The sequence below is a fragment of the Ambystoma mexicanum genome, chromosome 8, assembly GCF_040938575.1.
Source record: "Ambystoma mexicanum isolate Mex_15411 chromosome 8, UKY_AmexF1_1, whole genome shotgun sequence".
NCBI lineage: Eukaryota > Metazoa > Chordata > Amphibia > Caudata > Ambystomatidae > Ambystoma > Ambystoma mexicanum.
The window spans coordinates 1,470,534,129-1,470,606,217 of record NC_090929.1 but is presented as its reverse complement, the minus strand read 5'-3'; positions in this window follow the sequence as shown (position 1 = coordinate 1,470,606,217).

The window sequence follows — 72,089 nt, the reverse complement described above, 5'->3', positions numbered from 1 at the left end:
TTTTCAATATTCTCTGTATGGTCATCTGGGAAAGGCTTTCAGCAACGATGTTGTTCGTTCTATGGAGATAGTTAAAAGTGGTATCGTATGGTGTGAAGAAATAGGCCCACTGTGCCTGCCGACTATTACAGCACAATTGTTGAAGTACTTGTAAGTTTCAATGATCAGTCCGTGCCTCCACAAGGTGTTTGGTTCCCAGCAATAAATGCCCCCATTCCATTCAGGCCTGTTTCATCGCAAGCAGGTCCTTTTGAAGCACAGTATCATTTTTCTATGAACTGCTAAGTGCCATGGAGAGAAAGGCAATGGGGTGTTCAAAGTAATCATCCTCAAGCTGTTTTAATAATGCACCAATGGCTTCATTTAATGTATTGGATTCAACAATGAAAAGTTTGCTCTTGTCGGGTTTGCATAAGAGGGGAGCATTAGAAAAGGCCCTTTTTAAGGACACAAACACCCTTGCAGCTTTGTCATCCCTCATGAAACGTATCCCCTTCTTAAGAAATCCGGTGATGCATAGTATCGTTTTGGAATATCCCAAGATGAAGTATCTGTAGAGGTTCACAAACCTAAGAAATTCTTGGATTTCTTTTACAGTGCAATAGTGTGGCCATTTGAGGACAGCCTTTACATTTTGTTGATCCATGGCTATACCATCGGCTGACAAGATATACCCGAGATATCATGGGCCTCATTACATGTTTGCCGGTCCGGTAACAATGGTGCCGGTAAGATACAGGAACTGTTGTTACCGGACAGGCAAACTATGAGTTCTGCAAGCGGGTGCCTTTCACCCCACCATGTCTGACCTGGCGGGCGGACCGGCACCCGCTCATAGAACTCGAAGGATACACCGGCACCATTCTTGAATGGTGCCGGTGCATCCATCCTCCCCATTCCCATTGAGTCCAATGGGGCTCAAATGGGAATGGGGAGTAATTATTACCGGCACCCGGCAATGGGGATTTACCGCCAGGGTCATAATGAGGCTGTCTTTGTGGAACAAGCATTGTTCAAGCATGGCAAGAAGAGTATGACAGTGTAAACGAAGAAATACTTCTGCAATATGTTCATTGTGATCTTGAAGGTACCTGGAAAATATGAGTATGTCATTCAGGTACACTAATACTGAATGAGAAGGTATTAAAAGATGCGCTCCATAAATTGCTGAAAAATAGAGGGCCCATTGGACAATCAAAAGGGCATAACCCTGCACTACTAGAGGGTGAATGGTGTTCTGAGGCAGGTTTTCCAATGCTTGCTAGCTCTTATGCGAACCAGATAGTAAGTCCCTCTAAGAACCAGCTTCGTAAAGATGGTTGCGCCTAAAGCTGCCTCCATGATATCTGCTATGAGCAGCAATGGTTATTTGTCTTTTATCCTCACTTTATTTAATCCCCTGTACTTCAGGGAAGGCCTCAATTCTGCACAAAGAAAAGAGAAGCTTTGGCAGATGATTTGGAGGTAGTGATAAGGCCATTCCAGAGATTGGTCTGGAGATCTTGTAGAACTCTGTTTTACTTTTTGGAGAGAGCATGCATTCTGCCAAAAGGAACTTGGATCCTGGAATGAGATCAATTGTAAAGTCCTCTGCACAGAGCAGTGGTATCTTATGCTCCTGGTTGTCTGCAAAGATATCTTGGAAATGCAGGTTTTTTCCCGGCACCATATGTAGCAGTCCTATGATAGTAGTTAAAGGCTTCAAAGGGTGGCCGGGCTTTTCCCAGTGTTTGCAGTGGTTGTTTCTATGGACAATTTGTATCACAATGCTCGGATCCAAGAATCAAAGTACCTGAGGCCCAATTTATGTAGGTGTTAGAATGGATTTCTAAACTCTGCTCTAGTGAACACATGTCTATGAGACCACTCTTGTTAGTGAGACAGGGGACACTTCTGTGAAGTTAGTCAGGAAAATTCAAGGTAGCCCGGAGAGCAGCCAATGCTAAGTCTTGGGAGTAGTGGGAGTGGTCTGAGGTTTTGGATGAGCACACACAGTAGGATGACAAGAATGACTCTTAGACAGTAGTATATAAAAAATATACACTTTATTAGGCCCAGACCAAACACAAGTGAATAATGGAAAACAAAGTAATATCATTACTTAAACACACACTATGTAAAATATATGTACAATCGCTTTTCGGTCAATGCAGTAAAGTGTGGTTTCCCGCAAAAACCTGTCCGGTGGGAAAGCAGACAAACTTGAATACATTGGCCAACTCCAGAGATAAATATCCCTAACTTAAAAAGTCCAGCCGTACAGAGATTGGAGCCTTGTGCTCAGTGTCAAGTTTGTGCATAAAAGCGCTCTATGATGTCTAAAGCTTACAAAGGACAATATTCAATGCAACGGAAAAGTAAGCAAGAGATTCTGGAGTGTATAAATCTGGTTCCGAGAGTCAGAGGAGGATCTACTGGGGAGTACAAAGCTGTCCCCAACTTCCGGAAGGCTTTAGGAAGCAAGAGTAACTGAAGCCACAACAAGGACCACAAGGGATCCTTTGTGCGTAAAAACGGGTTGGATGAACTAGGGGCCACCCGTAACTGGTATGATTACTGACCACCCTTAGCTCACTCCGAGTCCAAACTGGGCAGGCTTGGAGATGATTGCCTGGAGTGTGAAATCCCCTCCTTGGTTAAGCTTCAAAAAGCACAGGCGCTGCAGGTGTAGATGCGTTCCAGTTTACAACTGGAGCTGGATCTCTCGTCATGAATGCAGGACAAAGAAAGCACTGATGCAGCTGGTCTCAGGACACTTGAAGAAAGGTGGGAACGTCACCAGCAGCGACCACCACTGTTGCACAGTGACACTGAGGCACCCAAGTCTCACAGTCTGAAGACAGACAAAATGGGCAAAGGAGAAGACAAAAGACCTTGTGGCACGGCCATGACAGACACCAGCCACAGTCAGTAGCCAAACGCGGTAAGTGCAGCATGGCTCGGTAAAGAAATGTAAAAACACATGGAAACGCTTCTGCTGTCAGCAGTCTACTCCTAGGCACCTTTTCCAGTTACCAAAATATCATTAAGGGATGTCTAGGGCACAAAAACACAAGGACTCCAGTGCATGGGTCAGTAATGTACCTTGCACACTAAAATACAGTTGCCAAAAGTGGCAACAAAGTCATAAGACTAAGAGAAACAAAGTTTCTCAGTGCTGACTGTCTGAAGGACAAATCAGTTCCCCATAACGATGAGTGTAAGCCCAGTGGAATGCATCTGAAGGCTGTGCTTCACTGGCAGAAAGTCAGGACAGGAGGCTGAAACAAAAGCTACAAGTTGGGGGGTCCACAAATATAGAGGTAAAATAGCAGTAAGTGAAATTTTACCTAACAGTAGGGATTGTGCTTTTTCAAATGGGGGAGGCTAAGGATCAGTGGAAAATGGGCGGCTCGGATTAAATTGAAAGTACACTTCTCGCCAGGGTTTCCGATGTATAAGGTCAAGGCTGTGTTTCCTCAGTGATAGGGCCGGAAACAAGAGGATTTCCTTTGTCCCCTTCTACTGGTTGACTAAAGGTTTTGTGAACACTGGATAATTTTTTAGCAAGAGCCCATTCATTGTTCATAAATATACCTGCGGCTCCACAATCCACAAGAGCAGGTATCCCAGATGTGGTGAGATTATCAGTGAAAATCAAAACCTTCAGCACAACCAGGCTATTGTCCTGTTGCACAGTATTGGATAGGAGAAAGGGAAAGGGACAATTATGCTGTACCAGTTCCCAGTCCGTTGGCCTTTCTACAACTGTTATTCTTTATTTCCCGAACACTGTGGGGGTACAATAGGACAGTAACGGACTATGTGATCATGGAAGGCACAGTACATGCACATGCCCTGGTTTCTGTGTCTTCTTCGTACCTCTTCTGGGTTCTGGCTCTGGCAGGCCTTTGGATGTGGAGACATACATGAAGGTGGCCTGACTATGGGTTCACAACTCCTCTTTCTTTCCATTGAACATTCCTGAAGGCAGAAGCCGAGTTATAAGGTCAGTGTCACAATATCAGACAATCCATGAGGATTTGAAACGCAGGCTAACTCATCTTTAAGTGTTTCATTTAAACTCTTTCATAGCATTGTAATATGCGCTTTTTTCGGCCATTGTGCCTCAGTGGCAAGTGTTTTAAATTGTGTTCAGTAAGCCATCAATTCAAAATGTCCTTTACATAGTTCCCATAATGTCTCCTGTGCAGCATAGGTTAAGTCTGGCCGACAAAACATTGCCTTCGGACTAGTGAGACACCCCTGTAAATTGTCTAGTACCTAGTGGTTGTTAGTAACCAATGGTGTGACCCAAGCAAGGGCGTTCCCCGCCATGTTGGATACCATGTACATGACCTTGGATTGGTTGGTAAAAAAATATGACATCCAGAAGACAAACAGAAATGCAGAAGCCTCAATGAACTATTGCAGTCTTTTAATTTAACTTATTATAAATGCGTTATAGCTTAACATAAGCTTTTCACATATGACATAAATATTCTTATTACATTTACAGAAATTATGCAAAGAAGAAAAATAAAATTTTGTAGAAATATCATAAAGAGAAAGAAGAAAAAGGAAAAAAGAAAATTTTGATAAACACATCATAACCAAAATTAAAAGATGGAGATATCTAAATAGTGCATAGTTAATACCTTATAATTAACAATTAATTATGTTATATCAATTACATGTTCTAGGAAGAAAAGGATTCTAATAAGCAATTACTAATAGAGAAACTTATTAGTTCATAGATAAAACTCTAGCAAAATTTAGCATACATAGGGCCTCATCACGACTTTGGCGGTATCCCTTAAATCCGGCGGTCGCACTATTACCGCCAGATTTAAGGGTCCGCCAAATCAGGGCTTTGGCAGATTTTGCCCCAGCTCTGAGCTGGGGGGAAATCCGCCGAAAATTCGCGCTATTACCGCCGGTGGAAAATCCGCCGGCAGTAAGAGTGCGAAAATTCCCCATTGAGCCCAATGGGGAATGAGGCATTCCCGAATGGGCTCAATGGGGAATGGGGATTAACATTACCGCTGAACTTGTGATCCAGCGCTATTAGCGCCGGGGAGTTTGGCGGTAGGGCTAATACCGCCGTTGGTAATACCGCCGGCGGTAACACCCAAGTCGTGATGAGGCCCATAGACTGCAAGTTGACTATATACTTATGTCCAATGATTTCTCTACATTCATCCATACATTGTACATTGCAATGTAGAGTTTCAGTCCCCTTGCAGTAATCGCTCTTAGCCAGAAGTCATTACTACTAACGTGGTCCAATCTATGGACAAAGTCTGCATAACATGTTGTATAGATTTTTAGCATAAATGCTAAATGATTTTTACATCTGGTAAGGACGTGTTTGCCAGTTTCATACTCCGATCTGTCCTTGCACAATCGGCAGGAGCGTTCGGATAAAGTGAGGTTATTCTTAATCCCATTTATAGCTAATACTGGGATCTGATCAATCCTTAGCAGGAGAATAAATCGTCTCAGGCGCGGCGAAGTGCAGAGATTCAAGTATGATAATGGTTTCTTGAAGGTATAATTCACATGTTGCACAAATGTATAGCGCTTTAGATCTTCCAAATGCGCAAAGTTGTTAATCCAGTCATGCAATTCAGATTTCTTTGATAGCGCTCTAAGTGAAGAGGCTGTATCCACTCGTTGTCTTTGGGTCCAGCCAATCGTTTCAAGATAACAGTTCATATGTTTTTTCATAAGTAGATATGAGGAGGCTTTATTAATTTCACAGTGAATTGCCGCTAACAAGAGATTATCTGTGTAAGGTGTCGCTTTTAAATACAGTTCAGCTCTTTTTCTGAGTACCTGGGATTTCCAGGAGATGAGGCCCAGTTCTAATCTGAGAATGGACATGGGAATACAAGCCGGGAGACCGAGTATTTTTTTCCAGTAGTTTCCTTCAAGGATCTGCAGCCATTCCATGTCAATCAATTGCAATGCCTCAAGGCCGTAAGTTATCATTGGTGCTAGCACCTGGAGGTAAAGTTGTCGTGCTGCCCAGATGGTGTACCCACAGTGAGATGTAGAAAAGCGATAGATCAGGGCTGTGAGTAACACGGAGGAAGGTGGCAAGAAGAACAAGAGACAAAGGAAGCAGCAGGACCAGAAAGGAACCAACAAAGAATTAAGGAAGGACAGGGAGAGTCAGAGCTCAGGGAACTAATCATAAGTGTTGCGACGTGTTGTCCTCCATCTGCAAGCATCCTTTATTCAGTAGCCAGTTCGGCGCCGGCCACCATCATTAAATGATGTCATTGCGCACACTGCCCACAATGATGCACACAGTCACCATCCTGAGAAGGTCTTCTTTGGGAAGGATCTGCAGCCATCTTGGTAATGGAGCTGATCTCTGCAGAGAACATGTGTTTCAAGCTTTTCTCTCTTCATCAGGCTGTAGTCTCATATCATTTTGGGAACATTTTCCTTTTTACAACACACCACATTACTTTCAGCATGACAACACATTAAAATTGGATACAAACTTAGTCGAAAGAGCCAAAGAAAATACAAAACAGACAAGAAAAGTAAATTAGTCAAAACAAAAAAGTAATTGCTACACCGTGAAACACTTGTGTATAGGCGCGTTATAAATGCCATATCATATCATATCATACACACATTTAATATTGAACTTTATTATGGCTCTGAACTTTACCTAATTCCTCCTTATTAATTTGTCTGCTAAATACATATGGATCAATTGCAACTATTTTCTATACATTTAACTGTAATATCTGTGATAAACCATTAGCCCCTATGATGAATAAATATACTCCACAAATACCTTATTACTTTCATCTTAAAACCAAATGTAAATTTAATCACTTGCTGTATCTGTATTATTAGTCACAATTAGATGCAAAAAAACATAAAGTGCAGTGTGTTACATCTAAGAGCTACCTTTTTGTTTTCAATATGTCATAAACATCGTCTTATTCCACTACAGTGTATGTTTAATTAGTCTGTTCCCTGTATTAATAAACAAGCTGATCACTAATTCACATAGCAGTTATTTAAACAGTTTTCCAAAACCTCTAGTTAGCGTGACCTGTATAATTTACATACTTAGTACATACGATTGTTGGATACTGACATACATCCAGTCATCTGTGGAAGCTGTAAGGAACTCATGGTGGCAACAGTAAAGACAGACACAAGTGATCACAGTTCAAGGGTGTTTATTAAAGTGTATGCAGGTTGGAAAAACGCCTACTATAAACCTAAATCTAAGATGGGATCAAGTGTCGGCCATCAAATAAAAATAAGGCAGTCCTTGTGGCGTCTTGTCAAAATAAATGGCCCATACTGAAAAGGAACTATTGCCAAATCCTTACAACTAAATATAGAAAGAGTGTGGGATTGGATGTTCAAAAGAAAGATGTGTTCACAAATAATATGTCAGGATGTGTTTGCCACGGGTCTCCCTTACCCACGTTTTGAGCACGGGACAAAGTGGGACTTCTGAGCACAGCACACGCTCAAGCCTTCCCAGCATGAGCCGACACCTCCGTACCAGCTATCAGGTTCTTCGATGGTTCAATCTCTTTTAACAAATGTCTCTTGCCTTCCAGGCCTGATGCATCCAACAAACAAACACAAAGTTCTGCTTCATGTACACCTTGGGTGATGGCTTCTCCCCTGGGTCCCCCTCTTCCAGAGGCAGACCCCTTTCGAATCTCAACATCTCTTCAAAGAGTTCTTAGACTTTCCTCTCTTTATCAGCATCCCTCCTTCGGGTTCACATTTCACTTTAGCGGGATTCACTCACCTTTACTTGACAAACTTTTTCTCTTCTTGATGCAGGATTCACATCCTTTGCTTTCTTAACAGTTTGTCGGTCAAAGACTTTCGACTGCATGGGGATTTTGCTAGACCTCCGGTATGACCACTTTGACTGTCTTCGCCTCTTCCCAAGGGCTTCTGGTAAGGGTAGTTTCTACCACATCGGGTAATTGCCCAGAGTTTCCTGCCTGAGCACTCACTTGGTACCGGACTTCTCTGTTGCTGGTTTTCTCCCTCTTTTCTCACTGGTTACTTTAAGCTTCTCAAAAGTTCAATTTTAGCCGTTGGCTATTTATCGTTCAACACAGTTCAGTTTCTTATCAGGAGTTCCCTCGACTCACCGGCTGTGATGAACTGCTTTTCTTTCTTCTCCTTCGAGTCAAGATTGGTACCATAAAGACCTGCGTCTCTCCTCAGCTTGGATATCAGCAGAGGAGGGTCTCATGTACCGTAGACATCTGCTGCAACACACGCTGGCTATTGTTTGCAGACTTATAATTCTCTCTGCAGAGGTTTCACAGGCCTTGGTCAGAAAGGGCAAGGTCACTTCTCTCCTTGTCACCCTCTCGGTCTGCACTGTCTTTCTCCTCCTCTTCAACTGCCGTGCTGAGATAGCCCTCACATCGTGCGGTCTGCCTTGCTCTCCATGTGCTCTGGTGCTCCACCTTTTATCCCTGTGGGGAAGGGAAGGGCTGTCAGCTGCGTGTGATTCTTGTCAAGTGCCTGACTTTGCCTGACCTTTGTATTGGGACATGTCAGGTAAGCGGCTCTGGTGTTGGTCTGTTGTCTTTCGTGGTGTGCGAAAGTGTTCGTGCCGGAAAAGGGGGGGCAGTGTTTTCCAATGTACTGCGTGGTAGGATGGGGAAAAGGTATTGGAAGAAGAGGGATACTGCGTCACACCCGTCAGTGTCCCATTCCCACTCCCCAAGGACCCACATCGAGGTGATCTTCCCTCACTGGTACACCCCCAGGAACTGGATCCAATAGCGATGGCTGTGTCCTGGCCACCAGGATGACAGATCCCCGGGCACTAGCTAGAGAGCCACCTTCAGGTTTCTCACACAGCTAAAGTCTCTCATTCATACTGTGTAGTTCTTATTCAGTCCTCCACTACACTTGAGTTTTCCCTTACGGATAAAATATTTAATAACTTTTCTCACGCCACATTCTAACGATATAAAAAAAAAACAGAATGTGTTCTTTGTATTTTGTATTACAAAATGTTTACCTTTCATATATTAATTTCTTATCTTCTTATTTTATAGATCCTGATATTTGTTATTTTCTGACATAAGTCGCTGCTGGCTGCATGTTCACATTCATCCAGAGCCATTTGGACAACTTATCAAACTTAAGAAAATAGATAAAGGACTGCTGAATCGCATCTATGTAGTTATCTCCTGCTAATAAAGTGGATCTCATTCAGAACAATCCTTATTTGTGTTTGCACTTTCTTTGATATTTACATAACTATTACATGTTTTGCATTCTATAGTAAATCATGTGAAAAAATGCTATGCTGCACCTCTGTTTGTTTTGTCCTCCTTAATTATGATATTATATTGAATACATAATATTGAATTACACCGCAATTTTCAAAGTATTTGTGCATGTGAACCCCACTGAGCCACTAATTATATGAATGTATTGGTAAGTGCCCCTATCATTATTCAGTCATTCAAGTTTGACATAGTCAGCCCAACTCCTTGTTATGAACATGCTACATATTCTTTAGTATACTTTCTCTGTCTCTAACTTTTACGTTTATCGGGATCTATTTGCAGCCTATAAAAGATATCTGATTTGCACTTTCTTTTCAGTGTTCCTTAATCTAATGCTGTGCCACAGGGTATTGTACGTTTCCTGATTATGTAACGCAGCTCTCTTTTTAGTGCTTCGCGGCATACATTTTTCTTTACAAATGCATATTCATTAGATACAAAACATAAGTTCACTTACAACTGGTAAATTCCTTAATCGTAATGTTCTTGTTTGGATACGTTGGGAACTTTTCAATCTTTGCCGGAGCATACAAACACATGCTGCAATTACTGCATTAAAAAAGACCTGTGGACTGGTAGTTATTCATTTGATCTCGTTGAGCCTCATTAGAAGTCTGGTGGTATCTTGCTGGTAAGTCCAGCGGAATACCCCCAGACGGTGTTACCATTACCGGCACTGTGCCGGTAAGTACTGGAATTGACACCATGGGGGGAATTTCTGGTATTTACGGCACCAGTATTTTTGGGTGGTGGGTTGCAGGAATTACTGGCAGTTCTGAGCTGCAGGTAAATCCGGCCACTGCACCACCAAACTTGTAGTTTGCTGATGTGGTTACATGCAGGTAAATGGTATTACTGCATGGTAATACCGCACCAGCACACGTGTAATGTAATGATGCCCCTTGCCTGGTGATGTGTCTATCATATAACTTGGACTCAGGTTTTGCTTGATAGTGTCTGCTTTTAGAGCATTACCTTATTTTAGGTTCTTCTCTAATATATTCCCTAATGGTTTTTGTTGTGAAGTGCTTGCAAAAGATATTTGGAACCTGGAATGCAGGGGAGGGACTGTTATATATGATTCTGTATTGAGGGTTGCATAATGTTCAGTTGGTGAAATGTATTGCTGTTAGGAAGCTATGCTGGGGGTTGTTGTCAGTGCTCTTAGAAGCCTCACTTATAAAGCAAAATCATGGTACCAGTGTGCTTTACTTCATTGCGACAAGCTGGTTGAACTATATACAACCCCAGCACGTTCCTGGCAAATCAAAACGAGCCACCCACTCAGGGCGAGTAAGAGAAGTATCCTTCCTTTGTGTTTCTCTGTGGGAAGATCGCCGGCCAGCCTCTGCTCTGGTGGAGTGACAGAACAAGTGCCATCCTAAAGGGACATTGGCAAAAGGCGTTCAAAGGGGACAGAAACGAAGCAGAGATCGATCAGTAAAGAAGACCTTCTGGATCCAGGTTGGCCCTACGATGTATAAGTACGATGCCAGTAAGCCCTCGCCTTCCGTTGGCCAGGGCTTACCGGCACTGCCAACGTGCTCATCTGGTCACAGGTGTGACCAGATGAGCACGTTGTAAAGTGTAAAGATTTTACATGGGAAACAGGCCGCACCATTAATACAGCAAGGCGGGCGCGTGCAACACAACCTTCAAGTTGCTGTATCTGGGCTACTTTAAAATAAAGAACCCTGAGGCATCTACCGACGTGTGATGGTCATATTTGTTATTACAGTTGCCGTGATGATCCTATTAAGGAAACAATGAAGAACGAATATGTAAAGATAACGCAGTGTTTAACATGAGGGACACATGCAGCGTCTGTTACCAGCAATACAGCAAATGACAGGAAATATGTCCTACCAATCCAGCAAGTAATATTTAGCAGGTACCACACATATTAGGTATATTCTATGAACTCAGCCATTAGATATAACCCTATCTAAAGGTTTTAAAGACTAAAGACAGCAAAGGACAAGTAAGAGTGCATGATTATCCAACAGGCAACACAGATACCCCATCATGGCCATGTCAGGTGTGCCGGGTCTTGCCACTTTTATGGCATCCCCGGGTCCTGTGAAGATAATGTGGTGCCAGTGAAAAAAGGCCTTCTTACACTATGTGAAGGCAGCTTGTGGAAATGCTGTATCTACAGACCGAAAGGTCACCCTGGTGATGCACTTCCTAGGATATGAAGGTCTTTCCTCGGATATGAAGGTCAATGGATTTTCGACACTGCCACCATTAAATGAACAAGGAGAAGGGGATCCTTCTAATGAATTTGAAATAGCATTATTGAAGTTGGACAACATTTCAATCCTAAAACCAGCACTATACTGGAACGCTACAATTTTGGAGTTTGTTTAATAGAAGAAGGTGAAAGTATTGAGGTATATGTCACTGCATTATGCCATTTGGCTTTATTTTGTAAATTTGGTAAGAAATTCGACAAACATATTAGGGATCAATTCATGATCCACTGTATCTGCAACAAGATAAGAGAAGAACTATGGCTAAAGGACGAACCCTAGTTTGATGAGGTTCTGGAGATCGCAAGACGTGTTGAGCACTCAATGGCATGTGTTGCCATATTGCTGGATTGAGAGAACAAAGATTCCAAAGTGGATGTCTTAAAGGTGTCTGCAGAAAGACAGAAAAAGAAAGCTAAGGAGCTAAGCTATTCACTTAGTAAAAATGCCTACGACAAAAAAGGGGGAAAGGGCAAGCAAAAGAAAAGATGACCGAGTGTGTTTCTGATGTGCGAGTTCATCGCATTTTGCTGCTTTTCCTAATTGTCCAGGATGCAAAACTATGTGTACAAAATGCAATAGAAAGAGGCATTTTGCAAGTTGCTGCAAGAGCTTTAAGTTTTCTCAAAAGAAGATTTTGTATGTACCGAACAAGATGCTGGGTCCTTAGAGGATGAGGAAGAACCTACTACAGAGAACATTACTGTGCATGTTGTACAAAGTCTGGAAGATGCTGATTGTGAGCATCTGTATGCCTGTGTGAGGGTGAATGGAAGAGAAGTCTCAATGATGGATGACTCAGATGCAAAAATATATCACTAATGCCTAAAGACATTTTTGAGCGAGTGGTGGGAGGTGATGTTAAGGATTTGCGCAAACCTGATACCAATCCTGGTGGATATAACATGGACACAATTGAACTGCTAGGATATTGTGTTGCTCAATTTGTTTTCAAAGATCGATCTGCACAAGGAAAAATATATGTAACAAAGAAAGGTGAACATTATTGGGATGGCGTGAGCAAAACAAGGTATGAATTAGACAGGGTCCCAATCTAACTGAACAGGTTTTGTAGGTTGGTGAGGGGTCTGTGCCTGTATGGATGGAAGAAATGTAATGAGGTATTTGAGAGTGCTGTCGGGAAAATAAAGGGATGCAGCACTAAATAATACTCAAAAGCGGATGTATTCCCATTGCCGCAAAGTTACAACCTGTGCCAGGGTTGATGTGAGGAATTAACTTATAAAATTACAGAAGCAAGGGATAATTGAGAGGGCAAGCGGAGTGCAATGGATTTCCCCACTTTTGTTGTGAAGTAGCCAACGGGCGAGTTGAGACTCTGTGTCGACTTACAGGAGTTGAATGAGTGTATTATAGTGGATAGACACCCGCTCCCTAATATGAATGAGGTGTTGGCTTTGATTGGAAAGGGGTGTGTATTTTCAAAGTTGGACATGGCCTCTGCACACCATTAGATTGAACATTGAAGAGCAGAGCAGAAAATGTACGGCATTCATAGCTCATGAAGGTGTTTTTCAATTTATAAGAATGCCTTTCTGATTGGTATCTGCATCTTCTGTGTTTCATAAGGTGATGGATCGCTTGTTTGGGGGAATCAAAGGAGGGTTTTGCTTCCAAGACGATGTCCTTGTGAGTGAAGAAATTTTTGAAAGGGTTTTGTCTATTCTGAAGAAGAAAGGTGTATCTTTGAGAAGAGATAAATGTGTAAAACTCAATGAGTAGACGGTGAATGGCATAGAAAAGCTGGGAAGGCCAAAATCGAAAGGAAGAATTCAGGTGGGGTGGCGCATGTGAGGAAGAGTTTTGTCGCATTCAGGAGGAAATCGATTTAGCAACGTTTTTGACAGTAGGAGGAGGAGTGTTATTGCTGTGGACGCTAGTGATGGTGGAGTGGGGGCAGTTTTGTCTCAAATTAAGGAAGAGGAGTTGATGAAATAATAGCTCATGTCTCCCATGTGTTGAAATATCCAGAAAAGAGTTATTCTGTACTGGAGAAGGAGGCATTAGCCTGTCATTGGGCAGTGGAAACATTTTGAAATTTCCTATGGGGCATGGAATTTGTTATCAGAACTAAACATAAGCCTTTAAAAGCAATTTCTGAGTGTAAAAGCCTTAATAAAGTATCTAGAAGAGTTGCAAGTTGGGTCACTAGATTACAGTGTCATAGAAATGATGTAGAGGTGATTCTGTGTCATGACAATATACTGACAGATCATTTATTGAGGTTAGGAGGACAAGATGAAGATCAAAGTGAAGCCTTGAGTGTTTCTGATATGGTGTATGTGAATTACGATGGTGTGGTGTCAAAGGATGTGTGGATGGAGGCTATGGATAGAGATGAAGAAATAAGAAAGGTTAAAAGGTATGTCGAGTGTGGATGGCCGTCTAAAGGTTTGTTGAATCACAGTGATAGGTCGTTCTGGGCGGTCCTAGATGTGTTGTCCGTGTTCGGTGAGCGAGTTGTGGTTCCTCTAGGTATTCGTGACAGGATAATTGATTTAGCTCATGAGAGTCATGTATACCAAGACCATTTTGAGGAGTGATTATCGGTCGCCTGGATTTGACCGTGAGTTGGAAAGGAGATTGGACGGATGTCTGGAATATAGGAAATCTAGAAAGGGAGAAGTGGTGAGATAGTAACCCATGGTGGAAAAAGAGATGGCATGCAAGGTCTGGGCTGATGTGGCCATAGATATTTTGGGCCCTGTGGAAATGGGTAGCGGTCGAGGGAAGTATATTGTTGTCTTGATTGATCTGATGTCGATATGGGTGGAGTACAACATTGTGAGGGAAATCAATGCTGAGAAGATCATAGAATTTTTACAAGAAACATTTGCAAAGGAAGGTCTACCCGGAAGCATGCTTAGAGGTAATGGTCCTCAATTTGTTGGGGGACAATTTCAGGAATATTTGAATAAGTGTGGAATAAAACATAGGAATGCAGCTTTATTCCACCCAGAATGCAATGGTGTGTTGGAGAGGGTTAACAGGTGTATCATGGAGGTCATAAGAATGGAGTGTGCATGTGGAAAAGATAGGAAGGTGACTGTTCAGAAGAGATTGTATGGTCTGTGAATGTCTCCACACTTGGAGACATTAGTCCTGAAGTGGAGGACAAGTGGTCTGTTGTTGTCTGGGGCCAGAGTATTTTTTCCACCCATATTGTTGGAGGAGGAGCCGTGTGGAGAGAGGCAGTAGGAGATGCATAAATCATTCATTCCAGCATGTGCAGAGTGAAGTCGAGGACAAGTGGTCTGTTGTGGTCTGGGGGCCAGAGTCTTTTTTCCACCCATATTTTTGGAGGAGGAGCCCGTGTGGAGAGAGGCAGCAGGAGCTGCATACATCATTCATTCCAGCGCGGAGCACGCACGTAGTGAAGTGGGGGACAAGTGATCTGTTGTGGTCCGTTGGGGGCCAGAGAAGGAGAAGGTAATCAATCTCATTTCAATCAGCCAGCTGGGAGAACGTCCCTGTAATAACCACGCTCCACGCCAAAACAGACAACTGTTTGACATTGGGGGTAAGAGACAAAGTCAGTTATATTATACTTTCAAATCATCGTCTGTTATTGACTCTAAAGGCCAGCAGTGGCCGTGAGCAGCTGCCAGTTTGTATTTACGGAAGAGTTGTTAGCGGTCGTGAGCCGCTTGTCGAACTAAGCGGGAGCCTGCGGAGCCGTGTCTCCTTGATCCCGTGCAGATAACATTGTTTTCGGAAGAGTGGGAGTAGCCGTGAGCCGCATGTTGGACCAAGCGGGAGACTGCGGAGCCGTGTCTCCTTGATCACATGCAGCTAACATTGTTTTCGGAAGAGTGGGAGCAGCCGTGAGCCGCGTGTTGAACCAAGCAGGAGACTGCAGAGCCGTGTCTCTTTGATCCTGCACAGCTGATTTCGTTTTGGCACAAGCTGAGAGCAGCTGTGTTGTGCACTATATCTACCCCCTAGATTGTTCAATCTCATGTTGGAAGGGAAATAAGGAAAAGGAGAAGTAAAAATAATTTTAAAAAATACAACAAAAAGGAAACAAAAAACATCTCATTGCACTAGATCTCCTTGGCTATCGGTAAGCTAATGGAAAAGCAGCGGCCGCAAGCCGTGGGAGACAGGTCTGCAGGACTTTGTGGAGGCATGGTCGCTCTTAACAACGCCTCCCACAAATAAGGCACAAAAAACCTCACTCCCTCAGTGAGTCCATTTACAGCTGGGGGAAATTAAGGGTTATATAAGGAACTGTGCTAATACTTGCAGCCAGCTACATACAAGTGTCACTCTCAGAGTCTAAAAGGGAAAAAGAAGGGGTGGTTGGGGGAGTACAGATAGGGGTAGTGCTTTTTGTGCCCCGCTCCCTCTTCACTGTTCGCCTTTCTAATCCACTTTTCTTTGCCCTGGGTCGTGGGAAAATGTCTAGAAATGTGTATTGCACTAAGAGGGTAAGACAGCTGTCCGAAGCGCGGCAAGTGGCATATGCCATAAAAGTGACCGTAACAAAGCTAAAGTAGCACCTCAACCATATAGTGCTCTATTTTTATTTGCCTCGCTGCGTGGGCAGTGGCAAACTCACAAGGGTAATAAACTACGCAGTACTGCGATGACAGATGATCTGAGAGCGCCGGAACACGACTGTACTATTTCCTTAAACAGGGACCACAGCTCTGAAGTTCTAAACAGTGAGACTGAAACAGATCTGGTGACACACAACAGTGACCTTGTAGAGGGTCCCAAGAAACAAGTAATCCATGCTCAAGTGCATACTCAGGTTCGCAATTGGGCCGGTATGGAGTTCCATACTCGTGTGTCTAGATATAGTCAAGCCAATGGAAAGGAGAGCATTGTTCACGCTTGGAAGCGTGGCTTAGAATACACAATAACAACTAAGAAGATTGATAGTCACTTTGGAAAAAAGAGGAGCATAAGCATGAATGATGAAGATTTCCTCCTAACTGATCAAGACCTAACATCTCGACCAAGAGAGAATGATAGAAGGAAGGAGGACATGCATGAGGACATGCATGAGATCACTATCCCTAATGAATCTCTTTTTGAGGATGAAAGAGAGATTCGTCAGTCAAATGAGGGAACTCAAAATATGGAAGAAATACGTCCCCTACCATCAGGAGACAGCTCAAGAGACGAACTGAGGGATCGCTCAGTACTATCAGAGTCTTTATCTCCACAGAACATTATGCAAGTGAGGGACAATAAGTATTGTCAACTGTACTCCAGACAATTTCTCCAAATTTATTTGGTCTACCTGTGCACAGAGTATGGGGGGAGGGGGAAAAGGGCAAGTACACCGCCATGCTTTTGATGAAATGTCTATGGTGAAGAAAAAACCTCTGAATCAAGAGCTAAGGATGTTAAAAAATCTGAACCTTGGAAAGGATGAACTGGGAAAGAAATCTTAAGCATTACGTATGTTGTATAAACAATGGACAATGGGAAAGAAGGCCACACGTCTCCAGCAGGACAGTGAACTCATGCTGAAGTTGGTGGCAAACAGGGATTCCGGCAATTTTCGGAAGGTGATAAATACAATGGAGGGTAGCCCAAAAAGCTCACTTTGTAACCTGGTCTCTGAAAAGGTTTGGGTGGAATATCTTTCTCTCACCTTCGGTTCCTGCAAAACACCCACACTTTCAGCGTTGGAGAGTGTAAAATGGGATCTTCCGTTAGATGTACAAATTCTGGAAGACCTAATTAGGAAGAGTTCCTCCTCCAAGGCGGCTGGCGTACCTAGTACTAAAAGAGAATCCAACATTGTGGGCTAAATTGTTGTTTTGGTTATTTGGGGAGATTCTGCTCAGGAAATTGCTGCCTTCCACCTAGAAGTCGGCTATAATGATTCCACTATTCAAGGGGGGGGGTCGGACGTTACCAATCAATTATCACCCGATTGGCCTTTTGGATATTGATGGAAAGATCTTCATGAAAATGCTTTTGGGGAAGTGGAGAAATGGGCAAAGGAACACAAGATTCTTTCCAAGTACCAAACCGGTTTTCGGAAGGGCCTCTCAGCAGCCCTAAATGGGGTCACTCTCAATGTCATGTCAGAGAAGACGGGGAAGCATGGAGGAAATTTGTTGTACGGGGCCTGGGTGGATTTCTCCAGAGCCTTCGATCAGGTGGACAGGTGCCGTTTGTGGGCAAAAGCTAAGAGCCTGGGGTATTCCTGAGGGGTTGCTCGACATGTTGATTGAGTTCCACAAAGATAATACTATAGGAATTCGACTAGATGAGGAAGGGAACTTGTCAGAGTCTATCAGAGTGGAAAAGGGGGTCCGGCAGGGCTGTCTGGGTGTCCCGCTGTTTTTTAATCTGTATCTAGCAGATGCGGGAGAATGTCTGAAAACCTTTGCATTGGACAGTCCGGTGATAGGTAGATCAAGGGTTCACTGGCTGGCTTACGCAGATGATGTGGTTCTCTTAGGATTGCAGAGATTACTCAACAGACTGGATAGCTATGCTAGCGAAAACGGTTTAGCCCTCAATCAAAAAAAAAAAAGGTTCTGGTGTTCAGACACAGTCTTAAAAAAGTGCCTTATAGTCATTGGGAGATGGGGGGTCAGCGAATTGAGAGAGTGGATGAGCTGTTATATTTAGGCTTTAAAATCTAAGCCTTGCCTGCTATGTGTAAGTTTGAGAAGGATTTGCAACATAAAACTTTACAACTATCAGCTCAGATGAAAGAAATCTTACTAAAATATTGCAAATTCTCAAGACTACCATTGATCAAATTCTATAAGGCTAAAGTTATCCCGGTAATACTGTACGAGCTGAAAACCAAACCACTTCTATGGCACACAGATTGGCAGAAATGGGAAGGTCTGGTCTGGAAGAAAGTCCTCAATCTTCCCATGAGTGTCTCAATGGGGCTCCTCAGATTCGAATTAGGGCTAAGCTCTCTAAAAACCCTAGCAGGTTGGAAACTAATTTCTCTCTTTAGGCCAATCTCTATCGCACAAGAGGATTCCCTGTATGAGGACATCAAAGAGCATTTCGAGATGTGTGGCTCTGAGGTACTAAGAAAATTGTAAGGGTGGGTTTCTTGTGAATTATCTAAGGCAAATACTGATTTGGAAACTCTAATACATAACCCCTGTAAGGCTAAAATGAATCTGGTGGAAATGGATTGGATTCAAACAATTGAAACAATGCATGCCAGAGCAAGAACTAATCAATTCATGGCAGAAGAAAAGAATCTTGGCTACATCCCAAACTATCTAGTCAAATTCCCTGATTGGGAAATAAGGCACAACTTCCTCAGAGTTCGGCTCAATGTAGCAAGAACCGGAGAGGTTCTGACACAGAGAGGCCAAGGAGATTTAGCAATAAAGCTATGTGACTGGTTTTCTAATCCGAAAGTTCAAACTTTGAACATCTTTTAATGGACTGTCAAAGAACCGGGCAAGCGAGATATCGATTGTTCACTAGATTTTGTCTCAATAGTGCTAACTTTATACCAGAAATGTTCTGGGATTGGCTAATCGCTGGAGACCATAATCCTCTAACAATTGCAGTGGTGCAGGTGCTCGCTCGTTGCAACACTGTTGAATAACCACGTTTCAAATGGGCATTAAAGTTTGTAGGTCTCTCCTCTTCCGTCAAAATTCAAAGTTAGTTATTGGGTCCTTTGTATGAAGTAGAAGAGGAATCTCAAAGTCATATGTAATTTGTGCTTCGTTATTAAAACTTTTACAGTATTCTTTTTTAGATTTTCATATTGCTTTCTATTTATATTTTAAATCTTCGTTTTGGATTGTTTTATATTTTGTAACATAAGAACTTTTGTAATATGCGATTTTTGAATGAAATAAGCTGTGTTTTCTTCTTTTCTCTTTTGCCAAAGGATAAAAATATGATGTTTTTCATTGTAAAAGGTTGTTTCAACCAAATACAAATAATAATACAAAAAAAATAGAATTAGTCCTTTTGAATTGACAAGAGGACGCAATGCTAATACCAAAGTTATTCCTCCCTGGTTAGGAAGGGAGAGAGAGTCAGATTGTGTGGTGGAGGGTTTGAGGGAAAGGATGAAGATGAAAAAAGAAAAAGAGAGTTGCGACAGAGAACGAGAAGAAGGGAAGAAGAGAGTTGGAGGTGGTGTGTGGTGATTGGGTGCGGATCAAGAAAGGAATGGTGAAGAAGAAAGGGGATTCTTTGTATTCAGAACCAGTGTTGGTTGAAAAGATGTTGAAAGGTGCAGTGAGAGTGAGAGGGGGACAGGTTTGGAATAAAAAATAAAAATAGAATTGCGAAGGTGAGGAAGGGTTATGTTAATGGAAGGGGAGGAGATGTGTTGTGAGTGCTTACAAGAGAAATTTGGAACTTGGAATGCAGTTGAGGCAATATTCTATATGATTCTGTATTGAGGGTTCCATAATTTTCAGTTGGTGATATGTATTGCTGAGAGCAGGCTATGCTGGGGGTTGTTGCCAGTGCTCTTAATAAACCTCACTTATAAAGCATAATCGTGGTACCAGGAAGCTTTACTTGATCTTTGTCTAAAAGTAAAATGTTCTAATGTTAACGGAGCAGTTATGTGTGAACTTGAAACTTAATTATGAAATGAACTAACTAATGTGTACTCCTTCCATTTTGGGCTAAGCAATACCGATTTTTTAACTTTGCTTGCTCTTTTAATTGCTGCTGCAACATCTTTTCTATCATATACTCTTTCCCAACTCTCTTCGTCATCATGATATGATATGATATGATATGATATGGCATTTGTAACGCGCCTATACACAGGTGTTTCAAGGCGCGACGAGGCAGGGAGGGGAGGAACAAGGGGAGACAGACAACGATCCTACTAGGCCAGGTGTCATTCAGATCGCGCAAGTGCAGTGGTGGGGGAGGGGGAAAAGTGCAAGGGTAAGGGGATGGGGGGAAGTGCAGTACAAGGTAGGTGGCGTAAAGTAATAAATAAATAGGGCCAGCTGGTGGCAAGTGCAAGGTAAGTGCAGAACAAGTGCTGGAAAAGGGGGGGGCTGTAGGGATACAGAGACAGTCCCGCAGTGCAGAGGGGTTCCAGGGCATCAGTGCAAGTGGAGAGTGACTGGGCCCAGGACCGAGGCTGTTAAGAGTGGTCCAGTTGCAGAATCAGTGCAGTTTCAGTGAAGAATATTAGATGTTCAGCAGGGGAGAGGGAGAGAGAAAGCAGAAGCAAAGAGGAAGGTTTTGAGGTGCTTCCGGAACCGGAGATGGTTCTCCTCAAGTTTCAGGGAGGCAGGAAGGCTGTTCCAGAGGGAGGCCCCTGCCGCGGAGAGAGATCTACCCCCAGCTCGTTGCTTCGAGAAGCGGCTGACCCTGAGGGAGTTGGAGGCGGATGAGCGAAGGGCTCGGGAAGGAAGATATTTGGGAAGAGAGAGTTGAAGGTATTTAGGACCCAGGCCCCAGAAGGCCTTGTGGACAATGCAGAGGGTTTTGAACTTTATCCTCGCAGCCACTGGGAGCCAGTGTAGAGATTTCAGTCCTGAAGAGATACGGTCCCTGGGCTTGAGGCCAAGGACAAGTCTAGCAGTTCTGTTCTGGATGAGTTGCAGAGGGCGGAGAGTGGAGGCAGGCAGATTAAGATAGAGGCTGTTACAGTAATCCAGCTTCGAGAGAACCAGGGCTCGGGAGACAGTGAGCTTCTGGGGGAAGGAGAGGAAGGGAAGAATACCTCTGAGGAGGTGCAGCTGGTAGTGTGATTTCTTAGCGACGTCAGAAATATGAGGAGAGAAGGAGAGTGTGGAGTCGAAGATGACCCCAAGGTTTTTTGCATTGCAGGTAGGAGCAGGGAGGGGGCCAAGGGAGGCAGGCCAGAGGGCTGCAGGGAAGGAGGGAGTGGGTGTACCGATGAGTAGAATCTCAGTCTTACTGGCATTAAGGCAGAGGTCATTGGCGGCACACCATTCCTGGATAGCAGACAGACAGTCAGAGATGAGGGAAGGAGAGGGGGAGGCTGAGGGTAGCCTGAAAATGAGCTGGGTATCGTCCGCATAGCACTGGAAATTAGGGCAGAGAGCGGCGATGCGGTGGGCAAGGAGTGCCAGATACTGGTTGAACAGCCAGGGAGAAAGATTAGATCCCTGGGGGACACCACAGGTGGAGAAAAAGATGTCGGAGAGGAAGGACCCCAGTTGGACCTGGGAGGGTCGATTTGAAAGGAAAGAGGTCAGCCACGCCAGAGCTTGACCAGTGATACCAAGGTTTTCACGGAGACGGTTGAGCAGGATGGCATGGTTGACAGTGTCAAAGGCAGAGGAGAGATCGAGCAGAATGAGAACACACGGAGTGTTGGAATGGAGGTTCAAGAGCAGGTCTTCATAATCGCTTATGCCTCACAATCTTTTATTTTACTAAAGTTTATCCTAGTTCTACTTTTTTTATGCCAGCTAGAGTCATGCAGACAGAATTGTCTTCAATTTCCTTGAATGCTTTAGTTTCAACCTTATTGTTTATAATCAAAGGCTCACTTGAACCTCAGGCACATATCAGCCATTATGATGGTGTTGATGAAGGGAAGGCCACTGGCAATGTGTATCTTAAATTCCTTCGGATCCAGAGAGGGTTTCCTAGCAATGTAAATGGCCATTTATAAATGGCACAAGAGAGGCAATAAGTGTGAATGGCATCACTTCAAACTGCTTTGGGATGCAAAAGGCACGGCACAGGGGGGCCCTCTTTCCGCCTTGCTTTTCCTGGTGTCATTGGAACCACTCCTGTCTCTCCTAAGGAGCCTGGGCCCCATCTAGTAAAGCTTTTAGCCTACGCCAATGACGCTCTCTTATGATATGATATGATATGGCATTTGTAACGCGCCTATACACAGGTGTTTTCAAAGTCTTGTATGTGACTAGCTCAGGGTCCGGTATAACACCTAAATTAGGCAACAAACAATACATTAGGCATCATACAAGAATATTCAGGGGTTGGCTTCAGCATATGCCTTAAACATAACCAAAACGTAGGTTTTCCTCTCACTGAAATGTACTGAGGGGGTTCTAGGAGATAGGCGATAAACGGCAACATCCAAGAGTATCCAGTACTTGGCCATTATTTTTACCATTTCCACATACACCACTAAGGCATACCACTGGGCGGTTGCTAGATCAAATTGCTAGCACCATAGCTGGCTAGCCACTGTTGAATTTGACCTGGTGGTGAAGGACACAAGCCATACAAAGGAAATTGGCCTCTCACCTCTTGTACATGTTGAGTCCTTTATTCAAGAAAGTGTATAGTCTGATCGTTAGGTTCGTCTGGGGAAAGAAGAAGCGTGGGAATGCAATGTGTAAAGTTAATACATCTGGGACAGGTGAGGTCGGAATACAGCTACCAGATTTCTGTGCCTACTATTCTACCCGTTAATGGTAAGTTTGTGGTTTTCGTTCGGAGGTGGGTAGGATTGTTAGATGGAAAATGGACGTGATTCACGGATAATCATCAGAAAGCGGTATGTTAAATACAAGTCCCAGAATGCAGAGGCCTGTTGACTGAGAAAACTGCACTGGTTAAAGATGCTACATTAATATAACATGGGATCAATTTGCAACTATGCCTTATTTGGTCTGTAGGGCAGTTACCAATTTAAAAGAATCAGTGAAATGTGAGCAATGTAGTAGCATATCTGCCAGCGCTCAGTACAAGGAGACCTTAAGCTATTTGAAGTCCATGAAAGGAAACGTTACAATGGGGTGGCAGAACAGGGTATTCATGTATTTATGTCAGAGGCTTGTGTGCAACATGTTAGATGGAGGTTTGAATGTGGGTACCGTTGTCTCAGCCTTTTACTCTTCTGCAGGTGATCTGCTACTCTAAGTATATGTTTGTTACGAAATCCTAACAGATAGGAACAATACTACAAGGTTTACATTCCTCCATGAACCAGCCCTGCCACGATTTAAATCGAAGGCCCTTCTCAGGGTGAATGCTTAGTTCTCCAGCTGTCCTTCTACATGACCCGAAAAGAAGTCTTGTGCATTATTTAAATATGACCAAAGTGTGTGGCATTTGACGGGAATACCGATTATGTAATGTGACAATCTTGGTATATTCTGGCAAGAGCTGACATCTGATATTTACATTATACTTGGCATTTGATGGCAACGTGTGAGAAGAAAGTATTTGAAGTAATAATTGGGGTGTGATTTGAGTACCTGGATATGATGCCAATACCTCCTGTCTGTCGTTTTTCTAGAAATATCATGACAGTACATGATAGCTCAAAAAACGACTTCAGTACTCAAAATCCCAAACTACTGGCTTTGCTAATGCTTGTTTTCATTTGCTGCAGGCTTGCCGCTCTTTTGTCAGTGAAATTTGTCAAGACTATAGTCTAGCTTTCATATTCTCTACAGCCGGCTTTGAGCTCTTACTCTGCCAGCCTCAGCTGAGTAGCTTCAATGTGAAATGTAATTAATTCTCTCCATTCCCTGCAGCTGCTTTGACGGAAAACAAAAAGTCAAATTGTGCAAATTGGAAGCAGTAATTCCATCGATCATCAGTTTGTAGAAAGTAGATTCACAACCGGGGAAGGGCAATCAGCCAATCAGGTGGCTGGCAACACAGGCGAGAATTGCTAGTGTCCTGCCACCAAGCACCTTCCCTGGGTGCTGCCATTTCTTTCTCCAGTTCACCTGCAATCCCCCTTTTCCCCCCTTTTGCCCCCCACACCGGCTCCCTCCATCAGGCCCCAAAGAATTCCTGCAGCACCCAACCCCCCTCCAGCCCGCTCTCACCTGCTCGCCTGGGGATCCTGGCTCCTGTCCTTCTCTGTCGGACCGCCACCATAGTAAGTAGTAGTTTCTATGGCTGTGGCTATGTTGTTTATTTTCACAGGAGATTGGGCTCACCCAATATGCGCAGTGCTTGTCTCCTGGGAAATAAAAAGATTAAAACGACTTGCTTCATTTAGGCCCGCCTAGGCTCAGGCTGGGTGGCTATTAATGACAGAGTATGCCCCCAAAGCAGGGGTAATAGCTTTATTACTCAATGGAGCATATTGGCAAAACAGGATCTGTCCTTCTATGGTGATAATCTTGAGACTATAGTTTCTTAGCATCCCTGAATCCATAACAGAATGTACAGCCATTCCCTTCTGTCACTCTGTCCACCCTGCTTACCATATATCAAGGAACCTAGGGGGCAGATAGAAAGGGCAACACTGGAGGGAAAAGCCTAATTACAGAAATCCCCGTTGGTAGATGAAAATTCAAATAAAGATCCAAGAAGAGTTTTTGGAAGTCTCCACCATAGAGACGAAATCACAGAGTGGGAGAGTCTCAATGTGCTCTCTGCCCTTCACTGAGTATTCAAATAGAAGCACAAAGCAAGGACAGGGGATGGGTACCCACACTCTGTACAGCGTTCCACTGCTCTCGAGCTAGGTCCAAGCTTTAAAAAAATAAAATAACAATAATAAAATGGGCAGTGGATACAGCAAACATATTGAGTTGGGAAATGCAGTACCGGTCCACCATCCTATCCTAAGAAAGTAGAATTAAATGGCGGGCATTATGCAAAATGCAAGTCTCGCTTCACTTGTATGTTCTTCTTGTGAACCTGAGAAGAGGCCACAAACATCACACTCTATTCACTGGCATTGCACCTATGACCCCTATGCTGACCAGGTGACATTAGACATGCCATAAGGACTCTGGAAGTGAGCAATTTCAAGCACATGGGAGGGACACTGCACTCAACTCCATAAATACCACGCATTGCTCTGATAAGATCCGACACGCTGCAGGTCCTGATGCCGTGGCATGACAATAGACCGATATCGCTATTGTTTTTGCAATCTCAATTATCTCACACAAAAACTACTGAAATCAGCCTTAGTTGATGAGATTTCTTCCTCTTATAAGTCTGATTTCCACAGTGTTGTGGGCAACCCAGATCAATAATTAAATCGTTATTTGCTAATAGCAAATCAAACCAAGTTCCCATATTACATGTGTGGACCTCTCAATTGTATCCCATTAATATATGTTACACCTTGCTAACTTTGAGAGTCAAGAGAAGTTTAATGAATTGCCTTCTCACCCTATGTGACTAATATGTGGCAGTGTGTCATAGGGAAATGATAGCCAGAATACGTATCATTTGCAAATGTATAGTGTAAGATTTGTTTTGCCATGCAGGGGCTTTGCAAAAAAATTGCCCTCCATATTTGCAGAACCAGACATATTGGCTTTGCCATGATTGTTATGATAGTAGCCATGATGGATTGGGAGCCTTGTAAGGCTTTGTATATGAGACACCCGATCCATTATAGCTGCATTCTTTAACCACATGAATAGTGGCATCTGCAGACATTAGTAATTATAATAATAATAACAATTAGATGAGTTTAATTGGCCAGAATTATTGCGATTTTCCAGTTATCCCAGATATCCCAGTTATCACCTTTTACAACCTTAAGGATCTGCATGCAATCCTTCTCGGAAGTGTTTAGTTTTTTAAAAATTGGAAGGAAAAATCTAGCATACGGTCCCTAAAACTACAAAACTGTCAGGGTAATTCATAGAATTTCGCAGAAAAGTGTCGCAAGCGGCTGGCGATTGTCTGCGCCAGGCACGTGCGCTAAAACCGATTTCCGCGCACAGCGTATTCATGGATTTTAGGCTCCCAAACCAGCCGTGGCGCAGAGCATCGCAGCGACCCTGCAGCAGCGCCAGTAACGCCCCCAAGAACGCCCTCGCGCAAGGAAAAGCCATCAAAATCGCTAAATCATCGCAAAGGGCTGCGCTAACCCTGGACCAGTTTACAGGGCTGCCAAACAAGGAACGCAAAGCGGGTAACGTGCATATCAGGGGTACGCGTGAAGTTATACACGCGATTAGCCAGGGTACGTGTATTTCAGGGGTGCGCGGGAAGTTCCACACGCGAATAGCCTGGGCGCGTGTATTTCAGGGGTGCGCGGGAAGTTTTACACGCGATTTCAGCAGGGTACGTGTATTTCAGGGTTGCGCGGGAAGGGCCACACGCGAATAGCCTGGGCGCGTGTATTTCAGGGGTGCGCGGGAAGTTTTACACGTGATTTCAGCAGGGTACGTGTATTTCAGGGGTGCGCGGGAAGTTCCACATGCGATTAGGCTGGGTGGGTCCTCACCGGTGTTCCCTGTACACCCTCGACGGCCCCTGCAGGCAGCCCACAAAACAGGGGACTACCCTGCACACCTGCTCATGTCCCCCTGCACCCCCACCCCCCAGCAGTGCAGGGGCAGCCTCCACCAGGCCCCCACCCATGTCTCCCACCACCCCCACCCCCCAGCAGTGCAGGGGCACCCTCCACCAGGCCCCCACCCATGTCTCCCACCACCCCCACCCCCCAGCCACCAGGGGCAGCCTTCACCAGGCCCCCACTCATGTCTCCCACCACCCCCAGCCCCCACCATCCAGGGGCACCCTCCACCAGGCCCCCACTCATGTCTCCCACCACCCCCACCCCCCACCATCCAGGGGCACCCTCCACCAGGCCCCCACTCATGTCTCCCAGCGTGCTACGTGTATTTCAGGGGTGCACGGGAAGTTCCACACACGAATAGCCTGGGCGCGTGTATTTCAGGGGGGCGCGGGAAGTTTTACACGCAATTTCAGCAGGGTACGTGTATTTCAGGGGTGCGCGGGAAGTTCCACACGCGAATAGCCTGGGCACGTGTATTTCAGGGGTGCGCGGGAAGTTCCACACGCGAATAGCCTGGGCGCGTGGATTTCAGGGGTGCGCGGGAAGTTTTACACGCGATTTCAGCAGGGTACGTGTATTTCAGGGGTGCGCGGGAAGTTCCACACGCGAATAGCCTGGGCGCGTGTATTTCAGGGGTGCGCGGGAAGTTTTACACGCGATTTCAGCAGGGTACGTGTATTTCAGGGGTGCGCGGGAAGTTCCACACGCGAATAGCCTGGGCGCGTGTATTTCAGGGGTGCGCGGGAAGTTTTACATGCGATTTCAGCAGGGTACGTGTATTTCAGGGGTGCGCGGGAAGTTTTACACGCGATTTCAGCAGGGTACATGTATTTCAGGGGTGCGCGGGAAGTTCCACACGCGAATAGCCTGGGCGCGTGTATTTCAGGGGTGCGCGGGAAGTTTTAAACGCGATTTCAGCAGGGTACGTGTATTTCAGGGGTGCGCGGGAAGTTCCACACGTGAATAGCCTGGGCGCGTGTATTTCAGGGGTGCGCGGGAAGTTTTACACGCGATTTCAGCAGGGTACGTGTATTTCAGGGGTGCGCGGGAAGTTCCACATGCGATTAGGCTGGGTGGGTCCTCACCGGTGTTCCCTGTACACCCTCGACGGCCCCTGCAGGCAGCCCACAAAACAGGGGACTACCCTGCACACCTGCTCATGTCCCCCTGCACCCCCACCCCCCAGCAGTGCAGGGGCAGCCTCCACCAGGCCCCCACCCATGTCTCCCACCACCCCCACCCCCCAGCAGTGCAGGGGCACCCTCCACCAGGCCCCCACCCATGTCTCCCACCACCCCCACCCCCCAGCCACCAGGGGCAGCCTTCACCAGGCCCCCACTCATGTCTCCCACCACCCCCAGCCCCCACCATCCAGGGGCACCCTCCACCAGGCCCCCACTCATGTCTCCCACCACCCCCACCCCCCACCATCCAGGGGCACCCTCCACCAGGCCCCCACTCATGTCTCCCAGCGTGCTACGTGTATTTCAGGGGTGCACGGGAAGTTCCACACACGAATAGCCTGGGCGCGTGTATTTCAGGGGGGCGCGGGAAGTTTTACACGCGATTTCAGCAGGGTACGTGTATTTCAGGGGTGCGCGGGAAGTTCCACACGCGAATAGCCTGGGCGCGTGGATTTCAGGGGTGCGCGGGAAGTTTTACACGCGATTTCAGCAGGGTACGTGTATTTCAGGGGTGCGCGGGAAGTTCCACACGCGAATAGCCTGGGCGCGTGTATTTCAGGGGTGCGCGGGAAGTTTTACACGCGATTTCAGCAGGGTACGTGTATTTCAGGGGTGCGCGGGAAGTTCCACACGCGAATAGCCTGGGCGCGTGTATTTCAGGGGTGCGCGGGAAGTTTTACATGCGATTTCAGCAGGGTACGTGTATTTCAGGGGTGCGCGGGAAGTTTTACACGCGATTTCAGCAGGGTACATGTATTTCAGGGGTGCGCGGGAAGTTCCACACGCGAATAGCCTGGGCGCGTGTATTTCAGGGGTGCGCGGGAAGTTTTACACGCGATTTCAGCAGGGTACGTGTATTTCAGGGGTGCGCGGGAAGTTCCACACGTGAATAGCCTGGGCGCGTGTATTTCAGGGGTGCGCGGGAAGTTTTACACGCGATTTCAGCAGGGTACGTGTATTTCAGGGGTGCGCGGGAAGTTCCACACGCGAATAGCCTGGGCGCGTGTATTTCAGGGGTGCGCGGGAAGTTTTACACGCGATTTCAGCAGGGTACGTGTATTTCAGGGGTGCGCGGGAAGTTCCACACGCGAATAGCCTGGGCGCGTGTATTTCAGGGGTGCGCGGGAAGTTTTACACGCGATTTCAGCAGGGTACGTGTACTTCAGGGGTGCGCGGGAAGTTCCACACGCGATTAGGCTGGGTGGGTCCTCACAGGTGTTCCCTGTACACCCTCGACGGCCCCTGCAGGCAGCCCACAAAACAGGGGACTACCCTGCACACCTGCTCATGTCCCCCTGCACCCCCACCCCCCAGCAGTGCAGGGCAGCCTCCACCAGGCCCCCACCCATGTCTCCCACCACCCCCACCCCCCAGCAGTGCAGGGGCACCCTCCACCAGGCCCCCACTCATGTCTCCCACCACCCCCACCCCCCACCATCCAGGGGCACCCTCCACCAGGCCCCCACTCATGTCTCCCACCACCCCCACCCCCCAGCAGTGCAGGGGCACCCTCCACCAGGCCCCCACCCATGTCTCCCACCACCCCCACCCCCCAGCCACCAGGGGCAGCCTCCACCAGGGCCCCACTCATGTCTCCCACAACCCCCACCCCCCAGCACTGTGGGGCACCTGCCAGCAGGCCCTCGCCCATGTCCAACTCATGTCCCCCACCACCCCACCCCCCAGCACTGTGGGGCACCTGCCAGCAGGCCCCCACCCATGTCCAACTCATGTCCCCACCACCCCCACCCCCCAGCACTGTGGGGCACCTGCCAGCAGGCCCCCACCCATGTCCAACTCATGTCCCCACCACCCCCACCCCCCAGCACTGTGGGGCACCTGCCAGCAGGCCCCCACCCATGTCCAACTCATGTCCCCCACCACCCCCACCCCCCAGCACTGTGGGGCACCTGCCAGCAGGCCCCCACCCATGTCCAACTCATGTCCCCCACCACCCCCACCCCCCAGCACTGTGGGGCACCTGCCAGCAGGCCCCCACCCATGTCCAACTCATGTCCCCCACCACCCCCACCCCCCAGCACTGTGGGGCACCTGCCAGCAGGCCCTCGCCCATGTCCCATCCATGCCCCCCTGCACCTGGGTCCCAACAATCCCCAATCATGTCCGTAATGGCCATCCTCCCCTGCCAAAAGGCCCAACCAACTATCACATCCACCCACATATCAAAGGCAATTACATGTTACACACCCAATGTAAATAATGCAAATGAACACATGTCCGTCACACACAATGGCTGCAAGTGAATGTTAAAACACCCAACATGACATGCATGAAAGCAATGAGATGATACGACACATTGAAGGATGAAAATAAAAATGTATTAAAAATCAACTTGAATGGAAATGAATTTAGAAAAACCACAAAGCAAAACAACAGAAAGAAGATGAATGTCCATGAAAAAAATCCATAGAATAACTATTTACAAGACAATCCCAGGTCCATAAGCCCAACCAAATGAAACCTAACTATGTCAACTAACTAAAAACTGAACTATATACAGAAAAGTGGCGCATTGTCCAATCGCAACCAAATGAAAAAAAAAAAAATTTAGAGGAAACCTACCACTAACTATATAACTATATACAATGGCAGCGGGCAAGTCCTGCGGCTCACTCTGTGATGTTGCCGGCCAGGGCATCATCGAACTCCATGTCGATGTCCTGGAGGCGGGACTCTGTCCTGGCCCCGAGGTCTCGCAGGGATAATCCCATGTTGACCTCAAACTCCCTGCGAGCTTCCTCGAGGCACTCAGCCCGCCTCAACGCCCGACGCATGGAGAACTCCGCCCTGACCATGGTGAGCCGCTCCTCTTCCGCCCGCTGCCGCTCCGCACCTATCCGCTGGACCAACTGCTCCCACACGGAAGACACTACCATCCCAGGGTTCTCCTGCCCTCCGGCCGATGCCTGCCCCTCTGATCTTGATGGCCCCGAGCCATGATGCCTCCCACGTCGAGCCTGCTGCTGCCTCCGACGCCACTGCCTCTGCCAGCACGACGGCATCCAGGATGATGGAAACCACCGACGCCGTCGTGCACGTGCCCTGCCCGATGATGCCGTCACATCCTCCATCTGCTGGGGTCCAGTTGCTGTGTTGTCCACCCCTGCTGGACCTCTGACTCCCGACGGTGGCAGGGATGGGATTGGTCAGGGCAGGTCCACAGGGGGCCCTGGTGGCATCTGGGCCGGAAGACGGCAAGGAGAACGACTGGCGTATAGTCTCCACAGAGGAGGAGAGGGCCGCCAGATTGGCCGACACATGCAGGAAACCCCCGCACATGGCCGATCCCAATTGGGCCACGTCGGCACGGTGCTCTTCGTGATGACGTGCGTGCTCCTCCTGGGAAGCACGCACGGCATCACGAATCACAGCCGTGCGCATCGCGACCCCAATCAGGACCTTCTCCACACAGCCAGGGGTCCCCTCGTCCGCAGGTGGAGGGGAGTCAGATGACATGGACATCCCCTCTACCTGCGGACGGGCATGGGACGGGACATCCCTGCTGGTGCAAGGTGGTGCACCCACAGGTTCAGGGACAGCGACATGCACAGGCCCCTCCACGGTGACCTGTGCTGCCTCCTGCCCCTGCCCCTGGACTGCACCACTTGCACCAGCAGGGATGCCCCCACCAGGCCCCATGTGCGCCTCAGTGGCGGCCTCCTCCTCCTCTGTGGAAACCACCAACCTGGATGGCTCCTCGCCGTCTACCGCCGTAGCAGGCCCCTGTGGGGGCTCACCCACCCCTTCCGCTGCAGCCTTGGGGGCATCCCCGCCGCCTTGCTCCACAGCGCCGTCTCCGCCCTCTCCTTCACTAGCCGCTGCGTAGAGGGAGACATAGAACACAAGCATCAGGGTACTGTACAATGGTCCCCTAGACAGGAAGCAATAGCAGATGAGTGCCACTGTCAAAGTACACTTCCATCATGTCACACCACAACACATGTGTCAGTCAAGGCAAAACACACACAGTGACAGTCATGGTGTGTGCCATGGACATTTCAATGCATGTCCAATGGACTCTCGAATCATACAATGTAATGGGACTCACATGCATCATGGGTCATGCCTATCACATGCACACACTTCACCTCAGTCACATCCATCTGGCCCCGTACACCCCAATCACAGTGCATACAAGGATGACTAGGCTGCATCAGTGAATCTGTACATTCTCACAGACATGTGTCATGCATCCATGGCACTCACAAGTCACAGACACGCAGGTCAGGCACACAGACATGGATACCACATATGTATCTGGCATCAGCACCCATCCCTCGCCCCCACCCATGTCCAGGAACAGAGACTGCCATGTGTGCAATCTGCACAGGGCTCCCCATGTCGTATTCAAACACATGCAACAACCGTGCGGTTCACCGTGTGGTTCACACATTACAGGTCGCACATGCATTCCCATGATGTCCCTGCACACATACATGCGTACATGGCCTATGTCACACATGCAGGCAAGTATCCGACAACCAGAACACTGCAACATGCCCTGTCTCACACAGCAATGCTTGGCCACTTACCGCTCAACTCCAGACGGGTCTCCCTCTCAAGGACCTGGGCGTGGAGCGCTGGGTGTGCGCGTTCCAGGACCCTCAACTGGATGGAACTCATGCGGCCCCGGCCCCCCTCCACGAGGCGCCGGGCCTTCATGAGGGTCCTGGACCTCAAGTCTTCCCAGCGCTTCTTGACCTTCTGGATGGTGCGGGTTGCCACCCCCTCCGCGTTGATGGCAACCACACAGTCGGCCCAGATCCTGTCCCGTCCTTCCTTGTTGGCGCGGGACGATCCGAAGAGGGCATCATACTGCCCCAGGACTTGCTCCACCAGGACACCAACTTCGGTGGCAGTGAAGCTGGTGCCCCTCTGCCCCTCTGGCTGGGGGTTGCCACTGGTGCCAGATGTTGATGTGCCCGACATGGCAACCCCAGGGGCAGGAGTGGGTGGGCAACTGGGTCCTGGGGCTGGGCTGTGGAGCGATGTTATCTGAGTCGGGAGTCTTCTGTTCCAGCAGGGGTGGACACTGCAACTGGACACCTGCAGATGGCTGATTTGCAGGCACCAAATGGCAGGGCACGGTGGCAGCAGGCAGGCAGGCAGGCAGGCAGCAGCAGATGGCACGTGGGAGGCTGCTCGGGGCACTGGGGGGCAGTAATTCGGCCTTCTGGGCAGGAGCGTGGTCTTCCGTGTGTTTTCGCGTGGCCAGCTTGATACGGAGTGATTTGGCACGTGAAAATCCTGCACGTCAGCGTGAAAATCGAGGAAAGGCCCTTAGCGTGTAAGCGCGTCAGCACGCGTACGCGATTTCATTGGACCAAAGGCCCTTACAGCGTAAGCGCGTCTGTGACGTTTTGCGCACGGGCGTTGCCCGTAGGCGATTTCATTGGACCAAAGGCCCTTATAGCGTAAGCGCGTCCGTGACGTTTTGCGCACGGGCGTTGCCCTGGCAGGGCTTGGTGATCCCGCGTGCCTTTATGTTCTGTACATGCTTTTCGTGCGGTGCGTGTGTTTTCCATCCGTTGGGGTTCACACGCTATTACTTCACAGCGGGTGTTGGCTACGCGTTCTTCTACACGCAAGGAGACGGTGAGTGGTACCCCGCTCCCCCAGGCCCGATCGCGTGAATAACTTCACGCGAACCCCTGAAATACACGCGCCCAGGCTATTCGCGTGTGGAACTTCCCACGCACCCCTGAAATACACGTACCCTGCTGAAATCGCGTGTAAAACTTCCCGCGCACCCCTGAAATACACGTAGCATGCTGGGAGACATGAGTGGGGGCCTGGTGGTGGGTGCCCCTGGATGGTGGGGGGTGGGGGTGGTGGGAGACATGAGTGGGGGCCTGGTGAAGGGTGCCCCTGGATGGTGGGGGGTGGGGGTGGTGGGAGACATGAGTGGGGGCCTGGTGGAGGCTGCCCCTGGTGGCTGGGGGGTGGGGTTGGTGGGAGACATGGGTGGGGGCCTGGTGGAGGGTGCCCCTGCACTGCTGGGGGGTGGGGGTGGTGGGAGACATGAGTGGGGGCCTGGTGGAGGGTGCCCCTGCACTGCTGGGGGGTGGGGGTGGTGGGAGACATGGGTGGGGGCCTGGTGGAGGGTGCCCCTGCACTGCTGGGGGGTGGGGTGGTGGGAGACATGAGTGGGGGCCTGGTGGAGAGTGCCCCTGGATGCTGGGGGGTGGGGGTGGTGGGAGACATGAGTGGGGGCCTGGTGGAGGGTGCCCCTGGATGCTGGGGGGTGGGGGTGGTGGGAGACATGAGCGGGGGCCTGGTGAAGGCTGCCCCTGGTGGCTGGGGGGTAGGGGTGGTGGGAGACATGGGTGGGGGCCTGGTGGAGGGTGCCCCTGCACTGCTGGGGGGTGGGGGTGGTGGGAGACATGAGTGGGGGCCTGGTGGAGGGTGCCCCTGGATGCTGGGGGGTGGGGGTGGTGGGAGACATGAGTGGGGCCTGGTGGAGGGTGCCCCTGGATGCTGGGGGGTGGGGGTGGTGGGAGACATGAGTGGGGGCCTGGTGGGGGCTGCCCCTGCAATGCTGGGGGGTGGGGGTGCAGGGGGACATGAGCAGGTGTGCAGGGTAGTCCCCTGTTTTGTGGGCTGCCTGCAGGGGCCGTCGAGGGTGTACAGGGAACACCTGTGACCCACCCAGCCTAATCGCGTGTGGAACTTCCCGCGCACCCCTGAAATACACGCGCCCAGGCTATTCGCGTGTGGAACTTCCTGCGCACCCCTGAAATACACGCGCCCAGGCTATTCGCGTGTGGAACTTCCCGCGCACCCCTGAAATACACGTACCCTGGCTAATCGCGTGAATAACTTCACGCGAACCCCTGAAATACACGTAGCCCAGGCTATTCGCGTGTGGAACTTCCCATGCACCCCTGAAATACACGCGCCCAGGCTATTCACGTGTGGAACTTCCCGCGCACCCCTGAAATACACGTACCCTGGCTAATCGCGTGAAAAACTTCACGCAAACCCCTGAAATACACGTAGCCCGCTCCCCCAGGCCCGATCGCGTGAAAAACTTCACGCGAACCCCTGTAATACACGTAGCCCGCTCCCCCAGGCCCGATCGTGTGAAAAACTTCACGCGAACCCCTGAAATACACGTAGCCCGCTCCCCCAGGCCCGATCGCGTGAAAAACCTCACGCGAACCCCTGTAATACACGTAGCCCGCTCCCCCAGGCCCGCTCCCCCAGGCCCGATCGCGTGAGAAACTTCACGCGAACCCCTGTAATACATGTACCCTGCTGAAATTGCGTGTGAGACTTCCCGCGCACCCCGGTATACACGCACACGTATTTTTTGTCAGCGGGTGTCCTTGTTTGTGGGTACCCCTTTGCACGTCATTTGTCCTGGAGGGCCACAGTATAGGACATTCATCATGGCAGTATATAGGTGCTATTTGTTGGCGCACCTTTTGGCGCACATTTCTTACAGCCGCAGAGACGCTACGGCCTGCTTTCTTGTGGCGGTCGTGTTTGTGCCTGTGCGCTGGTTTGAGCGTGCGCTTTTTTGCCCTATTCTATTCCATGAATACGTGTTGTAGGCGAGCGTGTGGGCGTTCCGCGCACTTGTGCCCTGTACTTCCCCCGTGATGCCCACGTTTTTGCAAGTTGTTCCCCATTCCGAGTGTTACGCCCGTGTTCCGCCTACTTTTGTTGCGTGCGCCGCGCTATGTGCGAATTTCGCTGTGGCCTGTACGATTTTCGCTGTGACCTGGCGCACGCTGTTAGATGGCCTGTGCGCCAACGTGCGCGGCGCACTTTTTTATCGCACATCCGCTGGTTTTCTCGCGCACGGACTTCCATGAATCGACGTGCGCTGCTTTTCGTGCGATTTTCGCACTTGCACTGCGATTTTCGCTATTCCACTGCGATTCGCACGTTTTTGCCCACTTGCGCCGCGCTAATTATTCCATGAATCGGCCTGTGTGTGTCAATTGTTTGTATTTCAGGTGAGATTAATGTCAATGTATTCTACAGTTCTCTGGAAGACTATTTCCCTATATAGGAAAATCGTTCTGGGGACTGATAATACCGTGTATCAGCTTCTTGGTACACGGTTGGAAGGTAAAAATCCAGGCTGCCTGATTAGCTTCAAACAAAAGTGTATGGAGGCGCTTATTAAGTTTAATATAGCAATAGAGCTGCTTATAGTAAATCATGAGGAAGCTAAAAGGAAGCTATTTGATATGGACTGGATGTTAACTTGTGATAAAAGAGCTTCATACACAATGTTCACTGATCTCAGCAATGAGAATAAGTGCAGAGGAATTCACCCTCAGTATCTAAGTATATTACCCAATTCCCGGATGGGTGTGCAGTGTGTACCTTTCTTAGAATGGGACTAAATCTTATATATACACAAGAGATTCTTTGTATTAGAAGTCTGAGTGTTGACAATAAGTGTACGTTTCACCAGATGGATGGGTAATCTCGAAAGCATATTTGTATTCAATGGCCTGCACTACAGCTTTTAAGCGAACAATTTGTTAGCAAATTCGTGCATGATGCTGTACATGTGAATGAAAATTCATTTTGGTACTGGATTTTTAGTGGACAATCTATATCATTATCAATTTCGCTGTCTCCTTTTTAAGCACTTTGAAGTTAACTGACAAACTTTAACTGTTATTATATTTTCTATTTTATTGCCTCTGAGTTTTTCTCTTTTGCATGATTCATGGTATTGACGTTTAAATTATGATTTTGTAAACCTATTATATAATTAGATATTATGCTGTAATGTTTTTATGCTGTGTTATTCTGTACACGATTTTATAAACCAATACAAAATAAAAAAATCATTATCATCATCATAATCAAAAAAGAACCAACAGAACGTAATGCTGCGCAAAAGTGGAAAACACACTAATGAACAAACTAAACCAACTTAAATAGTTCCACTTGCTTCTCAAAAATAACCACTATAACAGAGATTTTACCATGATGCACTGGTCCGGCATCACAGAGCAGCTGATAGAGACCACGATCCCTCTAATATATACCTTCAAAAGCTCTGGCAGATGCCCAAAAAACTAAAGTTTTCACCAACGGTGTATTATTGGCATCCCATCCAGACCAGTTTTTAGAAAAAGTGTTTGCAGATGAACTGATAATGTAGACCATGAAGATTCCCATTCTTCTTTCGCGGAACGAAGCTGTGCTGACTACAAGGCACAGAAGAAGCATTGCAAAAACAAAGCACAGAACGAGCATTGCAAAAACAAATTCACAGATTTGCATGCTACAGCAAATAGCTATGCGTGGATGGTTCCAGGTGTACAGTGCTCACGATGAACACAAAAAACATTCAAAATGAGACGTCATCTCTTGTGACATCATGTGACTACTTAAGCATTCATCTTTGTGAATTTGTCAAATAAATGGTACTTAACCTTCATTTCACTTTAAGATGGGACGTGCTTCACTGGAAGCATCAACAATAACGTACAGGGGCAAATTCTTAAATGTAGCAATAAATGGAGCCGATTATTACCAATCTGTCACCTATAGAAAATACATACATATGTAAACCTATGTCCGTATTTATTATTACTTCTACAGCGCGTTTGCCAAATCGTTAATGAGCAAATAACAATGGTACTGTACAATGCAGAGTAACAATTAAAAAAAAGTGAGAGGCAGCACAGGGGCTTATGAACAGCAAGATGAAACTTGAACAGTGAGCGATGGCATGAGAGGGAGTAGAAAGAGATGAGAGAAGATAGGCGGCACAAGGCCATGAAGGAATGTGAAGACAATGGATAGAAAGTGAAAGAGCAGCCCAGATTTTAAAGGTAAAATGGAAGCAGATAAAAGAGAGGATGAGCTAGAAGACCATGGAAGAAGACAAAAGGGAAGGTGGATAGCAGAATTATAGATGGAGCAAAAGAGTGCGAGGTGAGACGCAGAGACCACTTAACAGGTCAGAGCAATAGTCAATCTGGGAAAGAGGAGAGAACAGATGAGGAGTTTAGAGGCATGAAAATTAAAGGTCAAGCATGGTGAAGATTAAACGGGGAAAGCAACAGTTGTGTGCAATGTGTGAGCTAAGGGAGGACAAGAAAAGAGAGGACTCAAAGAGAGCACCTAGGTTGCGGCCCTAGATAGAGAAAGAAGGAGACGAGGGGGGAAACAGGAGGGTGGGGAGGAAGAGAAGAAGGGGTTCAAATGCAGGAGGTGGGAAGACATCCAGGGTTGAATTGCAAGAAGACAGGCAGTGACCTGAGAATGAAAGGTTTTGAATAAGTCAGAAAAGGAGAACAAGATTTGGGAGTCATCGGCATGGAAGTAGCAAGGGAGGTGAAAAGAGGAGACGAGAGGACCAAGAACAGAGCCCATGAGACTGCATTGGAACGGTTGGAAAGATCAGAATGAAACCAAGTGAGATAGAGTCACAGAGGCCAACGGAAGAAAGAGTACCAAGAATAGTGGGGTGGTTGATAGTATTGAAAACTGCAGATAGATCAAGAAGAATAAGTACCGAAGCTTGTTTATTGTGATGAACGATAAGAAGAGAATTGGAGACGTGTAAAAGAGCAGTTTCAGTCTAATGGGCAGGCCAGAAGCCAGATTGTATAGCAAATGAGAGTGGAGAGAGATGAGATATAAGAATGAAGAGTCTTGGTAGTAGACGATGAGCTCAAGTAGCTTAGATAGAAAAGGAAGACGCAGCACCAGTCACATCCAAATAGCTCATGCATCAGGAGTTGGGAGCCTCGTTTTATCAAGGAAGTCTTATAAGTTAGGCCATTGTTAGGTAAGTTGAAATTGTGGAAAACATCTTGCCCAGCACTATCTACGTCCCTCCTAAATAATGGTGGACAACAAAATAAGTATCTAAGGAGTCCATAGTTTGTATGCCATATACTCTAATAAAGAATTGATCCCTAATGAAGTATTCACAAGTGATGTGAAGCGGGAGGTCTTCGGGGGGAGGGGTAAACAGCTCAGGAGGATTATACCCCTGTGATGACCCTTTTTAAAATGGAATCTTTTTTGAATATAACAACTGCTCAGCATGGAAGATCAGGAGTATGCAGACCATATCTTAAAAGTATATGGGCTGGGTTGTGGAATTCCACATTTACAGAGCGAAAAGGCCAAGAATGTATCAAAGCAAGAAAGGCTTTGCTTTCCTCATCGGTTTACAGGGCTGGGGGTTGTAGCAAGAATGATCCACAATGGCATAAGTGTCTCTGTGCTCAGCTCGGCCTGTGACTCCAAGGAGAGGATTGTCTCACTGAAAATAAAGGGGCAGAATTGAGAGGTTCTCTGCTGTGATGTCTATGCCCTACAGCAGATGACTAAGTTCTTCCATAAACTGTCAGAACATATTCAGAAGCATATGGGAGCCTATTGCTGTTGGGTGGTTACTTCAATGAAGTTCTTGACTATTTCCTTGACCAATCCTCGGGGATGAGTCAGTTATTGCACCTGAGCAAAGAGGCGAAGGTAGTGAAGCTTATGATTCTCAAACATGCATTACGTAACATCTGAAGGTTACAGCACCCAAAAGGGAGAGAATACGCATTCTACTTCCCTTCCCATTAAACATTCTCAAGGATTGATTTTCTCCTAGCATCTGCCAGATAGTTCAAAACATAACCAGCATGCCTTCAGGCCTGGATCTTGCCATGAGTCGCTCCCTAGCACAATCCATCAAATGGAACCTCAATAGCTCCAATCTTCGTGATGAAAATTTCAACGACAATCTCAGTGAAGAAATTCATGAATTGTTTATGGGAAACTTGTATGGCGAGGTGTATTAATCTAGTGTATGGAAGACCTTCAAATGCTGCATTAAGGGGCATCTGATGTCCCGGAACAGCCAGAAGAAAAGAGAAAGGAAGAAGACGGAAAAGTTAGAGAAGCACTTTAAACAAGCTCAGGGCCTGTTCAGGCTGGTGCGCGCTGAAGACAGCTAGAGTGCTTAGGTTCAAACTGAATAAACGGCTGAGCAACAGAGTAGGATCTACTCTTTTTAGGCTCTGCCAAAAATGTTTTGCTGAAAAATATAATCTATTTTTTTATTTTTTGGGGGGTCCCCCAACGCTTCCCCTCTCCTATTATTTATTCCCTACACATAAACGCACCCTACCTCTTACATGCCTCCACCCCCATATTTTTTTCTTTTTTCCGGCAATATATTTTCATCAAAAAGTGGCAGGGAGGGGGCGCTGTTGAGCAGCCAAGGAAGATGGCTGCCTAGTCTGGGAGCTCCGTTCTCGCCCACCAGATTCTCTGCTGCATCGGCGCTAATCTCATCATTCCCCAAAGCTGGTGCCGTGATTCTGCTGCTGGGGCTCTTCTCTTGTTGTGGCTGAAATTTGGGGTGAAAACGCAACCTGCAGCCCAGAGATTGGACACCTGGGCCTGGGGCGCCCTGCCTTCCTGCGAGACCGCTCTCGCTGCGGGTGCTTCCCCGCCCGGAGGTGCTGCAGTGCTGGTGTCCCGGGCGCTGCCACCTTCCCTCTGCCTGCGGCGCTCTGCTTCACGAGAGCGCCCTCCTTGATTGCGCCGGCTGGGGCGCGAGCCTGGGACACTCGGCGCCTCGGCCACGGACGTGCCCCCGGCCTCCCCTGTGCTCCTGGCCGGCGGCCGACTAGCTGTGCGTGGCAGAGGTCTGCTCCGGCGAGCAGGGGCCGGGCTGAAGCACCTGCACCCATGTACGCGGCCCCCCGCCTGTGAAATCGGGGGCCACCTGAACGGTGCTCCGGCCCGCGTCTGACTCTCTCGCCGGTCTGTGGGCCTGCGGGCGGGCTGGATTTCCCTGACTGACGGACTTGCCAGAAGATTTATAGCGGCCGCGGATCGTGGAGCTGTCCCCCCGCGGCCGCTTGAGTGATTGGAACTGGGCTCTCTGGCCCGCTGGGGCCCGGCTGACTCTGCTCCCCGTGAACTCCTGCATTGGGCTGAGGGATACTGCAACAAAGAGGGGCCCTCATATGTGGAAAGGGAGACTCCGACCTGGGGATGCCGCAGCCTCCAGGGCTTGGAGCAGGTCTGGATTCCGGTGGAGGCACCATTGCGATCTGCATGTACTGATTTGCGCAGGGAGCACGCGGGTTAGCCACCCTAAAAGGCTGTGAGGTGGGTGCTGCTAGCTGGGACTTCTCACCCTGCCTCATCCTACTAAGGCCTCTTCCCTCCCCGCTACCTGCCTATACCCAGTGAGACTGCCTGCATATAAGCCCGCTTTGCCTCCCCCAAACACTCTTTACCCGCAGGATCTGTGAGGCCGGCGCCTTTCGTGTTGGAACTAGATTAACTGTCGCTCCTTGGCCGTCCTGGCAGCTACATACACTCGCGTGCCGGCGCTCTCGCACCACACACCGGGAACTCTCAGGGTGCTAAAGAAAGGGAGGCGCCTTCTTTATCAACGCTCGCTGATGAGGACAGGGTCACCCGACTACTCCATGGAGGAACTCTACCTGCCTCACTAACGGCGCATCGCCTGGCGTGACCAGGCATACCCAAGTGTCACTGCTCATACCGACCCTTCAGGTCCTTCCCCCGGCCTGCTCCCTCTGTGACTGCTGTGACCGCGGCGAGTGCTCGCTGGGGCTCGGTACTGTACGGGCCGCCGGGCTAGGTGCTGGCTGCTGCTGCTTCTTCATCAACGTTGTGTCACATGCTACCCCCCTCTAACAGACTGCCACCACTGACCTCCTATCTTTCCCGCTGCGAGGCCCCGACCTCCTCCAACACCTACCTCACTGAGTCAGTTGCGGTTCCCATCCGTAGCAATGTCCAACAGAGTGCGTGGCGCTGGCAAGGTGGGTGCCATGGACAAGTTTACCAAGGCGACGCCTAAAGGAGACCAGGCGTCGTCCGCTGCAGCTCAGGAAGAAGGCGACCTCCTGCCAAACCCCCCGCAACCGGACTTGGCCGCAATGATGGAATCCATGCCCAAAAACTTTGCAGCCTTTCATGAAAAGCTGGATGACATCAATGCGAATGTGGCTTCATTAAGGGCTAAGCTTGACCAACACGGGGCCAGGATTACCGAAGTGGAGCAGAGGACGGGTACCAATGAGGACAATGTGCACACCCTACAAAACACAGTGTCAGAGCTTGTCCGAGACATGAAACAGGTCAAAGCTAAATGCGATGACCTCGAATCGAGGTCGCGAAGAAATAACATTCGCATAATTGGGGTTCCCGAATCTGCACTTAAGGGGCGCATGGAGCTGGCGGTCGAAAATCTCATCAATGGCCTCCTGGATGACCCTGATCTCTCGCCATTCTTCACGGTTGAAAGAGCTCATCGCTCATTGGCACCTCGGCCTAAGCCAGGAGACTTCCCCAGACCAATAATAGCAAAACTGCTCAGCTATGAGGACAGGGATCACATACTCCGATTGGCCAGGGAGAAAGGGGAATTAAGGCTGGATTCGCAAATAATCAGGATCTTCCCTGATTTTTCGGTAGGGGTGCAGATGGAGAGACGCTGATTCAGTGGTGTGAAGAAAATGCTAAGAGATAGGAAGATCGAGTATGCAATGCTTTTCCCTGCACGCCTTAAATTCACCCATCGCAACAAGCTCTACTTCTTCACGGTCCCGGACGAGGCTGTTAAGTTCATCGAGGCGCATATCCCACTGGCAGATCCCCCCGAGGAACCGATGGACAACAACTAGTACCGGACGCATGCTTTCCTCTTGGGAATATGACTTGATACCCTTGAATATATGTATCCTCGCTTTGTAACCTTAATTTCATCAGCCGATCTTTAGATTTATGTTGTTTTATCGAAATTTGTATCACTACTGGTGGGCAGAACGGCAGCGGCAGCCCCCACTGCAGCTGCAATTCCTTAAGAGTCTAAATGTTTGTGCTTTTGCCCCGGTTGGGCGTTTTCCCAAGCGTTACCGAGTTGGGGTTGGCACGCAGTAGTTCACTCTAAGGGTGGGTATCTACACACTGCTGGTTGGGATAGGGCTGTGAGGGCGGGGGGTGGGAAAGTTGGGGTAGGTTATATTCAAAATGGCGGGAAGGTTGAGACCGGTTCTAAAAGGAGGCACTCTTGTGCTGGGGCAGCACTCATGGCGCTTATCAGAGGCAGATCCTTTGCTTGGGATGTCCCATAAACTGTCAATATGGCGATCAAAATGATGACATGGAATGTTCGGGGCCTGACAAATTTCACAAAGTCTCGTATGATCGCGGCCTACGCACAAAGGCACAGGGTCAAGGTCCTCCAATTACAGGAGACACACGCCCTTAAACACCTACCGTCGAACATAGTACAGAGCTGGGGTCTCAATAGATACTACACCCAATACTCCACCGAAGCCTGGGGAGTCCTGACCCTTATCCATAAGTCAGTGAATTTCATTCTCCGCAAATCCCACATCGACACGGAAGGCAGATATGTGATCCTCCATTGCACCTTGGCTCACGAAGAATGCTTACTGGTCAACTTATACGCGCCCAATACTGACTCCCCGTGTTTATTGACGATGTGACTGCCATTCTCATGAGATATATAGACGTCCCTATAATATGGGGGGGGACATGAACCTGATACTTGACAATGTACTAGACAGAATAACGACCACTCGCAGAGCCACAACACGAGCGGCCAAGCGTCTCCTCATGCACATGGACTCTCTCAATTTACACGATATATGGAGAATGCTCCACCCCCATGAAAGGGACTATACTTTTTATTCAACGGTACATGACAGTTCCTCAAGAATGGATTTGTTCCTCTTGTCTGCCAAACTAGTGGGTAGGGTCTCAGATGTCACGATCCTCGCACGCACGCTATCTGATCATTCCCCCGTGCTCCAACAGATCCAACTCGGCGACACAACGCCGTCGCGACCCGCCTGGCGCTTTAAATCCACCGCCCTATCTGACATTGTCTTCAAAGCCGAGATCCTAGCGGACATCACCACATTCTTTGAAAATAACAAGGCAACTGACACACCCGAAGGGATCAGGTGGGAGGCTTTTAAGGTTTACATCAGAGGGATGTGCATCTCTAGGGAAGCTGGAGTCCTGAAGGCTATAAGGCAAGCCCTAACCAACTCTGAAAGTAAGCTTAAAGCCCTGGAACAGGAGTACCTCTCCACTCCGTCCCCAGCAACCCTAGCTGCGATCAAATCAGAGCTGGAACGGTTTGAGTCACATGCCATGAGTGAGGTGCAATACTATGCTCACCCTGTTGCTGCCCGTAAATATGGGGAGGGGGACAGACCGGGTAGAACCCTGGCCAGGCTGGTGCGTGCAGAGAGTGGTAAGACCCGCATTGATAGCATTATAGATGAGAATGGGCTGAGGCACTGGTCAGACCAGTCCATACTAGACACATTTGCCTGCTTGTACGCCAATCTATATGGTCCCCAACCTGAACACTCGGCCCAGGACCTAGATGACCTGCTGGAAAGCATTCCTATGACCCTTATCTCCCAGGACACCAAGCGTTTAGACACTTTGTTCACCTTGGATTTTCCCTCTCACTGTAGCAACTGAACAACCGGCATGTGAGTACCCCCTACGCTGGTCCCCGGGTGGAGTTAGGTATCTTGGAGTGCAGATGTCGTTAACCAAGTCCTCCCTATTAACAGACAATTACGAGGCAATGGCTCAGCTTGTCTTCTCCAAGTTCTCCAAATGGCGCAATCTACCGCTATCCCTGGCAGGCAGACTCTCTCTAATAAAGATGATAGTGGTCCCCAAGCTCCTGTACGTCTTTGTTAACGTTCCAGTCTGGCCCGGGATGCAATATTTTAAGAGGCTCCACTCGGAGTGCGCACAATTTCTCTGGCATCCAGGCTCGGTCCGCAAGAAGTGGCAACATATGACGTTACCCTATGATAAAGGGGGATTCACAGCCCCAGACCTCCGCTTGTACTGGAATGCGGCACAGGCCCAACACGCCTCTCATTGGTACATGTTCCAGAATCCACCCATGCATGTAAAACTTGAGAAACTGGCGAGAGGTGGGACTAACATCATGACCCTGCTGCTGCACCGCGCATTCCAAACAGACGCTCAGGCAGACCCGGTGGCCACCACGGTCAGGGCTTGGAAAAATATCCTGGGCTCTGAGCAGGAGCAACACCCATACTATAAGTGGCTTCCTTTGTGGCAATTTCCCCGACTCCCCCCCCACACATGACCAACACCTCGTACAACACTGGGGAAATCTGGGCTATCGTGCCCTTGCTGACCTCTTCCCTGATGGTACATTTGTCACCCCTCAAACATGGCGCCCGGAACATTCCAATTCTTCGCTTGAGATGCTACAGTATTACAGGCTTAGAGCAGCAGTACAAGCTATGTGGCCCTCATATCCAAATGAACGCCCAGACTCACCTGAAATACAATATATAGCAAACTCTGGGGGCGCCAAGGGTATAATATCCAATCTGTACAAAATGCAGCTGGAGAAAACAGCGGATAAGTCTCTCAAACCACGTGAAGCTTGGGCTACGGAACTGGGAACGGAAATTACAGACGATCTCTGGGGCATAATGTGCACACACACGCGCAAGGTCTCCCTTAGCGCCAGATTCCGCTGCATACAATTTAAGCTCCTCAACAGGCTCTATTATACGGTATCAGGTAATAAAAAAAGAAAAAAAAAAGTTTGGGGGTTTCGGGGGTGTCCCCCGCATGTTCCATGCAATAATGTCGCCACAAAAAACAGCAATTTTTCGGCAATATTTTTGCATGGCGAGATTTTTGTGGTGACATTATTACATGGAACCTATTATACACCGTACAGAGTGGTGTCATTTACAAGTCCCCCGACTCATGTTTGCCCTAAATGCAAATCCTGCGAAGCAGATCACATACACATGTTCTGGTCTTGCCCCGCTCTCAACACGTTCTGGGTGGCTGTGACAGAGGCGCTCTCCGAAATAATTGGTTCCCCGGTGAATATGGAGCCACTAGCCCTGTTGTTTGGTGTCTGGGCGGGGGAGAATCTAAGGAAAATGTCAAAATTCTTAAATATGAGTGCCATTGTGGCCAAAAGATGTATATTGCAATGCTGGAAGCGCCACAATCCCCCCACCCTTATGATGTGGCTGAAAGCCCTTACCTGGATACAAATGTGCGAAGAAGAATACATTGGATCCCTGCCTGTAGCATCACGTCCCAAAAACGTTTGGTCGGAATTCTGTAGCAACCTGAATAATAGAGACGAAGTGGAATGGAGGTCAACTCCCCCACCAGTACAGCCCGTAACGCCATGTGAAGTGTAACTCCCCCTATTTTCTTTGTTTTTGTTCTTTTTGGCGCCTCTCCGAGATATCAATCGTCCTTAACCTGAGATGTTCAATTCAGTCATGTTGTGCAACCGTTTGTGCGGTTACGTTGTTAGCTTTTTGCTATGTAATTTGTGCTGTACCTGTCTTAACCTTTTGCCAATAAACAAAAGTTTAAAAAGAAAAAAAAAGTGGCAGGTAAAAAAACGGGCAATGAATGAACGTCATACCGAAAAAGCTACTTTCAAAAGGAGAAGAGAATTCTTTGTTAATTTCCTTGGGAATTAACAAAGAATTCGGTCTATACATTGGAAATAACATCAGAAGCCTCATCTATACAAGACTACTTGCAAATGGCCATTGCTAGCATGAATAGTGGGAAAACCCTAGACCCGGATGGCCTGCCAGTGGACATTTACAAAGAGCTGGGGGAGAATGCAATTGATGCACTGCATTGATGCTGCTGGAGAGTCTCCCTACTCAGGACATTACACCATGCTGCAATACATCTTATATTGAAGAAAGATAAATGGCCTGCAGACTGTGAGAGCTATAGACCAATTTAAAACACGGCCAATAAAGTGTGAACAGAAATCCTGGATGGATGAAGAGAATGGTGTTTAGGCTGATTGATGGGAACCGGTGTGGATTTGTTAAAGAGAGAAACATCAATGACACGATGTGGATGATATTAAAGATCCACTTAAAGGGCAAGCAATATAAAGACCCTGTGGCGGTGGTGTCATTAGATGCCGAAAAAGCGTTTGGCAAGTTCGAATGATAGAACCTGGTTTCAGTGTTGAAATACATGGGCTTCGTTAAAGCTTCCTAAAGCTACTGCAACTTTTGCATATCTCTCCCTTGGCCTCAGTGTTAACAAATGGCAAGGATGCCCTGTCACCATTTTTATTTGTCATAGCCATCGAGCCACTAGCTACAAAGCTGCTGGGCACAGTGAAGCCAGAAGGAGATCCCATTGGAGGATCACAGCAAAATCTTGGCTATACCTGGCTGACCTGCTGCTGATGGTGAAAAATGGAGCAACATATCTGAGAGCTAGAGTATGAATTATTGACAGCTTTGGAGGAATATAAGGCTATGGGATTGATTAAACCAAATGGGAGGTGCTTCCTCTCTCAGCAGTATGCAATATGAGTGAACTTGATGAGCTGAGTTTTAGATTGTTCTGCAGAAAACGGAAATAACGGGATTTGGCTGCAGGTAGAGGCGGCTGGGTTGATAAAACTGGAAGTCTCTTCACGGAATGGTCTTGGGACCTCCCTAGGGATGAGACTCATGGAAAATAGATTTCATAGAGGAGAATATGAAGGACTCCACCTTGGACAGAGGTGTCAGTGAATTTTCAGTCATAATCTTACATAAAGCATACTGGTCCACAGTGATAATGTAATTGAAGGGTCTGCTAGCTACGGACACTGGTTGGGCATGCAAGCTTACCAGGTTACACTGCTGCACATGTTGTGAAGATGCGGGAGGATTCAACTAACAGGGCGCCCATTGAGGGTGTCCTGGGAAAGACAATCCCTGACTAATTCGAGGTATTTATCATCAGATCTGAGGAGTTTGTGAAATATGTGTCTAATGGGTGAACTAGGGTTAGGAGAACTACCAGTCTGAGTAGGAAACTGACACTTAGAATCTGGAAATAACACGCCTACCGCAATATCAAAGATAGGAGAGCATAAGTTTGTAAACACAGGTATCAAGGGCAGAGCCTTCCTTAGGTACAAGGAAGAACTAAACAGGTTGATATGGCCTACTTCAAGGATCATGCTAACTGCACCTTCAGGCAATGGGGGTCAGTACAACCCTGGCGGTAGCCGTGCCTGTAAAACAGACACAGCTGCCGGCAGTATTCATTCTTTTCCGGCGCCCAGAAATGGGCAATTACCGGGTCATTATGGCCTTGCCGGACCCGGTATTTGCCCATTCCTGGGCGCCAGACAAGAATGTGTCCCCATTCCTATTTGAGCCCCATAGGGCTGGGGAAGCCGGATGCACAGGCACTGTTATCAACGGGGCCTGTGCATCCGAAATGCTCTGCTTGCGGGTGCCGGTATGGCCGCCAGGCCAGTCGAATGCTTACCAGTAGCGTAGTTCTCGGACCGGCAAACTTATAATGAGGCCCACTGTCTCTAACCTGCTGCATACATTCACTAACTAGTTTCCTTGAACATTATTTTTATTTCATTTATATTATTTGTAATGCGCTAAAGACGAGCCGAAGGCATGGTAGCGGCAACAGGACACAACACACAAACAACAGAGAGTATCCATGGGTAGCAGAAGACGGAAGGCATATGTCACGTGAACCTGCAGAGTCAGATTATTGAGCAGAATATATTTTAAAAAATTGGTGTTAAATCTGCTCTTGAAAAGCTGCAGGTTGGTGGTACATGTCCTCAATACTAGCGGCAGCAGGTTCCACAGCCGTGGAGCAGCATGTGGAAAGGATAAAGATGCTCCACATAAGAAAAATGCGCCCTCAGCGTCTCTAGTAAAGCAGTATTATTTGACCTCAGTACTCTATGCGCTGATAAGCGCGAAATGCGACTGGACAGATATTTGGGGGCTTGCCCTGAGATACAATTATGTGTATTACACATCACACGATAATTGATACGGCTATGAATAGGGAGCCAATGTAATGCTCTTCTAGCCGTTGTAGCATGGCCCCTCCTCTACAACCTGGCCACAATGCACACAGCATTATTCTGGATCACCTGCAACCGGGTCAAATCCTGTTTGGAGATACCAAGCAGTAAACTGGAACAGTAATCAATCTTGGCTCCAATAATGGCACGAGCCACTGCAGCACAATTTACTGATGACAAAAATGACTGCAGCTGAGCTAAAAGCTTCAGATGATACCACATGCTGGAGACAAGATAGTTAACCTGCTTTTTCATGGTCAATTCATGGTCCAAGATCACACCCAGTGTCTTGACCTTATTCTGGGTGTTAATACTGCAGTCTGCAATTTTAAAAGAGGAGTATTCCGCATTAAGCTTCTTCAGCTCCGTTGCAGTGCCCAGAATCATAACCTCAGTCTTAGAACTATTAAGGGCCAGCTTATTTACTTGCATCCATGATAGGAAAATTTCATAGACGAAGTTTAGCGAGACAAGATCACGCACGTAATCACTGGCTATATGCACAAAAAACTGTGTATCATCTGCATAGTTCACGTACACCACACCAAGTTTATCCAGTTGTTCAAATAATGGGATCATAAAGATGTTAAAAATTGTGGGTGCCGTGCATGAACCCTGTGGGACCCTGCATAGGACAGTAAACTCCTCAGCCATGACATTATCAGAAAAAACCCTAGCTCTGCGATCCGCATGGAAAGATTTCACCGACTCCATCGCTGGTTCGGAGAAATGCGCTGATATCCTCAATCTCTCTGGGAGTATAGCGTGATCCACGAGATCAAACTCAGCAGAGAGATCGAAAAGCATGAGCATCATAAATTTGTCCTCTGCCATGGTTTGCATTATGTTAGTCTTAAACTCTAAAAAGGTAGATTCTGTACTGTGGGCTTTTCTGAAGCCAAATTGTTTGGTCCCTGAGATATCATAGGCAGCCAGGAAAACTTTGATCTGAAGATGAGCCACCTTGTCTAAGATCTTCAGCAGGTAGGATACATTTGCGATGGGGCGATAGTTGGCCGCTATACTGGGATCAAGAGAAGACCTTTTTTATATGTGGTGAGATACATGCTTGTTTTATATTTCTAGGTACAGAGTTTTCCCTAATGGAGGCATTAATAAACTTTGTAATCAGGGATATCAAATATGGCGCACAGGCTTTAACGGCAATAGCAGGGCAAACATCACCCCTACAGTTGGTGGGCTTCAGTTTGCCCAAAATCTCAGACAGATACTGCTCTGAGACGGGCTTAAAAATGACCTCTGGGAAGTTCTGGGATGATTTTCCCTCCCATTGAAAAGTCATTGTTTTTGCGACAAATACTTTCCTGCGTTTTTTCTAATTTAGCCAGGAGAGCCTCCTGGATATCATTATACCATATGGCATTTTCTATCACCTGATTAGGCGGGGCAACAGGGGTTTCCAACTCTTTAAGGATCTTGAAAAGCTCCCTTGAGCTGAACGCTGCTCCAGAGATGCGAGAATCATAGTAATTCCTTTTGGCACAGGTAATGGATGATGTATCGGTTTTCACAGCCTGTGCATAAATGATTTTATCCTCGTTAGACTTGGGTTCATTTCATTGTTTGAGTGCCACACAAACGTTATTTCTATAGACCTGTATTTCTGGCATAAACAATTTTTTGTCGAGTGGTTTTGTAACTTTACGAGATTTTTCTGGCGCTAAGCTTTCCGCGGCTAGTTCCAATGTTTTACAATAGACATTGGAAAGTTCTTCAGTCGAGTTGAGGTTAGCTAAATCATTTGCCAAAGGTGCAAAGAAGGGGGCCACAGCTGTTGGGGTGAGTTTACAGATATTTCTGAAGGTAACCCTACAACCCTCTGTAGGAATTTTTTGGACCGTAGACATAGTCATGCTCCAATCCAAAAGATGATGATCAGACCACAGGCATTGACTGTTATGTACATCTTCAATACAGCTGTTTTGAGATAGAACCCATACCAGGGTTTTTCCTTTTTCATATGTGGGTGATGTAATATATTGGTCAAACCCAGGTTCGGATAGCATAGATTTCAAAAGCATAGCTTATGCATCCACAAGGTTAAAATAACCAAAATGAAAATCCCCTAAAATCAACGTTTTGGTGTTGGACTTTAGCATAGGAGCTAAGAAGTCGCTAAAATGTGTTAGTGCTATATGGTGGTCTATAGACAATCACAATATTGGCAGTAGAGTTAGGGTCAACTTGGTCCTTAATCCAAAGTACTTTGCAGGCTAGGATCTGGGGAATGTCAATTTTGCGTATATTAAAAGCTTGATTATAAATTATGGCAACCCCACAACCTCTGGCGTTTAATCAATCATGTATAAGAATATTACAGCCATTGGGTACCGCCAGGGTAAGTGAGGGTCCAGCTGCATCATGCAGCCATGACTCTGTGATCGCACAAAGATCTATTTGTTAACCCAAAATATAATCTGTGATTTCAGTTGCATGCCTAACCAAGGAACTAGTATTTAATAACATACATTTCACTTTACCTCTAACAATGCTCTTTTTTGGTTTCACTGCGTGTTATGTCCAAGCTATCTTGTCCAGAGGGCATAGAGATCTCACTATGCTGAAACCCAGATGACACTGCCTCCACGGATGCAAAACCACTAGCCCTTGACCCATACTCAATACCTCCTGTGTAATTTGCGTTTGATGGGTAGAATGGGTGGGTGCATTGATAGCGATAGGCTCCTCATCTGCTTTAATCCTATAAAGGCAAGAGGAGTACCCATTGTGTGTTTTCAGAGACACTAATGATATTATGCTGCTGTCTAGCTATGGCCATACCATCCTCCAACTCACAACTTGCCACCTCTCCCTTCTCATGGGCCTAAGAAGCAACCTCATGAGGCGGGATGACGAGGGCAGTAATGGAGGGTAAGGTCGAAGTCATACCATGAGAGTGGATAGGGCTGCAAGCTTCACTGTGCTTACATACAGCCTCAGGGTAAGTGAGGATGCTGGAGGACAGCGGCGTCTGAGCATAATTAATAAGGCTGGATGTCTGCAGAGTGTTACGGCTAACCTGACATAGGACTGGAAGGCGATTTGCTTCCAGTCTTCTGCGTGCAGCATTTATAGCCTACAAAACTTCTGCAACGCCCATGCTAGCCCAACGCGGCAGGTCTAGTGCAAAGCCAAAAAACTATACAAGTATGTATAAGGTCAATCACTTTAGTCCACAATAAAATAAACAGAAAAAGGTACTGGCCTCTACTATGTAATTTAACTGGAAAGATGTTATGTTTATTTGTTCCTGCTGTTATACTTTATTACTTATTATTATTTATTATTATTTTATTATGGTATTTATTGAGTGCAGATCTGGCTTTGAGAAGCAACAGAGCACTTTACAGCGGTATACAGCAATAAAGATACACAAGCAAGCACTTTACAGATATCCAACAGAACAGATGCATAATGGAGCACTTTCAGAGGTAACAAAAGAACAGATATACACCATGGGTACAGCTGTACAGGGTGGATGTGAGGGGCAGATGGCATTCAGCAGGGCAGGTGCACCACGGGCGACATGATGCGCTCGGTGTTGAGGAGAGACTCCTTGAAGAAGTGTATCTTGAGTTTTTTCCTGAATTTTAGGAGTGGCTGATGCTGACGGGGAGGAGGTTCCATGGTCTTGGAGCATAGGAAGAGAAGGCTGTTTTCTGGTCCTTTCCTTTATGCAGCAACATATTTCAAGTCTGCACGTGTCCTCGCTTCTGGTGGTGCGTTGTCCACCAGAGATGCTGAGTTTCTTTCTGCAGGAGGGAGAGATGATACCAAGCTGTCTGAGTTTTCTTAGCTTTGTGTGTCTTGAAGGAGAGGTATTTGTCAATGTGGAACCCAAGGGACTTGGCGGAAGAGGTGAGCTTGGGTGTGAAGACTCAGGGTTCATGGTTGATAGCCAGGTCTGTATGTCTGAGTGTTCAGTGTTGTTGGTGAGGAGTAGGAATTTGGTCCTGGAGAAGTTGAGTTTCAGGTATACAATGGATATCCAAGAGTGGATCAGCGAGAGGCAGGTTTTGAGCTTGTGAATGTCCTTGATGGAGTCAATCTTGAGGTATAGCTTTGTGTTGTCGGCAAAGTGGTGGATGTAATAATGTCATTTCCAGGAAAACTGCAGTTACACAACACTTCCTCTGTAGGAGGAACTTTTTTGTCACTGCAACATCCTGTTTAGCATACCAAAGAGAAATCTAAAACATGGGGAAATGCTTTCACTTTCATATAGAGAAACGGTTTGTTTTTACTTGACTTCTAATTCATCGTCATGTTAAACCCATCTTGACACAGAGTATATAATTAAGCATCAGTTTTTAGGGGTTTTTGCCACTGACTACTTTTCGGAGATCCCAGATCATGATAGGGCTCTTTAATACAGTACTGGTCATGGACTTTTGCCATCTTAGCTGGACCGCTCTGCCCATTAGCAAGGTTCAGCCATGCCCAAGATGTTGCATTGTCTACTGTCCTGCAGTGTAGGCAAAGAAATGACAGCCCCTCGTGGATTGAAATGTGTAAAAATGTTTTTTAAACATAGGTTCTTGGTCACCTGGTGAGCACTTGCATATGCTTCCTTAGCAGAGGATTAGTAGTATAGAGGTTTGGATACTCAACTTGAAAAAGGGAGGAGCCAAGGTTCCATGTAATAATGTCGCCACAAAAATCTCGCCATGCAAAAATATCGCTGAAAAATGGCCGTTTTTTGTGGCGACATTTTTGCCCGTGTCCCCATATATATGGTCACCCATATAATATTGCTGCAACCTTTTCCCGGCGATATTATTTACGGCGACCATATATATGGGGATAATATTACCTGATACCGGAGCCATGAGATATGGTTTGGAACCTCTTTGTCAGTGCTTCACTTTCTTTTTCCGCTTAAATATATAAATAATACAAAAAGACCAGACATGCTCCAACATGCATTGAAAGGTTTTCGTAAATGAAATATGAGTTACTGGGAGAAAGCAGAGAGCACCTGCCAAGTGTCTACAATTATGCAAGCCCATTGATTTGAGGGTCAAGTGCACTGGCCAGGTGCACTGGCACTGTAGTGTGCACGTTCAATCTGTGCAGTGCCTTTAATGTGTTGGGGTAAATCCACGCCTATATTCTACTTGTGAGGCAAACATTAATGTAAAGTGCCCTTGATGGCATGCCATTAGAAATCACCCTCCGTGAGCTTATAGTCAAGTCCCTGCTCAACCTTAATCCCACTTGAAATGGAAATGTAGGCAACACCCAGGAAAAGCAGGTCCCATTCTGCAAGTGGCTGCACATTTCGAGGCAGGGTCGGACTGGGACAAGAAATAGGCCCGGACACCCAAATAAAACTGGCCCACCCCTCGCCTCAAAAAAGTGGCCCACACCTCGCCTCAAAAAAGAGGCCAAACCTGTGCCTCTTAAAAAGTAGCCCTCAAACCATCTACTGTGAATCGTGTCAATTCAAAATGCTACTTATGGAGGGGTCATGTGTCTGTTACATTACAACAAAACTCATAAAATAACATAACTTTGCATACAGTTCTGTGACAGGGTCCACAGCTCTGAGGCGCAGGCCTGAACAAAGTACACTACAAAAAATATGGTTGTGATTTCACTAATGTGATATACATTTCATACAAGAATGGATCACCATATGTATCATTAATATCTGTGTGTATAGATACATATTGGCAAATTACTGTGAATGCAAGCAGACGTCCAAGGTCAAATGATAATATGTTATTGTATAGCACTTAAGTTAAGCTCTTTTTTTATAGAACAAATATGCATACAATATCACCCAAGCTGTGTTGGTACTCATTTATCGACCTCAGAAGGATGAAAGGCTGAGATGGTTCGAAGCTGCAACCTGCGGATCACACACTCATCGCAGCAGCGAGCGCTCAGCCCACTGAGCTATCATATCGGCTATAGTAAAATGAGCAATTATTCTGTATAGCAATTATTTTGTAATTATTCTGTACATCAAGCAAATGGCCACAACTACAAGGATGTGAAAAGCATGCACTTCAAGTAGGAACGGTACTAAATGATGAGGCTGTGATGGCAAACGGTTTAAACGTAGCTTTACAGACAAAAGCAGAGAAATAAAATCTGCTGTGAAATTTGGCAAGGTAATCCAATGTAGTGGCCAGAGTGGGGTAGACTAAGACATAGAAGCACAGGCTTTCATCCACCCTAATAGCTCAAGTGACGGTTATGGTACCTGCAGGTGGGCGTGGACCGTGGAGGGGAAGACCATGCACCCACGGGTGCCCACTTGTTCAGCTCAATCTGTGATGCTGGACACATCACGATTAAAGTCCATCCAGCCTCAGCCTGGGAATGCCAAGATGTGTCTCACACTCACACTGCTCTACCGAAACAAGGCCTTTCCAGGGTAGCAATAATGCACTCCCAGATATTAAAGCTACGCTTTGATAAAGGCTTGCATGGTCTCTTTCCTGGCACGTCTACATCAATGAAATAGCCCAATGACAGAAGGGCAGCGAAAAGTTTCAGTTTTGGCACCTTGACGCCTCCTTTCATGCATGGCCATAGTTAGGCAAGCTGCTTCCCAGTGAGTTCTAAAAGTACACACGTTGTTATTCTCTGCCCATTTAATTCACAAACTTGTGGCAAGCAGAGGAAAGCTGTTGGAATACCGTCCCTCCTGCCGCCACAAAGCTAAACTTAATTCTCAACCCCGTGACCAGGCCCTTTACAAATCACATGCTCGACCAGGGCCTCTAGAGAGGCGTTGTACCACCCAGCCTGCCTCGTCCAGCAGCAGCACTTTTATGTGAACCATGTAAGCCCAAGGCAGTCGATGATCATTAACACCGACACCAGTTATGCAGAACGAGGCTGACACTAAATGGTCATTGTCAACATAACATTTTTTTAAAACATGCACGGTGCATCGACATGGCGTTCAGCAACACAGGTGCCAACCTTTGATGTTCGCTAAGGGAGCAGACATTCCTACAAAGAGAGGAGCGAAGAGCCATACCCATGCCCATCTCGAAACAACACATTTTAATACAACCCATTTTGCATTAGGCATTTGAAAAAAGCCATAGGCTTTATACAGGAAGGTCTAAACATGAAACATTGCAGCAACTTACCTAACCTTCTGAGCTGTATTTAGACACAGAAGTCCTGGCCCACGCTGCCGACGAAAGCAGCTCACTGCTGCAGGCAGAGAGCAGAGTCTGTAACAAATCACTGGGAGGGAGCAGGCTGGGCTGAGGCAGCCCTGGCCCCGCCCAACCCTACCGCTCCCTCCTCCAGTGTTTTGAAACACTGACTGCTGCTGGCGCCATGGTGTCTCGGGCCACGGCAGTTGGCCGCCGGCCCGCCGCATTTATCAAAGAAAGGTAACACTTCAGTGTTACCTTTCTCTGCATCTGCAGCGGGCCGGCGGCGATGGGGCTGCAATTGCAAAGGATCTGTAAGTTACGTACTTACAGATCCTTTGCAACTTGCGTCTGTCCGGCGGCGAGGCGGAGGCCCTGGGGGCCGGTTCCTGAAGTGTGAAGGGACAGTGAAGCCCATACCTGGGCCGGAGACCGGCCCAGCGTGGGCTTCAGGAACCAGCCCCCAGGTCTCCTCCATGATTTTGAATCGGCCACGGGCCGATTGGCCGACAGCTCGATCCGACCTTGTTTGGAGGGGAAAGCACACTTAAGTCGCCGCTGCTTGGAAGATGGTTATGGAGCAATGAGAGAGAGGCAGAGGAACAGCATCGTGACATGCAGATTTTGGCAGAGTTGCATGACATGAAGTTAAAATAATTTTAGGTATTCTAGTTGTGCCATATAATTAATAGGTATGACAAGAATGGGGTAAATTAAAGAGCACAGGTCATCTATGAGGGATAAAACTAGATAATGTAAAAATGTAGATTGATGATGGCATTCTACACCCTCAACCAATTACCTCAGACAACCTAAATATGTGATTTAGGTTTTTACTGTATCTTGTTAATACTCAGATTGCATTTTGCAAACAGTACTTCCCTGTAATGGCTGAACTAAAAATATTTGTTAAAAAATACAAAGGGGAGCTTTCTAGATTCCTTCCCGCTTCTAAATGGTTTCTCGCCTTTTGTAATGGCTTGGCAGGTGAAGAACGATGGTCTGGAGGGTTGCATTCTTTACCCTCCAGACGTTCCGGACCGGGGGTGCAGTTTTAACCTCTGGCAAATGCCAGATGTTAAGATTGATTCTAAACCTTCCAGCCAACACCTTCTTTGTTTTGCTATAGTCACCCAGGCTACTCTTCACTGATGAAGCCCAATGAGGCTGAAATATGTTTGGGAATGCTTGTGATCTCGTGCAGAAAGGATGTGACCAGGCAATTCGGGCTCGACTGGCCCTTTTGAGATGTGACAAAGTCTGATTTGCATATGGGTTTTCCCTTTTGTAATAGCCTAGCAGGCAACGAAGGGCTGCCTGGAGGGTTGTCCAGAGCAATGCCAAGGGTTAAGATTAATTCTAAACTTTCCAGCTATCACCCTTTTTTTTGGCGATGTATGAAACTTGCCAGGAATCCAACATGGTGGACCACGAATGTATAGACCAAGTGAGGTGGAATGTGGGCGTTCAGTGTTAGTAAAGTGAAAATACTTGATGCAGGGAATCAGTTAGGGTATAGACAATCATGCACTAGAAAACAAAATCATACCCAATTGCAGACCCTCATTGGGATCCCTGCAGAAGGGGAAGTGGAAGGGTCACTGCCATGTAAAAAAAAGACGAGGGAGCACATAGGTGTGAGAGTTTGGAGAAGAGGTCAGTGCAAGTCTGGAGGTTCCTGGAGGCTGGGAGGTGGTTGGAGGAGACCGTAGAGGCAGAGGAGGTGGTGACAGGAGGAGTAAATCAGGTATTGTAATGAGTAAGGTCTAAGGATACGGTGGTAACAGAAGAAGGAAAGGAAGTGGTGGAAAGTTTAAAATCTTAGGAGAAGATGGTGAATGGAGAACTGAATAAGCAGGTGGTGAAGAGAATATCAGAGGAGGAAGTGGTCAAGAAAGGAGCAGAGGGGGGAAGAGGTGGTGAAAAAAAGATAACAGGAGGAAGTGGTAAAAAAGGATCAGAGGGATAGAGGGTGGAGAGAGGAGTGGTGAGTTCCCCTGCAGCTCCTTCTTTCATCACTGCCTCTATGGCTCGTATGGGTGCCTATGCGGTGTGTTATTGAGGACATGGGAGGCCAGACCATGTGGTAGGGCATCTTAGAGGCCCGAGTAGTTGTTTTGAAGACCAAGGGTGGACAAAGCAGGCTTAGAAAAAGGCCCTTTCTGTACAAGCAGATGTTGAGGAGACCAGGAGGACAGTCAGCATTGGATGAGCGCCCCTAGGTTCAGGTCTCTTGGGCTAAGGGAAGGACAGGGCCACAGGGAGCAGCCTCCAGTACCTCAACAAAAGCCTGTATCCAATCCAGACCCAGCAGCTCTACCATTGAAAATAGTTCTGGAAAGAAGATTGGAACTACCTGGAGATGAAGACTGAAGTACTGGTGGAGTTCTGACGTTAACACTGTCTTGCCATGAAAAAACAAACCTGGAAATGGCAACTTTCCCTAAGACCCCACACACCCGTATCCAAGTGATTTCCATCCCTAAATAAACTGTGAATGACACTGGGGAGAGACCAGGAGAGACTCTTTGAAAGGCATTTTATTGTTGGCCGAGAATCAAGATATTTTGAGATAATGGCCAACCTGACAATTGCTGTAAAACAGTTACTTTGATACACCCAAGGACCCATCTATGGAAAGAATGGGCCAGAGAGACTGAAGGAGGTGTTTGTGGGGAGGGAGAAAGTAACTAGGAGAACATATACTTCTTCAGTTTATTTTTCTTTATTTTTCATGTCTTCCTTAACTTAAGTTTAAATCTGGTCTTATATTTGTGTCCCACAAGCAAGTGCTGACATGAAATCCAAAACAAAGACCACTTTCTAAATATTTGTAACTATATGACACTATGTAGTTCGCTTAGTTTTCCGATGTTGGCTTTATTATATCATGACATCTGCTCTAGAGAGTCTTAGGTCTTTTGGAAATGTTACTGATTTTGCCCAGCTGTAATCAGGTTCCATGCATTTACCTTACGATTAAGGAGAACTTTCTTATGGTGTGCCTGAAAGTCTTATGGCATGTCCTTTGGTTCTCGAGCCACACAACCCTGGATTGCTTGCCACTATATGTATTTGTTTAAATGGTTCTGACATATCACCTTTCGTCAAAACTATATAGCGTAAAAGGCTGGATGAAATGCTGCGTCTTAAACAAAATATCGACTAGGTATCAATGAGACCCTAAAGAAGAAATAGAGTGAAGCACTCACGTGGATTATAGTACATGTGTCAGAAGACAACATTAGTGCATCCATTTCCCGCTGTCCGTGCTTCTCAGAGAGCTGCACAGACCCTATGGACTGAATATGAATAAGATATTACATGGAGACATACTGAGGCAATAACCCCTGAGAAAGCAGGCCATTACTTCCCAAGGTAATGTTCCGGGGCCCATAGTTACAGGTCCGAGCAACGAGGGGCTTATTGCCATTAGTACCCCGGCCCGTTAGACCGTACTAATGTTTTTTTTCCCAGCTGCGATACGCATTGCGTTTCACAGCGGAAAAAAAAAGCTACAAAAAAATGGCCACTGCGCACAGAAAACATAGTCTGTTTTCTGTTTCTGTGGCGCCCATAGTAAACAAAGAAGGGGAGAAGGGAGTATGCGTAGTCCCTTCTCCCTTTCCCTGGCGACCATTCACTTACATTGAAAAAAAGAAACATAAAAAATGGCCACCTTGGAAAAGGGAGAAGGGACTACGTGTGGTTTGCTGAAATCACAACATAATCTCTCAGTACAAAACCTATGGGGTACAGGGATTTGTTAATAATAGTAAATGCATATACATTCTATAGACATCATCTCTACAATAAGCTATTGGTTGGCATAATATGCAATGGGTGGCCTAATATTAAGGATTCTGATTGGTTGGCTTCTTACTAACCAACCTAGGACAACTGACAGTTTGTCAGGACATGAGCCAGACAGGAGTAGGGGGAGAGAGGTCAGCGGACTGCTTTCCTTTCAATTAAAGAAGATACCATCCCTCATTTCTAGGCCGTGATCCAGGGTGATCCGTTTGTACTTGGCCTTTTGTGGCCTCTCCTGTCTGACCATATGTGTAAGGAGTAAGGCAGGTGTCTTATTTGTATTTCTTGTAATGAATAGGCAGTGTGTTGTAGTGTATGTCTGAGTGCTGGTGACATCACTGACTCTGGAATGCTGTGATGTCAGTGTGTGTAGAGTGCTGTGGTGATCTGAACTGAGATCCTATCATTTACAGTTGGAGAGTGTAAGCTGGCATAGAGGGACGGCCCGGTGTCTTCCTGGCAACTATTTACCAATAAACTACTATTAACTTACCTGCTGGTCAGGGTCTTGGTTTATGGTACCACGTTATTTCACAGTGTTCTTCAATTATGGGTCACTTGCGATGGGACCATGTTTGGAATTATTTTACCCCGCATGTATTAGGAATGTAGCTAATATTAATGTGAGTGTTATGGTTTCTCTTTCCACTGGGGACAATCTTAGGCTATTCTTCTTCAGGTGGAGAGTAGCATGAGTAGCAGTATCTGCAGCTACTCTGTTTGCTGGGTTTGCTGAGTCTGTTGTTGGTGCTTGCTGTTTGGAGGCGGACCCAGCTTTGGAAATCTCTCATTCCGCTGAGCAGAGCAAAACGGAGAGTAGCAAGAGTAGCAGTCCCTGCAGTCCGCACAGGGCTGCAGGGACCGAGGGGCTGTCGCTACAACTATTTGCCGCCAATAGCTTTTTGCTAATGTAATTGACTTTTGCAATGGACTTTTGTTGAAAAGACTCCTCTTGTAGTGCGTTGCAGCTATAGGAGGGGTAAAGAGTGGAACAAAAGGAACAGAGAAACAGAGGAATGCGGGGAGAGAAAAAGACACTTGTCTCCCATCGCTAACAGCTAGGACCTCACTGAGGTTTGGTCGCGACTTGGATTGCCGGCTGTCCTTTGAGGTAGGAACTGACGGTTTGCTGCACCAGTGCCAGTGTGTATTTGAACCTCTCCACCTACCATCACTCCTATCCCCCTCACTAACCAACTGACTATTACCTCTGGGGATGTAAGATCACTTAAAAGATCTATAAAATATATCTCAAACTGCACCCCATACTAGACGCCAGGCAAAGCATCAGAAAGAATCAAATTTGCATAATCCAAATCAAACATGCAAGGTTGTGTGTCCGGGAGAGCCTGTTTGACCACATTTTCCTTCACCTGTCCAACAGCACTCATCTGTGTTGGACAGCTCTAAAGTGTCTGGAGTGGGTACTAAAGAAGGAACAAATCTCCCTTTGGGCCCGAATGTGCCTTTTGAAGTTGAAGGTGAAGCTGAAAGGGCTGAGGTAGTGTTAACCGAGGCCCCGTTTATGACTGTTCCACAAGAGCGAGAGCGGGAACAACGTTCGGCTACATACCAACTTACAACTAACCCAGATAAGGGGTTGAAGCATAGTGACCCTACACTGCAAAGGGGTAATTCTACCAATTATGTGACAGTGTTTTTGGAGCTACACGTAAGATCAGGGCTAATGGAACAGGAGCCAGTGAATGGATGGCCAAAGAAATGCAAGGAGAAGGGGGGCCCCACTTCAATGATGGACACACTTCAAGAGGAGGATTATTCGTATCTGGAGGACATCTTTAACAGACCTGACTCTCCTGAATACGCCATCTTGCCTACCTTGGAACCAATACCAACGACTGAGCCACGACATCCACCCTTGTCTTGGGGGTGGATGCTTGAGCAACAGCACACTGTGCTGGTGATGAGATTAGCGCAGGTTTCAGAAGTACTTAATACAACGTGCTCCCTCAGTGGGTTTACCGGAATTGCGCTACCACCACCCGCCCTATGTAGGAAACAGGTGGGGTCACCCGCTCTGACGGGCATTGCTCTAAGCCTGAGGGGAGGGTCTAAGTTCACTCTCCATGAAGCAAATGAAGAACTGGGTGCAACATGTTACCCTCTGTCCTTGCCTGCTCCTGAATATGCCTGTGAGGACCTCCATGGGTTACCGCTGGATCTTCAAGGATCCCCTACCTACTCCCCTAGGGGCTCGATAGCAGAATCATCTGTTTCAAGTGACCGCAGGCTAACTCGTTGCTCTCTAGATGAGGGGTGTCACTGATTAATCCAACTCTTATGATGGGAGGGTTGGACAAGACTCAACTGCAGAACTTGGTCATGGCGGCCCTGGGGGTGGCTGTGAACCCCTTAGTAAAATGATATGAGACCCTGCAAGAAACTATCAAAGATCAAGTCACTCTATTGGTGATGTCTCACACCAAATTATTATTCCTGGAATCATTTGTTGGAGCAGTTCAGACTAAGCTCGAAAAAGAGGCTGAGTTTACAGCACAGTGGCAAGCAAGGTTGTTTGACCTGGCAAGAGGAGAGATGACCGAGAAATCCACACTAATGAACTCAATTCTGGAGCAAATGAAATGGCTGAGGGACCAGAATAGAACACAGAATTAGACATCAGGGACTGGTATTCCACTACTGGAGGAAATGTACAAGAAACCATGTTCAGAACCCCTAAAGGTAACAGGGGGGGGGGGTATGAAGTTGAACCCGATACCATCGGGACGTGCCTCAAGGAGTTTAAAAAGACCCACTGAAATAAATATGAAGACCATCCAACGGGTCCTCATCATGATCCGGTGATTAAAAGAGGAAAGGAAGCTGACTTAAAGATATATCAAGTCGTACCGGAAGGAGATATGCTTCTGCTACTGAATCTCTCAACCTATTCTGATGAGATTCCATTGGAGGGGGTGATCAACCCAATGCAACGTTTGTTATGGTAGAGCCTGAACAAAGCCTGACTACCTTACAACTAAGGAAAGGGGTGAAGGAAACATATTCACTACCCCCACTCAATGCATGTATGGGCTTATGTAAAAGGTCCCCCACTTTTCACACTATGGAGCAAAAAAGACTCTCCCTACAAAATGGGAACAAGATCCCTAATAATAGCCCTTACCAAAGAGCCTTGACTAGTAAAGAACACAGAGATGTGCATGGAAGGAACAATTTAGAAGTTCAGTGGGATGCCAAGAGCTTGCATTTTACAATTGAACGAGTGATACCGGACAGAGACGGCCTGATTATGAACAGCATAAATGTTCTAAAGCTTCTCCACTGCTCGCCTAAACTTAGGTTCATTGGCCCGGAAGACATCAGGATTGTAAAGTTTGTGAAAGAGGGCCGTCTGGACAGGGTGACTCTCCACTTGCACTCAGTATTGGTGAAGGACTGTCTAATGGAAGCAGCTACTGATCTTCTTCCCTTGGGTTTGAGTTAATCGAGGGAAGATGATACCAACTGCAAGGCAGAAGCAAACAAATCCCAACACAGAAATTAAACAACCAAGGGGATGATCTAATTCACCATTGGAGAAGGCGGTCTCTGCTAAGGAAGCAAGAGTCCTCATAGGAGGGGGGCCTCGGTTGAAAGTTACATTTGGATGTCAGATGGGTGAGGAGAGAAAAGTGAATATCCCCTGTTGGAATGTGAAACCAGTAGATTCTGAGGCTGATTGGGGATGGCTGGCAGGGTCATTAGCTTGGGGGTATGATTACAATACCAGGATGATGGAAGAGTTCCTCTGCATATGGCCTCATGGAATACCAGGGGCTTCATGCACCTGTTCAGTGATGAGGGCCTGGATTCAGCACCTTTTGATGTATTTTGTCTGCAGGAAACATGGATTATGTCCAAGCCTATCTGTGAAAGATTCGACATCTGTTTCACCCCGCACTGGCACGTAAGCACATAAGCTGGGTAGAACCTCAGAGGGCCTTATGACATTAGTGAAGTGAGGGGGTCCTTGTAAGTTTCAAGACTTTAAAAACCTGACTTGTTTTATCCAACTAAAGATGCTGTCCTGGCTAAGTGAGGAGGGTCGGGCTCCATTGATAGTGTCTGTTTTGAATTTATACTAGAATCCATTAGGAATTGGGGAAGGAGAATTTGTGGAGAATGTAATTAAAGCAATGGATGAAATACATCTAGAAAGGCACGACCCTCATATATTGATATGTGAAGATCTGAACATCAAGTGCGTAGATGAAAAGGGAATAAAATGTTAAAGGCCAAGCTATCTAAGAAAGTGGCTCTATGGGTATCGCAGCTAAATGAACAGGATATTAGCATGCTGAATGGTAATATAAGAGGTGACATCCCTGGTAAAGCGACTTGGTCAAGGGCCCTTGTACTGCATATCTGGATTATATTTTTGTCTCTAAGGTTTTGTATGAATGGAGACATTCTCTGGAAGTTACCCCTTCGAATAATAGTGACTGTTCCATCCTGACCCTTAACTTTTTAGGATTTGTGCATGCTATTGTGGATACACCTAGGGAGCGACTGCAGGACGTGAGGGATGTGACCTCTAAATGTGACCTCTAAATTACAAAGGATGTTGGAGGCTGATACCAGGGTGGTTGACTACTCTAGTGTATTCCTGGAATTCCAACAGAAACCTCAGGGATAAAACAAGACTTCAAGAGGCTACACTTTTCAAATCGGGTAACGAGAGAGATGAAAGATCAGACCTGCGATGTATAGATCGCCAGCAAAATGGGGACAAACAGATGTTAAAAAAGAAAAGGAAATAACACTACAGAAATGGGCTCTTAGCCTCTAAAGCTCAGCATTTCCAAGAAGACGCTGAAACTATAATGAAGGCTCTCGCCAATAAATACTAGAGATCTGTGGAAATTACTCAACAATAATGCCACATTCCAACTGGCTTCTCTTTCATCGGCAGTCCCAAAGAAGGTCTGGATCCGTTATTTCACCAACCTCTTTGCCGGATCGGATCAGATAGCCTCTATGAATTCAAAAAGAGACTCCATTCCTTGGTCAATTGAATTTGACACAGAGGACATAGTGGAACTAATAATGGCGGCTGGGCCAGATGGCCTAATCAACAATGTCCTCAAACGAAATCTGGAAGAATGGGCTGATTTATGCATGATTCTATTCAGGCAAGTTCTTTCAGCCAGACAAATTCCTCTCTCGTGGAAGAGAGCCCTGATCGTCTCCATATATAAAAAAAAAAGGTGAAAGGGACAACCCGAGGACCTATAAACCTATTGCCCTGCTAGATACCCTGGGGAAAATCTTTGCTTCAATTGTATTAAAAAACCTGAATACATGGGTCATAGTGATATACGACAAGCAGGATTTGTCTGAGGTGTGGGAACCAGTTTGAATTTTTTTCTGTTAAATATCCTTAGAGTAAGAGCATTTAAAATCAAACAGAAGGTTTACCTGGCGTTTATAGATCTGGCGCAAACCTTTGATAGTATCAATAGAGAGATACTATGGAGAAATCTATTAGCGTGGGCATGCCCTCCAGATCTTTTGGAAGCCATTAGGAGTCTCTACTCAGGTACTACCATTCAAGTAAGAATGGCTGCTGAAGGTCTTCTTTCAGGTGCAATTCCAACATATAGGGGATTGAAGCAGGGACTTCCTTTGTCACCCACAATTTTCAACTTGTTTCTCTCAGACATGGCGGCTAGCCAAGAAGGGGTTATAGCATTCCCTCCTCAACTATATACACAATACATCCCTTGGGTAATGTATGTAGACGATTTGGTCAGTATTGATCAAACGCCAATAGGCCAAAAAAGGAGGCTTACAAAATTGAACAGCTACTTTGAGATCAATGAGTTGAGAATAAATGTACCTAAAACTAAGATCCTGGTACTTACGGCCGCAAGAGGGAAAACTAGACCCAATTTCACCTGTTCATAGGTGCTCAGAAGATTGAATGCTAGAGTCAATAACGTATCTGGCCGTATTAATCAACAATAATGTAAATGAAAGGTTATGGATGGACGAGCCCAGGCGGAAATGCACCAGATTGGCCACCCAGTTGCAGAGACTTGATTGGATTAATACCATTGAAAGATCAACATATATACTACCTCATACTTTGAAGTTTGAGCAAAGGTCAATTAATCAATTGCCAAAATATCTTGTGAAATGTTCAAGTTGCAGGCATAGGAATGTATTCATGAGCCTGAGATTAAATATTCTCCTCACAAAAGAGGTCCATTGGACAAGGAAGCAGATTGAGGCATTAACCCCATTCTGTAGATTTTGTAAGATACAGTATTATGTGGAAACAGCAAAACATCTCCTGTTGAACTGTGTAGCTCTGCCTGAGATTAGAAAGAAGTATTTCAGTGAGATGATGCCGCAATGTAGGACGTTAACTGATGAGGAATGGTGAGAAATGCTCGTTTTAGGGGGACATGTAGCACTGGTCTTGGAGGCAACCAAACTTCTGATGGGACTTCTAGAATTGTAATGGGACTCTATGGCTTTTGTACAGTTGTACTATGAGAAATCCAAGGATAGAGTGAATGGGGAGGATGATGTGAAGATGTCATAATGTAGAAAGTTTTTAGGATTAATGATGAATTGTGTGGGGATTTACATCTAAGTGAAAGGATTTTGTTATCTTCTTTTAATTGGGGGAATGTTTTCTTTATTTTTAATTTAATGAGGGAGGGATTTTCTGTGAAAGTAAGTGTTATCATGAAAGGTTTGTAATAAACCATAACATGTAAATAAAATAAAAAATAAAAAAAATCTTCACAGAGTCATTTGGTTTATAATCGTCCTATGCATGGCTTACAAAGACTAGTTGTGCTCTTTATTAATCCAAGAAAATATGGCTTACGTCCTGGAAATTGTTATCTCGTGCTTTCACTGCAACGTTCCTATCCTCCCTTATTCATGGTAACCTTGACTTGGTTTGCTAGCTACTGTCAGAGCTCTGCATGAATCTGGATTTTGTTATGTCAGCATTTTAAGTTCATGTGAATCTTTGAGGAATTTCGTTTACTTTGAAGCATGTTTCAGATTCCATTTTGGAAAAGATGGCTGCTCAATACTGTTGCATTTCTATGTTAGTGAGGTATATTTGTGTTGTTCATGTTGTATTTAGCTCATACATTGATTATGTTAGTATTCTTTATGTCTCATGGATACTATGTTAATATTCTTCATGTATTAATACCTAGTGTTTGCGTTCTTCATGTTGGGTTCACATTTGCTTCATGTCTATTGCATGCACATGTATTGTCATGACACTGGTTTGCTTTATTCGTGCCATCTTCAGTGTTGGACTGTATCCATCTCCTGCTGTACCTGCCTGGGATATGGGTAGTATGGTTGCCTTAGTGAGTGACGTTTCTCACCTGTGCAGTATTGAACTGTGGGAGGGGCAGAAGCTATGGATGACATATTCATCTACCTCTCTACACCCAGCTAAGAAGAGCCAGGATCCGAAATGCCCTACAAGCATAACAGAGCCAGATTGCATTGTGTGAATGTGTGTGTGTCTGTGCGTGTGTACTGCTGGTTGTGTGCGCATCTTTGTGTGTTTGTGTATGCAGAGCTGAGTTTAGGGCTGTGTGTGTGTGTGTCAGCATCTGTGTTTTGAGGTGTATGTGTGTGTATGTCCATGTTAGGGTGTTGTGCAATTTAGCACTGTGGTCAATGTATGTTTCTATGCTGGAGGTGGTGTGTGATTTTAGTGCTGTTGTTGTGTACAGTGCTGGTGGCAGCCTGTGTGTGTTTGTATGAGTGCTATGTGGCGCTGAGTCACTGTGTTTGTGTGTGTGTGTGTTTCAATGCAGCAACTGCATTTTATGTTAGAATAAGTCACATAGGTAATAATGGTAATGATAAAAACCGTTTTGTCTCTAATTACCGATAGGGAAGCCTCGATTGGGTTAGACAGTCTCCATTCCAAAATGGCCTCTCTATTTGCTAATCGCCAAATAACACCTGCATGCTGTTTATCCCACCTCTTAACTATCTCCCCTCTATCTACATTCTCATGCCAATATTTTCACCAGACCAAGAGCCTCATTAAAGATTTGGCGCTATTACTGCTGGAAATACTGCCAAATGAAATGACTGTTACACCATGAGGTAACGGTAATTTAATGAGTTATTTGGACTCCAAAGTTCTTTCCCACTTTGATCTCTTTGGACTCCACTGGAGATGGTAATGCCAAAGTTTTAAGTGGAGGTGGTACCTTCTCTTACGAACTGATGTTTTTTTTATTGCATTTGGGTGGGCCATACTCCTACTAGTGTGGAGCGGTAAAAAGGTGGCAGTCCTAAATACTTCCTGTTTTAGCGTTACTGCTCTACTCATGATGAGGCCCTCTCTGAAACACCTATGATCCAAAACTAACAAGCTTATGCTAAATTTCTGCCTGTATAATATCAAATCTCCTGCTAATGTACTGAATTTTATTCTCATGCTATGGTAAAGACCAATTAAAAATAACATTTAAAAAGCTCAAAATCCCTGGCATGAAAACGAAATATTGTACTGTTTAGAAATGTTTTTATTGTGATTTTGTACGAGAACAGCAAACATTACAACATAACCATGGTCCCTCCAACATGAGATGAAAACATAAAACCTGGTCAAATAGTATTGGGCTAGACAGTTGGAATACATGAGGAGCCACAATACAAAGCGGGTAAAACTTCTTAAGACAGATAGTAAGAGAAGTTCCACAGTTACATAGTTAATGCTGTGTGAAGAGTATTTTACTTAAATCAGGTAAAGTAGCAGTATAAACTCTCATCTGGTGTTCTGTGTTAGATGATTTAGTTATGTAAGTGGCTTATTTGGCAACTGTAAGCTGTAATGTGTGGAATGGAAGCGAGAAATTAATAGAAAAGCAGTGAATAAGAAAAATAGTATAGGGGATAGCCTGCGGCAAGTTTCGGTGTTCCTCCCACTGCTCAGGTATCCCAAGGTTGGGTGTTGATGCATGTACTGTTGATACTCAATTTAGGTGTTCCACCATGTACTGCTGATTCTCAAATGTAGGCAGTTTCTCTCACTGCTCAAGTGTCTCCAATCTAGGCGTTTCATCATGTACTGTTTTTCTCTAACTAAGCTGTTTTCTCCCACTACTCAGGTACTGCAATGTTAGGTGTTCCACCATGTACTGTTAATTCTCAAATGTAGGCGTTTTCTCCCACTGCTCAGGTATCTGAAGGTTTGGCCATTTATGCATGTACTGTTGATTTTCAAATTAAGTACTGCTGATTGTCAAATTTAGGCATTTCTCCCACTGCTCAAGTGTCTCATATCTAGGTGGTTCTAAGTGGTTTACCCATTCACTGCTGTACCTCATGGTTTAGATTTCTTTCCATATAATGTTAGGCCTCAGACTTTAGCGTTTCTCACACTGCTAAATTGTCTCAGATCTGGGTTGTTCGCCATGTATTGCTGTTTCTCATATTTGGCTGCGCTTCCATTTGCTGCTTTGTCTCGGACTTCAGCTTTTCTCATGCTGCTCTGGTGTCTCGGGTCTGGGTGGTTCTCCATTTGCAGCTGTGCCTTGTACTTGGACGTTATTCCACTTGCTGCTGTGCTTTGGACTTAGGCGTCTCACCCAATGCTCAAGTTGTCAAATCTAGGGAGTTCTCGTTTCTGAAACCAACCAATCGCTTTGGACCTAGGAAAGCGACATTGCAGATTAACTCCATCCAAGTCTAAGGTATGTATAAATTGCACCACGTATGTGGGCACATGCGGCTGGCATGGCTCCCATCTATGCACTCTTGAATGCAGCTACGGCTATGACAAATGCAGTCTAGATGCACGCACAGTCGCCCACACTGAAACCCTTGATGTGCCTCAACACCTCTGCCATTGGTATGCAGCAACAACCTATATCCAATTTTGGGTCTAGGTGGGCACACATCGAGTCTCCTGCACTAGCACTCTACTTCAACCACCAACTGCACTCGCCCATGTGCGTGACCTCTTGGTTGCTTACTGGAGCCTAGCCAGCTCTCCTAAGTCTTAATCCTGGCAGAATCCACACACGCATCTTAAAGTTAACTCTTACAATTTCACATACCTGTACTTTGTTCCACTGAGAGCGTTCCAACCACAAAGTGCATTGAGGCCAAATAAAAGGGGGAAATGGCGCTACATAAATGACGACTACAATGCAATACAATACAAGTCAATGATATCATGAACGTTGTACATTTGCGGCTTTGATTGTGTAACAATGAAGGATGGCTATACAATAGGTGTGTGATACATTACAGTGACGGTATTGTGCTAAATTCTTGAGGTGGTCAAAGGAGCTGGTGGTACAAGTAGTCAAAAGAGAGCAGCATTAGATGTTTGTGTGATCCGTCTCTGTTCTTCGTTGGGGTTTGGGTGGTGAGACAGCCCAGCCATGTGTGCTCTTGAGCTAATTGTGTCCTCTGTTTTACATAACGAGACTAATATTGTTGATGCTGTTCTGTAGGAGCATGCAGCATCCTGCAACTCACCTTTCTCAGCATCAAATGATGATGCTGTCTGTATTAAATTGATTGCTGGACTTTGAGAAATAACAAGCTGCAACCCCACTAAACAGCACAATTACACCCCCAAAAAATCCTTCCTTATCCCAACGTGGAAAAGCTCCCTAGCTGGCCCAGGCGAGTGATAAAGAGATTGGCTGTCAGTTCAAGGATAGTACAGTTCCCAGCACAAACCTTCTCATTTATATGTAAAGCAGCCATTAGTCATAGCTCTGCTCCCTCACACTGCCTGATGTACAATCACATTTTACAGAGAATGAATCTTTCAGCACAGCTGCTCCGCCATGAATATTCTTTTGCTGCTGCTATAAATCAGAAAAAAATCATGCAGCTCATTTTCTTGATTCTTACACAAAGTCATATATTTTACATGAAGATGAGCTAAATATTCATGAGAATTTAAAAAAGGCTTTGCGGCGAGCTGTTTTTGCTTCTCACTGTGGTCTGGTTTCTAAAATAAACCTGCCTCCTTCCAATAATGCTTAGATGGATGCCACTTCCCGTTACCTCTGCCTAATGGCCCCAGGGCAGGCAAATTGTCCAAGGCTTTGCCTGTCGCTGCAAGGGCATCATCATGCGTGCCCAATGAGTGCGATTGATAAAGGTACAAGTACAGAGAAGGCATAGGGGAGCACCCTGAGTCGCAATGGAAGAGATTTGGACATGTAAATATTTAATGTCTGTCGAAAAGGGGCTGGGGTTGGAACCCGAATTCAACATGGCCATACCACGCGGGTGCTCAGAAATTACAAAGAGTAAAGCAGCTGAAGTAAGAGGGAATAGAGCCGACATGAATGATATCGGTAGGGGTCTGCAACTTTTGGCTCCCCTGATGCTTTGCACTACAACTCCCATTATCCTTGCTAGCACTAGGGATCATGGGAGTCGTAGTCCAAAACATCTGAAGAGTCGCAAGTGGCAGGCCCCTGGTAGGGCAATGATCTCCAAAGTGTGGGCCCGGGGCAACATGTTTCTTGCAGCACCCTAAAGTGTTGCTCTAGGCCACAGTGTGAAGGCCAAGAAGGAGGTGCTGCATGGCTGTGTAGACTGACCCAGGACAGCCTGTCTGTGAAAACATAAAAATTGATATGAGGCTGGGAAGCCCAAAGGAAACACACCAACACAGGTTACAAAGGACATACAAGTGCTTTATTTAAAAGCTACAACAGTTACCAAAAGTCAATTGACAAACGGATAGCTATTCGGCTCTCAGAGTAACGTAACGAACTTCAACGAGGGTTCGATGCATTAGTAGAGAGACCGTACATTGGAATACTTGAGCTTTTATATCCTTTATCCAGCCCTTGGCCAACCCCCTCGCGGGTTAACCATTCTTGGGACCAGGCTAGGGTTCCTTGCCAGGTCAATCCTATAATGTATGCATTTTGATCAGTTCCGCTGATACAGTTGTTCATTTACACATAGGTCAGGGAAAGGACAAGGTCTCAGTTCGCGACCCCGATAAGTGGCCTGCAGGCATATTTAATTATTTCGTGTGTGTGGAGGTCACAACGGCCAGAATCTCACTCAGAATGTCATTCGGCCTCCATTTTGATGTTCAGGGTGACTTCCACTTTACAAGAGAACCTAAAATGGCGGCTAAATCCAAGATGGCGACTTACATAACTTTTCGTTAAGGTCAAAACCTTGCCGTGGAGTCTATTTACATGATATTTTAGACAACTTGGCGTAGGCCAATACACATTCAAATACTGCGATAGGTGGCATAATA